Source organism: Nicotiana tomentosiformis, chromosome 11, assembly GCF_000390325.3.
Source record: "Nicotiana tomentosiformis chromosome 11, ASM39032v3, whole genome shotgun sequence".
Lineage (NCBI taxonomy): Eukaryota > Viridiplantae > Streptophyta > Magnoliopsida > Solanales > Solanaceae > Nicotiana > Nicotiana tomentosiformis.
Genome location: NC_090822.1, coordinates 94,414,380 through 94,486,468, shown reverse-complemented (window position 1 = coordinate 94,486,468; position 72,089 = coordinate 94,414,380). Strand labels below are relative to the sequence as shown.

Sequence of the window (72,089 nt, the reverse complement as noted above, 5' to 3'; positions counted from 1 at the left end):
CGACTTAAAAAATTCATTCCAAAAGTCAACGCAGGACTTGCCTCTCCGAACCCGACATAATTTTCATGAAATCCGAACACCCATTCCGATACGAGTTCAACCATACCAATTTTATCGAATTCCAATAACAACTCGACTTCCAAATCTTAAATTTTTGTTTTTGGATGATTTTTCCTCCATTAAATCCAAATTAAACGATGGATTCAAAGACATAATCATGGAAATTAATCAAAATTGGATAAGAATCACTTACCCCAAACATCCACGCAAGAATCTCTCCAAAAATCGCCTTCTACCGAGCTCCAACTTTGATTTTGAGTTATGAACTCAAACTCCCATTTTTGGGACTTTTAATTATGCCCAAATTGGCCTTCTACGCATTCGGGACCATTGCCTCGCATTCGCGAAGGCCAAAACCCAACTGCCTCAAATCCTTCATCGCGTTCGCGACCTCCTCATCACGTTCGCGAAGGCTAATTGTTTCTGCCCCATCATTTCCTCTTCGCGTTCGCGAACCCCTCTTCGCTTTTGCGATGACCAGCTGACCAACTCTTTCGCGTTCGTGTTCCATGCTTCGCGTTTGCGGAGGCCAAACGACCCCAGGCCCCTATCTTCCTTTCTTCTTCGCGTTCGCTTTGACTGGGCCGCGTTCGCGAAGGCTTGCCATTCTCCTTCTTCGCGTTCGCGTTCGCGTTCGCGTTCAGTGCTTCGCGTTCGCGAAGGAAAAATCATCAGCCAATCAAAATCCTCTTCGCGAACACGGGACTCCCTTTGCGTTTGCAAAGAAGGAAACCAGACTTCAGCAACAGCAGTCCAAAGAGCTCCAATTTGGTCTGAAACCACCTCGAAACACACCCGAGCCCCTCGGAACCTCGTCCAACCATGCCAACCATTCCCATAACATATCACGGACTCACTCAAGATTTCAAATCACATCAAATAACGCCGAAAATACAAATCGCACCACAAATCGAACTTATGAACTTCAAAAACTTTCAACTTCTAAAACTCGTGCCAAAACCTATCAAACCAACACAGAATGACGTCAAAGTTTGCAGGCAAGACCCAAATAACATAACGGAGATGTTCCAACTCTCGAAATCGCATTCCGACCCCGATATCAAAAAGTCAACCCCCAGTCAAACTTTCCAAAATTTTGAGTTTCGCCATTTCAAGCCTAATTCCACTACGGACCTCCAAATAATTTTTCGGACACGCTCCTAAGTCTAAAATTATCATACAGAGCTAACGAAACCGACGAAACTCCATTCCGGAGTCGTCTTCATACAATTCCGACTATGGTCAAAATCCTAAGACTTAAGCTCCATCTTTAGGAACTAAGTGTCCCAAATCACTCCGAATCATCCGTAATTCAAAACTCAACCACACACGCGGGTCATAATACTTATTGCGAGGCTTCTCAAAACCTTAAGTCACTGAACGAGGCATAAATTTTTAAAATGACAAGTCGGGTCATTATAGTGTGCTTTAGTTCTTATAAGTTTTACATCCAAATAAGCAACTATCGGGTGCTTCATTTAATTTGAAATGTTATTTTCTTCACCCAAATGATTTCTAAAATAAATTCATTTCTTTTTTTGATTTTCTTACTTGATTTAAAAAATTTAAACTTACTTTATCGGAAATAAATTGATCGTGTGGATATTATATGCATTGATAATGATATTTGGCACGTGAATTGTCCGTGCAGTTGTGATATGAAATGAGTGCACGAGGTGCTGTGGAAATATGAAAAACAAATGGGCTGAGACCCGTATTTACGAAAAATATAGAAGTGGGCTGAGACCCATATTTTGTTTATGATTATGAAATGAGGTGTCACATGGTGACTTTTTAATTGAAGAATTATATTTAAAATATTTATTTGGAAAGATTTTTATTTAGAAAGTATTATGTGAAAAAATTATATTTGAAAGATATTTATTTGAGAAAATTATATTTGAAGGAGAGTTATTTGGCAGAATTATATGTGAAGTACATTTATTTGAAGAATTTGATTTAATTGGGTGTACTTGTATTTATTATTTATTTAGCGATATTAAATGGTGTTTTGATGTCTTGCTGTGCATATCACTGGTTGTGTTATGATGTCCTTATTTTTATCTATTTCCTACTATCTTGTATATTATATTGCACAGGCTATTAGACTAGTGAGTGTCTTAACTGTACCTCATGTCTACTCCACTGAGGTTAGTCTTGATACTTACTGGGAACCGCTGTGGTGTGCTCATTCTATACTTCTGCACATTTTTGTGCAGAGCCAGGTATTGGAGGTATCGGACCCGAACAGAGTTAGAGTGTGATCGCAAAGATTCAAGGTAGAGCTGCTTGGTCATCGCAGTCCCTTGGAGTCTATTCAATTCATTGTACTGTTAATTTTTAATCAAACAGTATTGTATATTTGGTCCTTGTGATCATTCCATGTATTCAGCTAGAGTTCGTGACTCAGTACTACCAGTCTTGGGAGGTTGTATATTTTTAATTGTTCCGCTGTTAGTTTCTATTTTAAAAAAAAATGGCTTCAAAATTATAACGACCCGAGTTGTCGTTTTAAGAAATTACGCCTCGTTCAGTGACTTAAGGTCTTGAGCAGCTTCGTATTATGTGTATTGACTAGCATGCGTGGTTGAATTCAGTTACCGGATGATTCGGGGTGATTTAGGACAGTCGGTCCCTAAAACAAAAGCTTAAGTATTAGGATTTTGATCAAAGTCGGAAATGTGTGAAGACGGCTCCGGAATGGAGTTCTGTCGGTTTCGTTAGCTCCGTTGGGTGATTTTGGACTTAGGAGCGTGTCCGAAAAATTATTTGGAGGTCCATAGTGGAATTAAGCTTGAAATGGCGAAAGTCAAATTTTTGGAAAGTTTGACCGGGGGTTGACTTTTTGATATCGGGGTCGAAATCCGATTCTGGAAATTTGAATAGCTTCGTTATGTCAATTATGACTTGTGTGAAAAATTTGAAGTCATTCCGGATTGATTTGATGTGTTTCGGCACAAGGCATAGAATTTGAAAGTTTAAAGTTCATAGATTTTGATTTTAGGTGTGATTCGTCATTTTGATATTGTTCGATGTGATTTGAGGACTCGAGTAGGTCCGTGTTATGTTTTGGGACTTGATGGTATGTTTGGTTGAGGTCCCGGGGGGGTTGGGTAAGTTCCGGGATAGTTTCGGATCATTTCTCCTTGTTTTGGAACTGCTGGAACTGATATCTTGTATTGTTCTTCGCAAACGCAGAGGGTCTCACGCGTTTGCAAAGAAGGATTTTGGATGGCTGGGATTTGCCCATCGCGAATGCGATGAAGAATACGTGAACGCGAAGAAAGAGATGAGGAAAGCCTACGCGAACGCGAAGAGGAAAGAGAGTTGGGGGCCTGCCTGGCGTTAAGCCTTTGCGAACGCGACTCGTTTCTCGCGAACACGAAGGGCAGAGGTCGGAATGCATCGCGAACGCGATGAGGATATCGTGAACGTGAAGAAGGAATCTGGGCAGCACAATTTTTGTGCTTCGCGAATGCGAAGCTATGGTCGCGAACACGAAGAAGACCTATCTGGGCAGAATTAAAAGTCCCAAAAATGGGGGTTTGAGTTCATAACTCAAAATCAAATTTGGATCTCGGTAGAAGGCGATTTTTGGAGAGATTCTTGCGTGGGTGTTTGGGGTAAGTGATTCTCAAACTGTTTTGATTAATTTCAATGATTATGTCTTTGAATCCATCATTTAATTCGGATTTAATGGAGGAAAAAGCAAGACTTTTGTAAAATCTTCCAAAAACGAAAATTTAAGATTTGGAAGTTGAGTTGTTATTGGAATTCGATAAAATTGGTATGGTTGAACTCGTATCAGAATGAGTGTTCGGATTTCATGAAAATTTTACCGGGTTCCGAGGGGCGGGTCCCGTGTTGACTTTTGTTGACTTTATGGAATAAAATTTAAAGTCGACGTATTATTATCCAAAATTATTTCCGATGAATGTTAATGAAGTTATACAATTAATTTGGATAGATTTGAGCTGTCCGAAGGTCAATTCAAGCAAGAAGGCTATTTTGAAATATCGGCCTAACTTCAAAGAGGTAAGTGTCTTGCTTAACCTTGAGTGGGGAAATTTTTCTTTAGGCATTGAGTCTTATGTGCAATTTGCGTAATTGAAAACCATGTATGCGAGGTGACGAGTACGTACTTGGTTTAGATGTGCAAATTTTATTGATTAAAAATCCTTAGACGCCCTTATGTATTAAATTGGAAATTATTGGCACTCATTAAATCCTCTATTTGTCATGCCTAGATCCTTATTTGCTGAAATTGTTTTTACATGATGATTTGGTGTGATTGCCACCTTGATTTTTATGTGAAATATTATTTTGTTGAGTTGTTCACTTCCGGATATTTTGTTAAGATTCTTTGTGCACATTATGGTCGAGCCATGGGCTCCTTATTGTGGAAAATAAGGTATTGTTGATTTTTGTGATAAGTTATAATATTTGAGCACTTGATGTGCAATCTGTAATAATTTGTAATATTTGAGCACTTGATGTGCAATCTGTGATAAGTTGTAATATTTGAGCACTTGATGTGCAATCTGTGATAAGTTATAATAATTGAGCATTTGATGTGCAATCTATGCTATGTTGTAATATTTGAACACTTGAGGTGCAGTTTATGAGATGTAATATTGGCACATTATATTGTGGGAGTTATGTTCGGGTGTTTGCACGAGGTTTCTGTCGTGCTATTATTACTATTGATTTATGCATATGCGGCGTGACAAGACAGGCTATTTATATATATATATATATATATATATATATATATATATATATATATGTGGGTTTGTGCATGTGGCGAGACAAGATGGGAACATTATTATGTACGTGTGGCGAGATAAGGCGGACATTTACTTTACTATTGCACACGTGGCGAGACAAGAGGGGCTATGTCGGGGATTGATTTGTGATGGCCTGGGGGCATTATTGTTGTTGCATATTTATTTTGGGACTGCGAGGCGGTACCTCGGGAGATCCCCTGTTGAGCACTTACTTCGAGACTATGTTTGCACTTCCCCTTGGTTATTTTATTTTTCCGTAATTTATAAATTCTTGTGTTTTTCGTGATGTATTATTTGACTTAATATTAAGTGTTTTGTATTTCTTGATGTATTGTGTTGACCTTGACTTTTTTTGTACGAGACTTTGAGGATTTGTATATTTTGGGTTGTACTTGTCTTTGATCATTGAGTTATTTTAAATAAAAGAAAATTTCCAGTATGTTTAATTTAATAAATTTTATATCCAAATCAGTAGTTTATTTGATGCTTTATTTTAAAGGAAATGTCATTTTTCCTCTCTCAAAAGATTTTTAAAATAAACTTATCCTTTTGTTGATTTCTTTCTTGATTTAAATAATTTTAACCTTACTTTATTGAAAATAAATTGATCACGTGGATCTTATATTCATTGAGGATATTGGCACGTGAGTTGTCCGTGCAGTTGAGCTATGAAATGAGGGCACGAGGTGCCGGAAAAATATGATGATTTAATTATGGGCATGAAATGCCGTGGAGATATGAAAAATGAGCTGAGACCCGTGTTTATGAAAAATATGAAAAAGGGCTGAGACCCATCTTTATGAAAAATATGAAAATGGGCTGAGACCCGTATTTTTTTTATTTTAAAATGAGGTGTCACATGGTGATTTTTTAACTGAAAAAATTATATTTAAAATATTTATTTGGAAGGATTTTTACTTAGAAAGTATTATATGAAAGAATTGTATTTGAAAGATATTTATTTGAGAAAATTTTACTTGAAAAGATTTATTGAAAGAATTATATTTGAAATAGAATTATTTGGAAGAATTATATGTGAAAGACATTTATTTGAAGTACTTGATTTAATTGGGTGTAATTATAATTATTAATAGTTGAGCGATATTAATGGTATTCTTGTTGTCTGCAGTGCATATCACTGGCTGTTTCATGTTGCTCTGTTGTTCTTTGTTTGCTATTATTTTGTATATTATATTACACATGTTATTAGACTAGTGAGTGTCTTGACTGTACCTCGTCTCTACTTCATTGAGGTTATTCTTGATACTTACTGGGCATCGTTGTAGTGTGCTCACTCTACACTTCTGCACATTTTTGTGCAGCGCCAGGCATTGGAGATATCAGACTTGAGCAGAGTTAAAGCGCGATCGTAAAGGTTAAAGGTAGAGCTGCTTGGCCGTCGAAGTCCCTTGGAGTCTTTTCATTTCGTTGTACTGTTAATTTGTAATCAAACAGTATTGTATATTCGCTCCTCGTGATCATTCCATATATTCAGTTAGAGTTCGTGACTCAGTACTACCAGTCTTGGGAGGTTGTATATTCATATTTATTTCGCTGTTAATTTTGGTTACTTATTTAATTAAAAAGAAATGGCTTCAGAATGTAATAGAAATTGGCTTACCTAGTCTTAGAGACCAGGTGCCATGACGACGCATGTGGTGGGATTCTGGGTCGTGACAAGTTGGTATCAGAGCTCTAGGTTCATAGGTTCTACGAGTCACGAACGAGTTTAGTAGAGTTTTGCGGATCGGTATGGAGACATCTGTATTTATCTTTGAGAGGCTACAGATCTGTTAAGAAATTTCACTTCTTTCATTGCTTATCGTGCGGTATTTATTCAGCTTGAAGCATATATCTTATGTCCTTTTGCATCCACTCGTGTATGAAATTGCGCACTCGGTATCAACTATGCGCCAACGGTTCGTGATACTATAGAGGGTTTATAAGAGAGCTAGGGTTGCTCAACCATTATTACAACGTGTCATCCAAATAGAGGATGCAGAAGTATTGAGAGATCATTCAGTTGTGCACATTGGGGTGCAGCAGGTTCTGAAATCTGATTGATAAGTATGATATTGAGGTGAGTTCTCCTATTATGCTCCACTTATAGGTGAGCTTCGTAAATTTGTGACCCACTTATATGTTATCCCTGTTGGAGATTTGGAGGTGTGAGCCCGTGTCTGTCATTTTATTTTGGTACACCATTGAGGGCTATAAGCCCAAAAGTAATTTTTATTATTCATTACAGTGGGTTTAATGTGTTTCGGAATAATTGATTCCAATTTTTTTATGAATTATATGCCCTACCGGTAGGAGGGTTCATTATATGTTGTGAAAATTATTTATGAAATATATTGAAAAGAAGAAAGAAAGGAAATTGAAAATTTCAGTTGGCACAATGTGCAACATACTTGTGATTCGGAGTTGAGGACGAGATCCTCATATTTTTACATGATGTGAAATATTTAAACCGGGCTGCAAGCCACGATGGAAGTTATGTAAGGACGAGGTCCTTGTAGTGAAATATTTATGAGTTTAAAATTTTTCCTTTGTGAAATTTAATTGTACAATAATATTAATAGGGAGTCATGCCTGTTAGGCTTATTTGATAATTCTTGTATATTTTTCTATGCATATTCAACCATTTTGGTGTTGTAAACATTGATTTTTAACCTATGAGATGAGTGCCCAGGTGGCGTTAAATGTGATTTATTAATCCGAGTAAGCAATCATGAGGTCTTCATGCCTTACTTTCTATTGTAAGTGTTGTGAAAATTTGAAATGAGGTGGTGGTTAATATGAGATTAATTGATGAAGCTGAAATTAATTATGAACAGCTTTTAAGACTAGAGATGTGGTGATGAGCATACATATGATGTGCTTCATGTCCTAATATCACTATAATAATGCAGTGCTTGTAATGCTGAGATTGGTATTATTGATATATATATATATATATATATATATATATACACCTTGTGGTATTGTGTTGGGTTGTGGATGTATTGTTAGGAGTTGTTTTGGTGTTACTCTGGCAGGTGGATAGGCCCAATTACAGGGGAGACTCTGCCGAAATTTCTGAAAAATTTGGGAGTTAGTAAAATTTGAAGGATTGAGATTTGCAAAGGAAGAGATAAGTTATGTTATGTGTTGGAGGGCGAATGATCCTAAGCGGGGGAGAATGTAACACCCTAGAAAATTTTTGAAGTACTTCAACACTATCAAAAAAATTGATGTGTGCGTAGGCATGAGTTGCTATAGCCAGTTGAGACTAATACCATGCGTTGTTGTGAAAATTAGACCTTTTGAAATGTTTGGATTGTTAGAAATTGATCTTAAAGCTTACAAATATGGATAAAAGAAATAAACTCAAATGAGATGATGTTGTCACGCTTATCTCAAATGCGGTAGCGTGGAATTAACCGTGAGTATATGTGTAAAAGAAAAATCATAAATTTGGTAACCTCAGAATAACTCTTAGAATGTTCGAGGACAAACGTTTATTTAAGAGGTGGAGAATGTAACGACCTGACTTGTCGTTTTAAGAAATTACACCTTGTTCAGTGACTTAAGGTCTTGAGCAGCTTTGTATTATGTGTATTGACTTGCGTGCGTGGTTGAATTCAGTTACCGGATGATTCGGGGTGATTTGGGACACTCGGTCCCTAAAACAGAAGCTTAAGTCTTAGGATTTTGACCATAGTCAGGAATGTGTAAAGACGACTCCGAAATTAAGTTCCGTCGGTTCCGTTAGATCCGTTGGGTGATTTTAGACTTAGGAACGTGTCCGAAAAATTATTTGGAGGTCCGTAGTGGAATTAAGCTTGAAATGGCGAAAGTCGAATTTTTAGAAAGTTTGACCAGGGGTTGACTTTTCGAATCGGGGTCGGAATCTGATTCTGGAAATTTGAATAGCTTCGTTATGTCAATTATGACTTGTGTGCAAAATGTGAAGTCAATCCGGATTGATTTGATGTGTTTCGGCACAAGGCATAGAATTTGAAAGTTCAAAGTTCATAGATTTTGATTTGAGGTGTGATTCGTTGTTTTGATATTGTTCGATGTGATTTGAGGCCTCGAGCAAGTCCGTGTTATGTTTTGGGACTTGATGGTATGTTTGATTGAGGTCCCGGGGGGCTCGGGTGAGTTCCGGGATGATTTCGGATCATTTCTCCTTGTTTTGCAACTGTTGGAACTGATATCTGGTATTGTTCTTCGCGAACGCGAAGGGTCTCACGCGTTCGCGAAGAAGGATTTTGGATGACTGAGATTTTCCCATCGCGAACGCGATGAAGAAAACGCGAACGCGAAGAAATAGATGAGGAAAGCCTATGCGAACGCGAGTGGGCAGACGCGAACGCGAAGAGGAAAGGGAGTTGGGGGCCTGCCTGGCTTTAAGCCTTCGCGAACGCGACTCGTGTCTCGCGAACGCGAAGGGCAGAGGTCGGAATACATCGCGAACGCGAAGAAGGAATCTGGGCAGCACAAGTTTTGTGCTTTGCGAAAGCGAAGCTATGGTCGCGAACGCGAAGAAGGCCTATCTGGGCAGAATTAAAAGTCCCAAAAATGGGGGTTTGAGTTCATAATTTAAAATCAAATTTTGAGCTCGGTAGAAGGCGATTTTTAGAGAGATTCTTGCGTGGGTGTTTGGGATAAGTGATTCTTATCCAGTTTTGATTAATTTTCATGATTATGTCTTTGAATCCATCATTTAATTCGGATTTAATGGAGGAAAAATTAATTTTTTTGTAAAATCTTCCAAAAACGAAAATTTAAGATTTGGAAGTTGAGTTGTTATTGTTATTCGATAAAATTGATATGGTTGAACTCATATCTGAATGGGTGTTCGGATTTCATAAAAATTTTGCCGGGTTCCGAGGGGCGGGTCCCGCGTAGACTTTTGTTGACTTTTTGGAATAAAATTTTAAGTAGACGTATTATTATCCGGAATTGTTTTCGATGAATTTTAATGAAGTTATACAATTTATTTGGATAGATTTGAGCTGTCCGGAGGTCAATTCAAGCAAGAAGGCTATTTTGGAATATCGGCCTAACTTCAAAGAGGTAAGTGTCTTGTTTAACCTCGAGTAGGGGAATTTCCCCTTAGGCATTGAGTCTTATGTGCAATTTGTGTAATTGAAAACTATGTACGCGAGATGACGAGTACGTACTTGGTTTATATGTACAAATTTTATTGATTAAAAATCCTTAGACGCCCTTATGTATTAAATTGAATATTATTGGCACTCATTAAATACTCTATTTGTCATGCCTAGATCCTTGTTTGTTGAAATTATTTTTACATGATGATTTGGTGTGATTGCCACCTTGATTTTTATGTGAAATATTATTTTGTTGAGTTGTTCACTTTCGGATATTTTGTTAAGATTATTTGTGCACATTATGGTCGAGCCATGGGCTCCTTATTGTGAAAAATAAGGTATTGTTGATTTTTGTGATAAATTGTAATATTTGAGCACTTGATGTGCAATCTTTGATAATTTATAATATTTGAGCACTTGATGTGCAATCTGTCATAAGTTGTAATATTTGAGCACTTGATGTGCAATCTGTGATAAGTTGTAATAATTGAGCATTTGATGTTCAATCTATGCTATGTTGTAATATTTGAACACTTGAGGTACAGTTTATGAGATGTGATATTGGCACATTATATTGTGGGAGTTATGTTCGGGTGTTTGCACGAGGTTTCTGTCGTGCTATTATTACTATTGATTTATGCACATGCGACGTGACAAGACAGGCTATTTATATATATATGTGGGTTTGCGCATGTGGCGAGACAAGATGGGAACATTATTATGCACGTGTGACGAGACAAGGCGGGCATTTACTTTACTATTGCACATGTGGCGAGACAAGGGGGCTATGTCGGGGATTGATTTGTGATGGCCTGGGGGCATTATTGTTGTTGCATATTTATTTGGGACTGCGAGGTGGTACCTCGGGAGATCCCCTGTTGAGCACTTACTTCGAGACTATGTTTGTACTTCCCCTTGGTTATTTTGTTTTTCCATAATTTGTAAATTCTTGTATTTTTCGTGATGTATTATTTGACTTAATATTAAGTATTTTGTATTTCTTGATGTATTGTGTTGACCTTGACTTTTTTTGTACGAGACTTTGAGGATTTGTATATTTTGGGTTGTACTTGTCTTTGATCATTAAGTTATTTTAAATAAAAGAAAATTTTCAGTATGTTTAATTTAATAAATTTTATATCCAAATCAGTAGTTTATCTGATGCTTTATTTTAAAGGAAATGTCATTTTTCCTCTCTCAAATGATTTCTAAAATAAACTTATCCTTTTGTTGATTTTTTACTTGATTTAAATAATTTTAACTTTACTTTATTAAAAATAAATTGATCACGTGGATCTTATATTCATTGAGGATATTGGCACGTGAGTTGTCCGTGCAGTTGAGATATGAAATAAGGGCACGAGGTGCCGGGAAAATATGATGATTTAATTATGGGCATGAAATGCCGTGGAGATATGTAAAATGGGCTGAGACCCGTATTTATGAAAAATATGAAAAAGGGCTGAGACCCGTGTTTATGAAAAATATGAAAATTGGCTGAGACCCGTATTTTTTTATTTTGAAATGAGGTGTCACATGGTGACTTTTTAATTGAAAGAATTATATTCAAAATATTTATTTGAAAGGATTTTTACTTAGAAAGTATTATATGAAAGAATTGTATTTGAAAGATATTTATTTGAGAAAATTTTACTTGAAAAGATTTATTGAAAGAATTATATTTGAAAGAGAATTATTTGGAAGAATTATATATGAAAGACATTTATTTGAAGTACTTGATTTAATTGGGTGTAATTGTAATTATTAATAGTTGAGCGATATTAATGGTATTCTTGTTGTCTGCTGTGCATATCACTGGTTGTTTCATGTTGCTCTGTTGTTCTTTGTTTCCTATTATTTTGTATATTATATTGCACATATTATTAGACTAGTGAGTGTCTTGACTGTACCTCGTCTCTACTTCATAGATGTTAGTCTTGATACTTACTGGGCACCGCTGTGGTGTGCTCACTCTACACTTCTGCACATTTTTGTGCATAGCCAGGTATTAGAGATATCAGACTTGAGCAGAGTTAAAGCGCGATCGTAAAGGTTCAAGGTAGAGATGCTTGGCCGTCGCAGTCTCTTGGAGTCTTTTCATTTCATTGTACTGTTAATTTGTAATCAAACAGTATTGTATATTTGCTTCTCGTGATCATTCCATGTATTCAGTTAGAGTTCGTGACTCAGTACTATCAGTCTTGGGAGGTTGTATATTCATATTTATTTCGTTGTTAATTTTGGTTACTTATTTAATTTAACAAAATGGCTTTAGAATGTAATAGAAATCGGGTTATCTAGTCTTAGAGACCATGTACCATCACGACGCCTGTGGTGGGATTTTGGGTCGTGACAAAAATGTATTTGAAATCGGCTTACCTTGTCTTAGAGACTAGGTACCATCACGACGCCTGTGATGGAATTTTGGGTCGTGACACCATGCCTATTGGAGGCGGGTAATAGTCCAACACGAATGTTAAGTATAGTCAAAAACGAATGTTAAGTCATAAATGGATTAGATGTACGAACTCGGTTGGCATATATGTAGTTTAAATCGGAAAATAATTTCTTGCTCAGGTAATATTTTGAATATTATAATTAAATCCACATTTAACACAAATATTTAAGGGCATAAAATTCGATTAACATCTCAGGGATATTTTAGCCGTATAACATTTAGCGTTAAATATTCGTGCTTTTATAATAATATAGATAGATATAGATAGATAGATATGTATACATAGATATAGATTGAATGATGAAAAACCCTAACGACACGACAACCTTTTAAAATAAATAGTTATGTTCTAAAAGTTTTAAAAGTTTTTCCTGAAAAAGTAAAAAAATTCTTTGCAATTAGTTATTAATAAAAAAAATACAACTATTCAAAAAAGACACAGTATATTTAATTTTTTATTTCATTTAATTATTTTTATTACAAAATTTACTAGATTTATCCCTAAAATTATGTTATATTTATTATTGTTATCATAGTTTTTGGAGAAAAGTTATATTTATAATATGGATTTCAGAATTAAAAAAAGCGTCCTAGAAATAGAATCTTCATGTTTAAGAAAATAATGTAAGATTTTATATATAATTTAGTACACCCATTTTAATTTTCCAATTAAAATGTGCTTAATTTAATAAATCATGAAGCAGTATATATATATATATATATATATATATATATATATATATATATATATATATTTTTTTTATTTTTTCGGTTTCTCACCCGGTGTCCGGTACCCGCATTGGAGCTCGACTATATTCGGATGTGCACCGCGTAGGGCCCCATTCGGGGGGAAGTGCTCCCTACCAAGAATTGTTTCATACCTAGGACTCAAACGCGAGACCTCTGGTTAAGGGAAGTAGCCCCATCTACTGCACCGCATACTTAAATAAGATAAAATGATCCAATATAATCTAAGACTACATGGAGACAAACACTACTAGAAAAAAGTCAATCTCCGACCGTTTATATCGTGTTTTTCCGACGAATTTCCGACCGAAAATGGTCGATCGGAAAAAACGTGGTCGCAAAATATTTGCGATCGAATCAGTCAAAAATTTCCGACGGATTCGGTCGCAAACTGAAAAACAAAGGACCCATTTGAATTTAAGTCATTGCGACCGAATTGGTCGGTAAATTTGCGACCAATTCTGTCGTTAATCGAAATTAAAAAAAAATAAAAATTAAATGTTCCGACCGATTCCGTCAAAAAATTAAATAATAAGATTAATTTTTAATTAAATATTCCGACCGAAACAATCGTATATATTGAGTATTAATTAATTAAGAAATTTCAGAAATTCTCAATTTGCAACCGAATCAATCGCCAATCCTTTTGGCAGAATTTTGTTGTATTTTTAATTACACCACCTGCCAAATAAAACAACCAACCAAACACCTAATATAACAATCTAAATTTAATATTTACTACAAAACGAACAATACTATTTATAACAATCCAACCAACTCATCAAACAACATAAATTAAACATGTCTCTAACTTTAACTGTAAAATATTCAAATAGCTAATCCTAGTCGGACTCAGCCTCCTCCTCAGACTCAGACTCAGACTCCATTGAGACAAGACGGATGGTGGCTCCTCATAATTAGTTTTGTTCTTCATAAATGCATTAGTATTTCTCCTGAACTCATGATCCATAGGCAAGAAGTAGTGATGGCAGTCAAACCATGTGTTCCTACCTCCATGTTTCAAAGTGAATGCCTTTGTATCTTCCATACAAGTCAGGCAAGTTAACTTTCTGGCAGTCGACCACCTAGACATCATTCCATAAGCAGGGAAATCATTTATAGTTCACATTAAAGCAGCCCGCAATCTGAAGTTTTGATTAGTTGATACATCATATGTTTCCATGCCTTGATGCCACAATAACTTCAACTCATCAGTCAATGACATCATGTTGCATGTAAACATCAATCAACATTTTTGGATTGCATGGACCTGGAACAATACAAGTTAGAAACAAATATGGACTTGTCATATATAACTCAGGTGGAAGATTATACGGCGTAACAAATACCGGCCAACATGAATATGGTGCAGCACAGACTGCAAATGGAGTGAATCCATCAGTGCGTAATTCCAACCTAATATTTCTTGGTTCACTAGCAAAGTCCGGGAATACCTTATCGAAATGCTTCCATGCTTCTCCATCTGATGGATGACATAGAACACCATTGTAACAACTCGACTTGTCATTTTAAGAATTAATGCCCCGTTCAGTGGATTAAGGTCTCGGGAAGTTTTGTAATATGTATTATGACCCGCGGGTGTGGTCGAGTATGATTTACTGGAATTTAATTAAAAGAGCAATTCTTATTTAGAAGCTTAAATGGAAAGAGTTGGCCGGAGAGTTGACTTTTGAGCAAACGACTCCGGAATTGAATTTTGAGGATGGAAATAGCTTCATATGATGATTTCGGACTTAGGCGTATGTTCGGATTTAGATTTGGAAGTCCGTAGGACAATTCGACACATTTTGGAGAAAGTTGAAAAATATAAGATTTTGGAAAAGCCCGACCGAAGGGTGAGTTTTTGATAATGAGGTCGGATTTCGATTCCGGAAATGGGAATAGCTCCATTAAGTTAATTATGACTTGTGTGCAAAATTTGAAGTCATTCCGGATTGATTTGATACATTTCGGCGCAAAATATAGAAGTTGGAAGATTTGAAAACTTATAATTCGATTCGATGCGCGATTCATAATTTCAGCGTTGTTTGACGTAGTTTGAAGCCTCGACTAAGTTCTCATTGTATTTTGGGACATGTTGATATATTTGGTTGAGGTTCCGAGGGCCTCTGGTGGATTTTGGAAGGTTAACGGAGCAATTCGGACTTGGAAGAAGCTGCTGGAAAATGGCAGCAGCTATTGGAATCGCACCTGCGGAATTTTGGGTGCAGGTGGGACCACACAGAAGCGAGGGAGCCATCGCAAAAGTGAAGATGGAAGGGCATGGCAGTGGTCGCATGTGCGAAGAAAATCCCGCACCTGCGGAACCGCAGAAGCGGGAAAGGAAGGCGCAAAAATGGTTGTTTGCGCATATGCGCATGTTGCATCGCACCTGCAAATGCACAGAAGCAGAAAGGATTCCACAAGTGCGATGTGTTTGTGGGCAGTGGCCTTCGCAGAAGAGAGATTTCGCTCTCAAAAGCAAGCACGCAGGTGCAAAAATTAGTCCGCAGGTGCAAAACTGGGCAGAAACATAAGGATGGAACTTGGCCATTTTTGGCATTTCGTTTTGGAATTTTTTGAGCTCGGATTTGGGCGATTCTGGAGAGATTCTTTACAAGCTTGGTTAGGGTAAGTGTTCTATATCCTAAAGTGATTATATTTCATGAATCTATGATTATATTCATCGTTTAATTCGGATTTAAATAGAGAAAAATCAAGATTTTTGTAAAATCTTCCAAAAACGAAAATTTAAGATTTGGAGGACGAGTTGTTATTGGAATTTGATAAAATTTATATGGTTGAACTCGTATCGGAATGGGTGTTCGGATTTCATAAAAATTATGTCGAGTTCCGAGGGGCGGGCCCCGCGTTGACTTTTGTTGACTTTTTGGAATAAAATTTTAAGTCGACGTATTATTATCCGGAATTGTTTTCGATGAATTTTAATGAAGTTGTACAATTAATTTGGATAGATTTGAGATTTTTGGAGGTCAATTCAAGCAAGAAGGCTATTTTGGAATATCGGCCTAATTTCAAAAAGGTAAGTGTCTTGCTTAACCTCAAGTGGGAGAATTTTCCCTTAGGCATTGAGTCTTATGTGCAAATTGCGTACTTGAAAACCATGTACGCGAGGTGACGAGTACGTACTTGGTTTATATGTGCAAATTTCATTGATTAAAAATCTTTAGACGCCCTTATGTATTAAATTAAAATTATTGGCACTTATTAAATCCTCTATTTGTCATGCCTAGATCCTTGTTTGTTCAAATTATTTTTACATGATGATTTGGTGTGATTGTCACCTTGATTTTTATGTGAAATATTATTTTGTTGAGTTGTTCACTTCCGGATATTTTGTTAAAATTTTTGTGCACATTATGGTCGAGCCATGGGCTCCTTATTGTGAAAAATAAGGTATTGTTGATTTTTGTGGCAAGTTGTGATATTTGAGCAATTGATGTGCAATCTGTGATAAATTATAATAATTGAGCATTTGATGTGCAATCTATGCTATGTTTTAATATTTGAGCACTTGAGGTGCAGTTTATGAGATGTGATATTGGCACATTATATTGTGGGAGTTATGTTCGGGTGTTTGCACGAGGTTTCTGCTGTGCTATTATTACTATTAATTTATGCATATGCGACGTGACAAGGTGGGCTATTTATATATATATATATATATATATATATATATATATATATATAGGTTTGCGCATGTGGCGAGATAAGGTGGGAACATTATTGTGCGCGTGTGGCGAGACAAGCCGGACATTCACTATACTATTGCACATGTGGCGAGACAAGGTGGGATATGTCGGGGATTGAATTGTGATGACTTGTGATGGCCTGGGGGCATTGTTGTTGTTGCATATTTACCTTTGGGACTACGAGACGGTATCTCGGGAGTGCCTTTGTTGACATTCTCTATGGTTGCATTTGTCCTCAGTTATTTTTGTATTTCCGTGATAGGTAAATTATTGTGTTCTTCTGTGATATAATATTTGATTTTATTATGTGTTTGTATCCCTTGTTGTAATGTGTTGACTTTGGCTCTTGTATGAGACTCTGAGGATTTGTGGTTCTAGTCTTTACTAGTTTTCAAAGTTAAATTATTTTGAATAAAATAAATTGCTGTGTGCTTTAGTTCTTATAAGTTTTACATCCCAATCAGCAACTATCAGGTGCTTCATTTTAATTAAAATGTTATTTTCTTCACCGAAGTGATTTCTAAAATAAATTCATTTCTTTGTTGATTTTCTTACTTGATTTAAAAATTTTAAACTTACTTTATCGGAAATAAATTGATCATGTGGATCTTATATACATTGAGGATATTGGCATGTGAATTATCCGTGCAATTTGTGATATGAAATGAGGGCACGAGGTGCCGAAAAAATATGATAATTTAATTATGGGCACGAAGTGCCATGGAGATATGAAAATGGGTTGAGACCCGTATTTTTTATGATTATGAAATGAGGTGTCACATGGTGACTTTTTAATTGAAGAATTATATTCAAAATATTTATTTGGAAGGATTTTTATCTAGAAAGTATTATATGAAAGAATTATATTTGAAAGAAATTTATTTGAGGAAAATTATATTTGAAGGAGAGTTAGTGACTTGTCTCCGCTCGCCCTCGATCAAACTATCAATTGAATAAGAGAAGAAAGAGAATTATATGTGAAGGACATTTATTTGAAAATTTTGATTTAATTGAGTGTACTTGTATTTATTATTTATTGAGCAAAATTAAATGTTGTTTTGATATCTTGTTGTGCATATCACTGGTTGTTTTATGATATCCCTATTGTTATTTGTTTCCTATTATTTTGTATATTATATTGCACATGTTATTAGACTAGTGAGTGTCTTGACTGTACCTCGTCTCTACTCCATTGAGGTTAGTCTTGATACTTACTGGGTACCGACCATGGCGTACTCATACTACACTTCTGCATATTTTTGTGCAGAGCCAGATAGTGAAGATAACGGACTTGAGCAGAGTTAAAGCGGGATCGTAAGGATTCAAGGTAGAGCTGCTTGGTCGTCGCAGTCCCTTGGAATCTTTTTATTTCATTGTATTGTTAACTTGTAATCAAACAGTATTGTATATTCGGTCCTCGTGATCATTCTATGTATTCAGTTAGAGTTCGTGACTCACTACTACCAGCCTTGGGAGGTTGTATATTCATATTTGTTCCGCTGTTAGTTTTGGTTACTTATTAAAAAAATGGCTTAAAAAATGTAATGAAAATCGATTTACCTAGTCTTAGAGACTAGGTGCCATCACGACTCCTGCGGTGGGATTTTGGGTCGTGACAACCATCTGGCCTTCTATGCTCATAATGTCATCTCATATGATGAGCGGAGCTCATTGATGCATACAACCTCTTTAACCTTGGTATAAGGGGTAAGTAGTGCATCACCTTCACCGAGATCTTCTTCTTTTTATCATTTGTGGCATCCTTGTAACGAGGCTTGTTACAAAATTTACAGTTCTCTAGAGATGCATCTTCCTTATAGAATAACATGCAACCATTCTCACGTCAATAAATCCTCTCTTATGAAAGACCCAACTTGGAAACCAATTTGTTTACCGTTTAGAAATCTTTGGGTAGGTCAATGTTACTCGGAGTAAGTTAATTCATAAGCCCAATGATAGAATTCATGCCCGATTGAGAAATAGAACCATCCTACTTAATCTGAAGTAATCGAACAGCAACAGACAACTTGGAATGCACTGAGCCTCCATACAACCGACAACTAGCTTCCTCTAACTCTTTGAAGAACTTCTTAGCCTCGTCATTTGGTTCAGATTGAGCCCCCGGGAACATCTCAAAGGCATCCCTCATCATGTCATTGAATCTAGAATTTTTACCATTATTCTCCACTACAAAACTACCCTCCTCACCACTAAAAGAATTATGAAAATTAACATCATTTACGCTATCAAGATTCTCCCCATGAGCAGTTCACACATAATAATTTTCATAAATCTCTTTTTAAAAAGATGACATAACATCTTCTCCCAATAACTTAACACACTTGCATTTCACACAAGGGCACCTAATCGTTTATTCAATACGAAAATCATCAAGTGTCCTTGGCTTAGCAATAAATCCAACAACCCCTTCTTTAAATTCATCTCTTAACCCCACACGATTAGGATGATTCCTATTATACATCCATCTACGATGCACAAATGCCATCTAGACAAACAAAAAAAACTAGAAGTTGATATATTTATTTTATTTATACTAGTTACTAAGTTATATTCTCCCAAAGGTTATCTAAATAGTTTAATAATATATTTTACTATAATACTTGGATAGTTTCAATATTAATAGGTACATTAAACTATTGTAAGACAAAAAGTCCTAAAACATATAAATTAATCTAATTTATTTCAAAGTAGCATATGATAGCGCTCTAATACTTAATTGACTGCATTTTCTTCATTTTGTTCCAATAATAAATAATATAACTAACATATAGATAGGGCATAGAGAATTTCCAATCGAAAAGCTGAAACAGAGAAGTATTAGCACTTAAGTTGTTCTTAACTAACCTAACTTGAATGTATAAAAATTCTAACTCTTTAAAATATTATTCAACTCTAATAAAGAAGTATTAGCACTTAAGTTATTTTTATATAACAAGAATTTCATACTTGTAGAAAATACCCAAATTATTCTAATTTTTTTTTTTCTGATTTACTATTGGATACATACAAGTATACTAGCTATTTTCACAAGAACATCTAACTAAAAAGAAAAAAAATAGCTAATTAATCTAAACGAATAAATTTTTAACAAGTCACTATATACATACTATATTACAAAAATTATTGCTAATTTATCCATACTATATTACAAATTATATAGCTAATTTATACATACTATATTGCTAAATTAATGCAAAAGAAAAAAAAAATTACCTGGAAAAGAACTATCGGATCTGCTGTCGGACCACCACCACCGGAGGAGAGAAGAGTCGCCGGATCCTGCACCAAAAACGAGTTAAACAACTTAGGAAAATATATTAGGGGGGAGGGGGGTCGGCTGGATGGGGGAAAGGGAGCGGGTGATGGAGGGGGAGAGTGGGAGATAGGAAAATTGTGGTAAGGTACCTAATATGGTTAGATTAGCGAAGAAAATCAAGAAATAGAGCAGGTGGGGCAGAAGAGGAGAGGGGAGGAGAGGAAAAAAAATACTAGAGAAGAAAGAAGAAAAAACGGGTGATGGGCTGTATTAAAAATAGATTTGCGACCGAATCGGTCGCAATTTGAAATTTGAAATTTTCAAATAGCGATTGATTCGGTCGCAAATCCGTTGACCAGACAGACCTCGTTTTTATTGCAAATTTCGACCAAATCAGTTGAAATATTTTTTTTATTTTTTACGACTGATTCAGTCGGAAACCTCAAAAAATATTTTTGCGGTATTTTTCGCGTAATTGAGCGACTGAAAGAGTCGCAATTTGGAGCCAAAATTTTTTTTAAAAAAAATTTAGCATGTATTTTAATGAAGTTTCCGACCGAATCAATCAGAAATTGTGGCTGCATTAAATTGGCCAAAAATATTCAGTCAGTAAATAGCTATTTTTACTAGTGAAATCATTTTTTAGTTAAAAAATAAAACATGTTTTAGTCGGCATTTCATGTCCATAAGACCATATCAAAAATATTTACTGACATTTACGTATTGTTTAGATGGTTGTTACCCGTCGTATTGTATTGTATTATTACCCTAGGTACAATATTTGTTTTGATTGTTAATATAAAATTGATTGTATCGTATTGTTAAATCCATTTTTCGGAACAATGAAAAGCCCCATTTTATGAAACAACCAAATCGATGTGGTGGGATTGTTCCGTATTTTTCTTTTCAATTACGCCCCCACTTATTATTATTCTATATTTTAATTTTACCCTTTACCTTATTATTTATATTATACTTCACCCAACTACATACTTTGTCTCCATCCTTCTGCCATGTATTATTTTGGTTAATTTTCCATATCATTTTTTCTTTATTTTATCGCATCGATGATCTTTGCAAACTTTTTGCTGATTTTATTAACATATATAATTTGCTTAGGTTTCTGCCATTCGAAACTACATGTATTTTTTTCCCAATGACCATATATTTTAATTCTCCTTATTGTGCTGCAACTATATCTAATTTTTTACGGGGATATGAATTATTATTTGTTTTTTTGTATGAAACGAGTTTGGTGCTTTCGCTATTATGGTAGAATGGTGATTCCTTGTGAGGAAGACGGGGATAAAAATAAATTATTTTTATGAGTAAGTCTTTAAAAGTTTACTATTTAAAATAATTGAGGGTATTTTAGTAAACTTACCAGTACAATACAGTCAAACCAAACAATAAAGATGTTATTTAACAATAGCAAACGATACAATCTATCCAAACGTTGTATCCATCAAAACGATATAATACAGTATAATACAATACAACATATTATAAAAGGATGGGTAGCAATGATCCAAACAGAGTGTTAAGTTATGTACATTAACTATATAAATATGGAAAATTAAATTTGTTATAGAAATTTTATATGTAATTACCTTATAATTGTCACAACTCTATTCTAAAACTGTAAGCCAAACAAAAAATAGCAAGTGCATTTAATGGAAGGAATGAACGTTGTTTATTGTAATTCATGTACTGAATAATACAGTACTATTTTTTGTATTTACCTTGTGGAGGAACCAAACAATTCTGCATTCCGTTAGAGTGGCAAAAATACAAAAAGATGATGATGGTCATGCCGATAGCAACATTTTGCAGAAACCAGAAAATTGCTTCTAACTTGAACAATGCAATTTTTGGGTTATATTTGTAAAAAGCGGCGCAGCAGATGAAGAAAAGGGTTATAGAGAAGGAACTTTGTGTCATATTCCCCATATCAGGTACTCAATTGCTAGTGTTTTGGTACTTTCGTTATCTTGGTATCTTTGAGAATGCTCTTTTATTTTGTCACCCTGTGGGTTTATGAGTTTGAATTTCTGTTGTTACTTTTGCTTTTTTGTTTATTTTTTATTAGGAATCTTTGAGAAGGATTTTTAGTTTTAGCTTTTTCTTTTTTGGTTAACTTTGTAAACTTAAACTTGCATACAATTTCTCTGTTTCTATGACTATGTGAGCAGGGGTGGATGTAGCATTTATGATATGGGTTCGGCATAATAATGTAGCTTTGGCCCAAACTCCTATACATTTGTTAAGAAATCCATTAAATATGTACAAAATTTTTGTCCAGAACCCCACTTGATGTCATTCAGAACCCATAAAGTTCAAACCCTGAATTAGCCTCCGGATGTGAGTGTATCATGGAGCTTTTATTATCTGGGAATCATTGTAAAATTGCTCATTTTTTTGAGCCGGTGGACTATAGTTGTTGCAATCTATTGTTCTGTTATGGGGAACTAGGAATCTTGGGAAGATTATTAGATGGTGTTGGTGATCGCTGGAATAAGTTTAGTTTACTGATCATTCTTCTTGATTTTAGTTAACTCTTTAAAGCAAAAATCTGTTAATATCTCTTGTTCGGTGTTGTGATTTTCGTAAGAAAATGTTGCTAATATTGTATAAATGATTATCTGTGTTTCAACATTATATGAAATACAGTGGATCAAGGGAGAACAAGAAAAGATCACAGTGGGAATGTGATTGATTTACGGCTTGTATATGTTGGATGTTTTCTTTTATTTGTTGCTTTATTTATTTAGTGTTAGTAAGAAGTTCAGACTTCAGAGGGTATTTTAGGACCACCATCCCCAACAAACATGCCCACACTTCACAAAGAGAACGCAGTAGTATGAATTAGTTTGTTGCTTAAATACGTATCTGAATCAACTCTCGTGCTACAAACTTAAAACCCATGACTAGAATTTCAAATGTTTAATCAGATGTGAGATATTATTCACTAGGCCTTTAACACAAACCACAGAGTGTGTATGCACTTAGAGAGCTATGCCTGGACTGTATGCACATTATGAGTTTTTGAGATTCTTGGATTGAAGATCAAATGCTATGGCCAAGTGGATAGTTTTCCAATATTAAATAGCACATTATTTTGGACCATGAGTTCCATGAAGCTATAGGTGGTTTCTTTTCCATTTGATGCAGGTGAAAACTAAAGCCTTTACCCCTCTGAAGAAAAGTTTTTATCCTTCTATCATTTGTGATTTATCTACTTTCTGCTTTCTAACAATTCATCTACCTCTCTAAGGAATTGCTTGGATGGAATCTATTTAACTCATATTTCTTTGGGTTTTTTCCTCTTCCTCTTGACTTGAGAATGTTTGAGTCAAATCTTACTGATGTCAAATGGCCCGCTTACTCGTTTCTGCATTTGAGTGTCTTGCGTGGTGCAATGCACAGATTGAACACTGAGTCTTATTCTGTAAACGCATCATTAGGTGGTTTTCAGCATACACATGCTTATTAGACGGTAAACACTTACCCGCACTGGGTTTTTACACCAAAGTGATTCAACTTATCATGTTTAAGTGGCTTAATGAAGTGAAAATATGCATTAGTTCACCATAGTAGTGTATGTTCAAATACATGTTCTGCATCCATTGGTTTGGTGTAAAAACCCGGTATGTCTAGGTTTTTACCCTTATCAGACTGTCCTTGCTCCTGTTCGAATCTTGTTTACCTTCTGGTTTTAAGAGCATACAGTTTTTTGTTGTAAGCCTGAAGGTTCCTTTAATCTTAACCTTCGATTTTACATTTACTATCATGCTAGTTAATGCATAAATGAAGGATTTGATATGTAGTTCTATTTAACGAGATTTCCGCTATATTCTCATGGAAAAATATCCTTATTGCTTTTTGTTCCGCCAATACTTCCCTTTGGCTTTTTTATTTGGAAGACTTAAGGATCCTCTGATGGTCTTTGGTTCATGGAATACTTAATGTTTGTATATGTAGGAGGCCAAGACAGTAGTTGCAAGATGGCTAAGGCCGGAGGGGCCAAGTTACTATAGAACAGTAGGACATTTCTGTACGGGGAAGACCAAGGGCCTAAAAATTTTTGTAGTCAAAAGAACCTATCTTAAAAGTCTGTATTAGGCGTCTCTGGTTTGACTTGTGTTACAAGTAGCAAGGATGATGCTGGGTAAAGACTATTGATGGGATTCAAGAGAGCACCTACCTTGTTGCGGTCTTGCCAAGGCAAGGAATCACAGATGAACTGTCGCAATATAGTTAAAGGTATAAAGTTGAATTCTTGTTAGTTCAGCTTTTGATGCAGTTAATCCTTGCATTGATCTGTTCAAATGTTAGGTGGCTGTATTTTAGATTTTGATGGTGTAGGCAACTGCTAGGGGTTTCCTACTACCACCCAAGAGGCCTTTGTGTTTCCAATAGATCAAGAAAGAGTCAATCTTGATGCAGCTTACCACTTGTTTGATGTGAATCTAGTTAGGTGAATGCAAGAATTTCCCAACATCTGTTAATGAGCAAAATGGCCATATTTGTATCCTTTGGTGTTACAGCTTGTCTTTACTTGCCATACAAAGTGTTCGGAGTCCTATTACTTAATCGCACTTTGTGCTCCCTTTCTTTCTGTAGTTGAGGAAATCTTAAACTCCTTTGGACTTTTTTGTTAACTTACTTTTCTTGTTTATTTATTTTGCAAAGAAAAAAATAAAAAGAACTCTAAGAGAAACTAATTCATATATCTCATAATAAACTTTGCAAACTATGAAGATCTTACTTTCTTTTATTGGACCTTACCTTTAAATCTATCACTCAACAGTTTTTTTAAGTATTTTGTCGACCTTATCAGGACTAAGAGCATTTTCATTTCCTGTTATTTATTTTCACAAAAATGGGGAGAATATGTGTCATTAATTTCTTTTGTGTTAGATATGCATTTATTAAAGGTTTTTGGCAGATCGTATCCAGACTATATTTTTCAGCTAATGGAACAGTAGTGCTTTGGCTACACTTTAGCAAATTGCTTTAGAAGGCAATCCAGACTACTTTAACTATATGTAGATTACGTCTCCAGTCCAGATATCGCAAGAATCGGGTCTATGCTAATGAATATTTTTACATTCCACTTAAATGCATTTGTTTGCCCTAATCATCATTTTGTTTCAGCGCCTCCATTTCTCCTTCATTTGCACCTCTCTCTCTCGGGGGCGCGCACACACACACACCCCTCGCCTGTGTATTGCCTTCTTTTACATCCTTTTCTGCATTCACTCCTTCGTAAAGTCCTATCGTTAAATCCTAGGTTGGCAATCACAGGACAACTTCCTATACTCTTTTTTTCCTGATCTAGAAAAGGAAAATCATCGCAGGCAATCATTTTTGTTATCTCTATCTTTTACTTTTTTACCAATCTCAGGAAGAGTCCGCCATGATTTTTTAGAGAACTTGAAGCGTTTCTCTCAGATTTTACTTCCATTTCTGTTAGAGAAACAAAAGGAAACATCAGTATTTTTGAAGTCCTACTTCTATATCGCTTTATCCTTCAGTTCAGGATTGATGGCTAAAAGAAGTAGAGATGGTTTTATACTTGCCCTTCTGTCTTTTATTTCCAATTATTGTTATTCTCTTTCTCTTACATCTGCTTTTATAGACTGATAATTTTACTCACACAAAATTGTTGCTTGGGCTACTGTTTAAGTAATTATTTTTATGCGAAGCCTAGTTGTATAAATTTTTTCCTGAACTTGTTATGTCGTAGTTGTTAATGAGCTGTTGTTCAGAATACACAAATCCGATATTGGTTTGTTTTTTATTAGTTTGTATAATTACAACCGTAAATTACATCACTAAAGTCATTGGTTGGTGATGAATCAAGTGTAATCAACCCAATGGTTGAAAGGTGAAGCAATGTCCAAGTAACTGTTTGGTCTCTTCTCCTAAGGGCTTTTGCTATTTAAATAATTCCTTTTCCCATGCACTATTCCCTTGTACTTTATTTGGATTTGGTGGTTGAGAAGAACCAGTGCCTTCACATCCTGGCTCTCCTCAAAAGCAATAACTAAGGGTGCAATTAATTCTAGTTATAACTCTATTTTGATTCTTGTGGTGCTCTTAGCAGTCAACACTTCCTGCTTTGAAAATTATAACTCTTATTAGATTCACCAGACAATCAAAAATGCTTATTGTCGGAATGGTAAATTGTGTCACGACAGGATTTGGTAAAAAAGGAACTGATGAGGAACTTCCAAGTCAGTCTCGCTCAAAGGAACACCCACGCACATGTCAAAAAAGAAAAAGTAAAAAAGTAGCTGCTGCACTTGATTCAGCTGTTCTGCTACGACGTTCTGCTCGCCTCCGTGGACTGTCAAATAAAAGGAATGGCAAATCAGATGGAAAGTTAAACTCGACTGACTTTGACTGCTACCTGGAGTAAGTTTGTGGGTTCTGTGTGCAAAATTATGCAAGTATATTTATGTTTGCCAGTTTCTGTTTTGAGCATAACTTCTTGGGGTTATGTAGGAACATATGGAGGGAACTACCAGAGGATAAGAAAAGTTCATTTGCATACCTTGAGTCCATGTGGTTTTATTTATACACAACCAAACTATTCAAGCCTAAGGTGTTGAGGTGGATTAAGGGGCTAGACATATTCTCGAAAAAATATGTTTTTGTTCCCATCGTTCTCTGGTATGTGTTTCTGATTTGTTATCTGGTTATGCCAAAGTTGCATATAATGTTTTTAGTTGTGCTTTGTATACTGAGATGTTATTTATCAGGGATCATTGGTGTCTTTTGATCTTTTGCCATCTCGGCGAAAGTTTAGAGTCAGAATCCAAAACTCCCTGTATGTTGTTACTTGATTCACTGCATATGGCGGGACCCTTGCGATATGAACCTGAGATAAGAAAGTATTTTCCTCGATGAACATACTACCTTAGGATTTTTGTTTTTCTAGTTAATTTACTTGTATGCTTTGTTTTGTTTGATTTGTAGATTTGTTTTGGACATTTTCAAAAATGAAGAGAGGCCAGAGAGCCAGCAGCTGATTAGGAAAATCAAGTTATTGATTCCTAAGGTCACAATACTTTTCACTGATGTTTCTGATGTTACTTACTAATGGTTTCTCATTTAGCATGACTTGAAAATTTTCAGGTACCGCAGCAGACAAATGGTACGGACTGCGGTAAATTTGCTTTGTACTACATTAGCCTTTTCCTAGAGAGCGCTCCGGAAAACTTTAGCATTTCTGAAGGCTACCCTTACTTTGTGAGTCCTTTGTCAAACTATATCTATCATCTTCATATCAATATATCCTCTAATCTCATAATTCTTTCTGCTTTGTAGATGAAGAAAGACTGGTTTACTTCTGACCAGTTAGAAAGCTTTTGGCTGGAATTGCCCACTCTGACCAAGGATTCTGAGGACATGAAGAACACAGCAGTCTCTGGTGAAAGCTTCTCAGGTTCTGAGGATGCTATTATATATTTGGTATAGACATTGTGGGTAAGAAGTAAAATAGAGAGATATATTGATACTATTGGAAGGACAAGTAACTATGGGTCATTGGGATATTTAAGATTGTCTCTTTTGTTCTATATTCGCTCTTTTTTTTTTTTTGGTGCTTAAGGGAAAAAATAGAAAATGAGGACTTCTACATTGTTTGCACTAGAAACAGAGACAATTTGTTTAATGCAAATTGAAGTGTGTGCATGTATGTGTTCAGGGTATTGCCAGTGTATTGTGTTTTGCTAACCTACTGCATGGCTGTAGTAAGTTAGAAAATTCTTGGTCTTTTTTCCCCTTTAATACTCATGTATACGAAGTTCATCTAAGGGGATAAACCGCTCCTACTAAGAAGTTTTTCATTCCCAGATATTGAACCAGTGATATAAGGTTAAGGGTGAAGGGATACCAATTACTTCAAAGACCCAATACTAAACTTAGTTGAAAGATGTGTTTATTTGTTTTCCTTTTTTTTAAAAGCACCTGTTTGTTAGTTCTGCAATCTTTTGAGCATCGTATTGTTTCATTTTGAAAGAAGTATATGCGGTTTTGTTATACAGTCAAACTTTCTCTATAATAGCCTCGTTTGTTTGGAATTTTTTTTTGCTGCTATAGTGAGGTGTTGTTATAGAGGACATATAGTATAACATAAATATAATATTTGGTTCCGAGAATAACTCGGCTTTTATAGTGAATGACTATTATATAGGGATGCTGTTATAGAGAGGTCTGACTGTAGCAGTCTTTTAACTTTGGAATTGATGTACGGGTTGCTAAAGCATTAAAAAGGGCAGTTTGATGTACAAAGCATCCCGTATTTATGCAGAGTTTGGGGAAGGGCCGCACCCTAAGGGGGTGTATTGGAGGCGGGCCGTATTTAAAAAGGGTTGCTAAAGCATTGCATGATATTTTCAATTTGCTTTTAGAATGGTAATCATATGTGGTAACATAGAAGATCATCAATTTTGGATACATTGGCTGCACTTGACGTCCCCTCTTTCATTCTAGGTGCTTTTCTTTAAAGGATAAATTCTAGCAGTGATCCACAGTCTGCTTCCCAGCTACAAAATTTGTTAAATTATCTCCTCCAAAGTCGAATCAACCTCTCATTCCCTTCTTAATCTCAAGCAGTTCAACTCATAACTCATAAGTCAGTTTTGCTTTCTCGCACAACGTGCTCCATCTTAGTCTCTTTGGCTAGTGCCAAAAGGCGAATCCAGAATTTAAATTATATGAATTCAGTTGAACCCGTTACCTATATGCTACATACGCCCCTGCGCGCGTAGTGCCCTCCAAGCCTTGGAATGGATAATGGATTGCGTCTTCTACATCTACACATCTTCTTGTCTTCCTTATAAGATCATTATGGAGTATACTATTAGTTACATAAAAGCTTCAAGCAAAGGTATGCAGATATATTATTTGTTAAACATAAACCTAAATCATTCTTGTATACCGATAGTATACTATTTGTTAAATATAAACCGTAAAAGATTGGAAAATAGCCACTTTAGGTTAGCTATTAGAGTTTAGCTATAATTTAAATTATATTGGCAAAGTAATAACTCATTTATGCGAAAATATAAGTCTGGACAGAAATACACTTATTTAAAACACAGAAAACTCCAGGAATATTCCTGGACTTTGAATATTTATAAGTTCTAAATCAAGGAACTATTTTCGAAGTTTGAATGACGTGAAGCTGTAACTCTCAATTATTGAAGTATGACGTGAATTCAAAAATCATGCATCGTTCCTGATTTTATGAACATATTCTTAAAAACTTTTAGACAATTTTAGGAAAATCATATCTTTTTAACTAAATTAATTTGATGTGATATTTTGTTAAAATTATTTCATATACACCAAATAATTACTCCCTTCATTTCACTTTATGTGACACTTTTTATTAGTCCATTTCAACCAAAATGATACGTTTCTGTAATTGAAAATAATTAAAGTTTAAATTTTTTATTTTAATTATTTTACTATTAATGAGAAGCTTTTATAGCCACATACACATAATTTTTGACCTTTAAGACAACAAGTTTTAAAAGTCGTCTTTTTTTTAAACCTTATGCCGAGTCAAACTGTGTCATGTAAATTTAAACAGAGGGAGTATCACATAAAATATTACAACAGATAATTGAAAGAAAGAAAATTTCACCGGCTAATCTTTTTTTTTAAACCTTTATGCCGAGTCAAACCGTGTCATGTAAATTTAAACAGAGGGAGTATCACATAAAATATTACAACAGATAATTGAAAGAAAGAAAATTTCACCGGCTAATTTTTGTGTAATAATCCAGAGTGAAAAACGAAACTCCTAACTCCTCGAATTTGTTAAATGATAATATTATATTCACTTCTGAATGCAAAATTAATACAAAATCAACAAATTATATTTAGGCAAAGGGTTAGCTGAAATTAGGAGCCAAATCCTTTTTATAGGCAGTGTCACGATCCAATTTCACCTATAGGTTATGATGGCGCCCAACATCACAGCTAAGCAAGCCAACTAGTGAATCAAACATATAATTATTCCGTTAATTATTTTTCGAGTAATTAAACTCTTCTTACTTGCAAGATTTAAGAAAAATATAAAAGGTTCTAATTAAATAAAACCAAGAAAATACTTAATCCACAATTCTACTAGTATGTGTCAAAACCTTGCGTCACAAGTATAGGAGCATCTAGTAGATTATACAAAAGAAATTCAAAATACTGTCTTAACACAAAATAGACAGAAAACAAATACAAAGGGAGACACTAGATGCTGCAGAACGGCTCAGGAGAAGCAGTTCACCACTAGGCCTCGGGATAGCGTGAGCGCGTACCGGTAGGACCGTCTAAGGTTCCTGTCTTAGATCCCGCACAAAAAGTGCAGCAAGCGTAGCATGAGTACGTAAACAACGTGTACCCAGTAAGTATCAAGTCTAATCTCGAAGAAGTAGTGACGAGAGGTCGACTTTGACACTCACTATGAGTCAATAATATTAAAATAGAAATATTTAAATAGACATGGTTTATGTGAATAACAATAATTTTCTTAACAAGCGGAAATAAATAATTCTTTCAAATTCAATAATTTTCAATTAATCATTTATCTTCACAAGCTCCAATAAGATGTCAAAGTATCATGTAATTATTATTATTAAGTACGATTTTTGCCGAAGTCATACAGCCTGATCCAGAGTGTCGTGTATACTCCCGAGGGATGTGCGGCACGATCCATAGATGCATCTATACTGTCGAGGCGTTCGTCCCGCTCCACAAGAAAGGAGGACATTTTCTTCTGAACCTCCAGAATGAAAAGTTATTATAAGGCTAACACATAAGGATGTACAATTTCTATTAACAGTCAAGTAATTTGCACAAAAATTCAAGTATGTGAAATTTCGGTATTTTACTATTTTCTCTAACAATTTTCAATATAATTTCAGTACTTTAATTAAATAAAGGATGTAATTATTATAAGTAATTCATGATTTGAGTCCTAAACTACCCGAACATAGCATAATTAGTAGCTACGCACGGACTCTCGTCACCTCGTGCGTACATAGCCCCCACAATTAGCAACAATATTAATTTAAATCACCTATGGGGTAAATTCCCTCTTACAAGGTTAAACAAGAGACTTACCTTGTCTCAAAGTTTACTTCCCGATCACAACGTCGCGTTAAAGCCTCAATTCGGTGCCGAAAAATCCGAAACTAGCCAAAGGTTATATAAAATAATTAATACATTCTTAACAATTCGAAATTAGAGTATTAGATTAATTGCCCGACCCAAAATGGTAAAATTTCTAAAATTCACCCGGGCCCACGTGCCCGAAATTCAGAAATTTGAGGAGAAAATCGTCACCCATAACCTTATGAACTCAAATATACAATTTCCATCCCATTTCATAACCATTTTCGTGGTTAAAATCTCATTTTTCTAAAAACCTAAGTTTTCATCTAAAACTTTGATTTCCATAATTTACATATTAAAATCTACCCATAATCTATGTATTTAACTCAATATAAGTAGAATTAACTTACCTCCAAGTTGCTAGGTGAAAATCCCTCTCAAGAAGCTCCAAAATCGCCCAAGAATGGAGAAAATGGGCTAAAAAATGGCTGAGCCCAATCTTAAGACATTCTGGCCAGTGATTTTTCACTTCTGCGGCTCGACAGCCGCTTCTGCGGAAGGGACCTCGTAGATGCGGTTTTCCCCTTAGCCGGCTCGTCCGCTTCTGCGATCAGCGGCTCCCTTCTGCGAGACCGCTTCTGCGGTGCGTGCGTCACACCTGCGACCTTCGTCCGCTCCTTCGCTGCCTTCCTCGCACCTGCGCCATCGCAGGTGCGGTCTATTTCTCCGCTTCTGTGGTCACTGGCAGCCCCCCTCTTGCCCGCTTCTGCGGCTCGTCGCTCGCTTCTGTGACCTTGCACCTGCGGCTGTCCATGCGCAGGTGCGGTTATAACAGAAGCCAGAAGTTTCAGCCATTGCTCCTAAGTCCAAACTTGTCCGAGCCTCGTCCGGTTAACACCCGAGGCCCCCGGGGCCCCGTCCGAACATTCCAACAAGTTTGAAATCATAACATGGACTCGCTCGAACCCTCGGAACGCATAAAACAACATCAAAACTAAGAATCATACCCCAAACCAAATTGATTCAACTTAGAAATTTTAAATTCTTTAAACTTATTCTGAACGCGCCGAAACATACTTAAACTACTCGGAATGACACCAAATTTTGCGTACAAGTCTTAAATCACCATACGGAACTATTCCCAGTCTCGGAATTTCGAACGGACCTCGATTACTCCAAAACCTACTCCAAACTAAATTTAAAGAACCTTAAACCTTTAAATAGCTGATTTTCAATATTAAGAGTCGAAACGCTCCCGGATTGTCCAAAACCCGATTCGAACATGCGCCCAAGTCCAAAATCATCATACGAACCTATTGGAATCATCAAATCACGATTATAGGGCCATTTTCTCGAAATGTTGACCGAAGTCAAACTTGGCCTTTTAAAACTAAACTAAGGAACCAAGTATTCCGATTTCAACCCGAACCCTTCCAAATCCCGAACTAACCATCCCCGCAAGTCATAAAACAGTAAAAGCACATACGGAGAGTCTTATTTAGGGTAACGAGGTTCTAGAAGGCAAAACCACCGGTTGGGTCGTTACATTCTCCACCTCTTAAATAAACGTTCGTCCTCGAACGGGTTTAGAATTATACCTGGAGTGCTGAATGAATGTGGATATCTTCTCCGCATGCCCTCCTCGCCCTCCCAAGTCTCTTCCTCGACTGGTTGGCTCCTCCACTAGACTTTTACTGCAGAAATCTTCTTGGACCTCTACTGGTGAACCTGTCTATCAACAATGGCAACTGGTTCTTCTTCATAACCCAAGCTCTTATCTAGCTGAATAATGCTGAAATCTAACACACGTGACAAGTTGGCATGATACTTCTGGAGCATAGATACATGGAAAACTGGCTGAACTCTCGATAGACTGGGAGGCAAAGTAAGCTCGTAAGCAACCTCCCCAAACTCGCCTCAACACCTCAAATAGGCCTATAAACCTTGGACTCAACTTGCCCTTCTTCCCGAATCTCACGATTCCCTTCATCGGCGAAACCTTCAAGAGAACTTTTTCACCCACCATAAATGATAAATCACGCACTTTCTGATCCGCGTAACTCTTCTGTCTGGACTGTGCTATACAAAGTCGCTCCTAAATCAACTTCACCTTTTCCATGGCATCCTTCACCAAATCAGTACTATATAACTTAGCCTCGCCGGGCTCAAACCATCCGATGAGCGAACGACATCGCCGACCATATAGAGCTTTAAATGGAGCCATCTTGATGCTAGATTGGTAACTGTTGTTATAAACAAACTCGGTCAAAGGCAAGAAATGATCCCATTGACCTCCGAAATCAATCACACATGCCCGGAGCATATCCTCCAAGATCTGAACTGTCCGCTCTGACTGCCCATCGGTCTGCGGATGAAAGGCTGTACTGAGCTCTACACAGGTCCCCAATTCACTCTGTACTGCTCTCCAGAAATGTGAAGTAAACTGAGGGCCTCTATCTGAAATGATAGAAATTGGCACACTGTGCAACCGAACTATCTCCTGAATATAGATCTGGGCCAACCTCTTTGACGTATACGTAGTCACAACCGGAATGAAGTGTGCTGATTTGGTCAACCTATCGACAATGACCCAAACTGCATCAAACTTCAGGAAGGTCAGCGGCAACCCAACTACGAAGTCCATGTAATGTGCTCCCATTTCCACTATGGTATAGTCATCTACTGAAGTAGACTACCTGGCCTCTGATGCTCATACTTAACCTGCTGGCAATGTAGGCACCTAGATACATACTCAACTATGTCCTTCTTCATCCGCCGCCACCAATAATGTTGCCTCAGGTCACGATACATCTTCATAGCACCTGGATGAATAGAATACCGAGAACTGTATGCTTCCTCTAGGATCTTTTTCCTCAGCCCATCCACATCAGGAACACATAGACGATCTTGGAGTCGCAGGACACCATCCTTGCCAATAGTAACTTTCTTGGCACCACCCCGTAGTACCGTCTCTCGAAGAACCAATAAGTGTGGAACGTCAAACTGGCGAGCCTTGATCCGCTCAAATAGTGAAGACTAGGCAACAACACATGCAAGAACTCGACTGGGCTCTGAAATATCCAGTCTCATAAGTCTGTTAGCCAAGGACTGAATATCCAAAGCTAATGGCCTCTCCTCTGCTGAAATAAAATCCAAACTACCCATACTCTTCGCCTTTATACTCAAGGTGTCTGCAACTACATTTGGTTTTCCCAGATGGTACAAGATAGTAATATCATAATCTTTTAGTAACTCAAGCCATCTGTGCTGCCTCAAATTTAGGTCCCTCTGCTTGAACAAATGCTGCAAACTGCGATAATCAGTGTAAACCTCACAAGACACCCCATAAAGATAATGCCTCCAAATCTTAAGAGCGCGAACAATCGCAACTAATTCCAAATCATGCACCGGGTAATTCTGCTCGTGAGGCTTCAGCTGACGTGAAGCATATGCAATAACTCACCCCTCCTGCATCAATACGCAACCTAGGCCAATGCGTGAAGCATCGCAATACACTGTATACATCCCCGAACTGGAAGGCAACACTAACACTGCTGCGGTAGTCAGTGCTGTCTTGAGCTTCTGAAAGCTCACCTCACAATCATCGGACCATCGAAACGGAGCACCCTTCTAGGTCAATCTAGTCAAAGGTGCTGCAATAGATTAAAATCCCTCCACGAACCGACGATAATAACCTGCTAATCCTAGGAAACTCCTGACCTCAGTCGCCGAAGTGGGACGATGCCAATTCTGAACTGCCTCAATCTTTTTGGGATCAACTTTAATACCTTCGCCCGATACAATATGCCCCAAAAATACTACAGAGTCTAGCCAAAACTCACACTTGGAGAACTTAGCATATAGTTTTTGTTCATGCAAGGTCTGAAGCACCACTCTCATATGCTGCTCGTGTTCTTCCTTACTGCGCAAGTAGATCAAAATGTCATTAATGAAGACAATGACAAACGAATCAATATATGGTCTGAACACACTATTCATCAAATCCATAAACGTCACCGGGGCGTTATTCAAACCGAAGGACATCACCAGAAACTTATAATGACCATATCTAGTCTGGAAAGTAGTCTTCGGGACATCCGAATCCTGAATCTTCAACTGTACCCCGACCTCAAGTCGATCTTCGAATACACTCTAGCACCTTGCAACTGGTCAAGTAGATCATCAATACGCGGTAACAGGTACTTGTTCATAATGGTAACTTTGTTCAATTGGCGATAATCAATACACATCCGCATAGTCCCGTCTTTCTTCTTCACAAATAGTACCGGTGCGCCCCAAGGAGACACACTCGTCCTAACGAACCCGTTTGCCAACAACTCCTTCAACTCTTTCGGAGCCATACGATACGGTGAAATAGATATAGGCTGGTTACCTGGAGCTAAATCAATACAAAAATCAATATCAAGATCTGGTGTCATGCCTGGAAGATCAGAAGGAAACACATCGAAGAACTCTCAGACTACTGGCATTGAATCAATCGCCGGAGTCTCTGCAGTAGTGTCCCGAACATAGGCCAAATACGCTAAACAACCCTTCTCGACCATGTGTCGAGCCTTTGAGAAGGAAATAACCCGACTAGATGTACCGGCAAACGAACCTATCCACTCCAATCTAGGTAACTCTGGCATCGCCAAGGTGACGATCTTAGCATGGCAATCTAGGACGGCATGATATGGGGATAGCCAATCCATGTCCAAGATAAATTCAAAGTCGGTCATATTAAGCAGTAGAAGATCTGCTCTAGTTTCATAACCACAAAATATAACAATGCAGAACTGGTAGATCCGATCCACAACAACAAAATCGTCCATAGGAGTTGACACATAAACAGGAGTATCCAAGGACTCACGAGAAACACCCAGGAAATGAGCAAATAAAGATGACACATAGGAATATGTAGACTCTGGATAAAATAATACGGAGGAATCTTTGCCGCAAACAGAAATAATATCTGTGATCACGACATGTGAGGCCTCTGCATCTGGTCTAGTCGGAGAAGCATAGAACCAAGCTGGAGCGCTGCCTGGCTGGCCTCCACCTTTAGGACGACCCCTACCTACCTGCTCTCCGCCTCTGGGTGGCCGAACGGATGATGGAGCAACTGGTGCTGTAATCATAGGCTGCTAACCCTGCTGCACGATCCTACCCCGAAGCCTGGGGCAGAATTTCCATATATGACTGAAATACCCACACTCGAAACAACCCCTCGGTACGATGGACTGTTGACTTGAGGTCTGGCCCTGATGACCTGAATACCCACTGGAAGAATCCTGAATAACCGGTAGGCGATAAGAACTCCCTGGCATAGCACTGAAATAAGGTCGCACTTGAGAAAATCGAGGAGGCGGTGGTGCTGGATATGGGGGCCTGCTGGACTGCCCTCTCACGAACTGACCTCTACCCCCAGACGGGGCACCTCTGAACTCTTCAGAATATCTAAGCCACTTATCTCTCATAACCTGCTCTCGGCTACGCTGACACACACCCTCAATCCTCCGGGCTATCACCACAACTAGCTCATAAGAAGTCCCCATCTCAACCTTTCGGGCCATAGTGGCCCGAATACCAGTGTGCAAACCCGCAACAAATCTCTGCACTCTCTCTGCATCAGTAGGTAATAGCATAAGTGCATGGCGAGACAACTCAGAGAACCTAGCCTTATAATCGGTTACTGACATCTGACTTTGCTGGAGCTGCTCGAACTGAAACCGCAACTCTTCCCTTTGGGAGGGTGGAATATACCTATCCAGGAAGATACAGGTGAACCTGTCCCAAGTCATGGGAGGAGAATCTGCTGGTCTGCCAAGAAGATAGGACTGCCACCATCTACGGGCCCTGCCCTCCAGCTGAAAGGTAGAAAAGTCTACCCCATGGGACTCCAATATCCTCATGTTGTACAGTATGCCCTGCACCGATCGACGAAGTCCTTGGGATCCTCATGTTGCTCACCCCCAAAGATAGGAGGATGTAGCCTAGTCCATCTATCCAATAGCTTCTGCGGCTCGCCGACCGCAGCTGGTTTGGGCTCAGGTGTAACTGCTGCCACTGGCTGGGCTCCGCCTACGGGTAGTGCACCCTAGGTCTGGTATACAACAGTTGCTTGCCCATGAGCTTGCTCGGTAGGGGTCTGTGCTCCCCCTCCCGCCTGAGATGTGGCTGGATCTGCCGGAAATAAACCGGCATGAGTCATAGTGTCCATGAACCGCAGCATACGGCCCATGACCTCCTGAAATCCCGGTGCGGATGTGAAATCCATCGGAGCTGGCTCTGCTATGGGCACCTCACCCTGCTCTTCGATGATAGGATCCTCTACTGGATCTACTGGTGGCATAACTGAAACAATTCTGGGACATCCTCGTCCCCTACCACGGGTTGGAGTCCTCCCTCGGCCTCTAACAACAGGGGGATCAACTCTTCCCTGGTCTGGAACCTCAGTAGAGCGCGTTCTCACCATCTGTGAGAGAATAAGAGAAAGATACTTAGTACTACATCAACTGCACGATAGGAGATGAAGAAAGGTAGTTTCCTAACACCCTATAGCCTCTCGAAGATAAGTACACACGTCTTCGTACCGATCCTCAAGACTCTATTAGGCCTGCTCATAACTTGTGAGACCTACGTGAACCTAGTGCTTTGATACCATGTTGTCATGACCCAATTTCACCGATAGGTCGTGATGGCGTCCAACATCATAGCTAGACAAGCAAACTAGTGAATCAAACATATAAGTATTCCGTTAATAAATTTTTGAATAATTAAACTCTTCTTACTTGCAAGATTTAAGAAAAATATAAAAGGTTCTAATTAAATAAAACCAAGAAAATACTTAATCCACAATTCTACTATTGTGTGTGTCAAGACCTTGCGTCACAAGTATATGAGCATCTAGTAGATTATACAAAAGAAATCCAAAATACTGTCTGAACACAAAATAGACAAAAAACAAATACAAAGGGAGACACTAGGTGCTACGGAACGGCTCAGGAGAAGAAGCTCACCACTAGGCCTCGGGATAACGTGGGTGCGTACTGGTAGGACAGCCTAAGGTTCCTGTCTCAGATCCTGCACAAAAAGTGCAGCAAGCATAGGATGAGTACGTAAACAACGTGTACCCAGTAAGTATCAAGTCTAATCTCGAAGAAGTAGCGACGAGAGGTCGACTTTGACACTCACTATGGGTCAATAATATTAAAATAAAAATATCTAAATAGTCATGGTTTATGCAAATAACAATAATTTTCTTAACAAGCGGAAATAAATAATTCTTTCAAATTCAATAATTTTCAATTAATCATTTATCTTCAAAAGCTGCAATAGGATGTCAAAGTATCGTGTAATTATTATTATTAACCCGATCCAGAGTATCGTGTACACTGCCGAGGGATGTGCGGTACGATCCATAGATGCATCTATACTGCCGAGGCGTTCGACCCGCTCCACAAGAAAGGAGGACATTTTCTTATGAACCTCCGGAATGAAAAGTTATTATAAGGCTAACACATAAGGATGTACAATTTATATTAACAGTCAAGTAATTTGCACAAAAAATTAAGTATGTGAAATTTCGGTCTTTTACTATTTTCTCTAACAATTTTTAATATAATTTCAGTATTTTAATTAAATAAAGGATGCAATTATTACAAGTAATTCATGATTTGAGTCCTAAACTACCCGGACATAGCATAATTAGTAGCTACGCACGAACTCTCATCACCTCGTGCGTACGTAGCCCCCACAATTAGCAACAATATTAATTTAAATCACCTATGAAGTAAGTTCCCTCTTACAAGGTTAGACAAGAGGCTTACCTTATCTCAAAGTTCACTTCCCGATCACAACGTCGCGTTAAAGCCTCAATTCGGTGCCAAAAAATCTGAAACTAACCGAAGGTTATATAAAATAATTAATACATGCTTAACAATTCGAAATTAGAGTATTAGATTAATTACCCGACCCAAAATGGTAAAATTCTTAAAATTTACTCTGGGCCTCACGTGCTCGGATTCCAAAAATTTGCGGAGAAAATCATCACCTATAACCTTACGAACTCAAATATATAATTTCTATCCCATTCCATAATAATTTTCGTGGTTAAAATCTCATTTTTATAAAAACCTAGATTTTTCATCTAAACCTTTGATTTCCATAATTTACATATTAAAATCTACCCATAATCTATGTATTTAACTCACAATAAGTAGAATTAACTTACTTCCAAGTTGCTAGGTGAAAATCCGGCTCAAGAAGCTCCAAAATCACCCAAGAATGGAGAAAATGGGCTTAAAAATTGCTGAGCCCCGTTTTAAGACATTCTGCCCAACGATATTTCACTTTTGCGGCTCGACAGCCGCTTCTGTGGCTCCGCATATGCAGAAGGGACCTCGCAGATGCGGTTTTCCCCTTAGCTGGCTCGTCCGCTTCTGCGATCAGCGGCTCGCTTCTTCGAGACCGCTTCTACGGTGCGTGCGTCGCACCTGCGACCTTCGTCCGCTCCTGCACTGCCTTCCTCGCACCTGCGCTATCGCAAGTGAGATCCATTTCCCCGCTTCTACGGTCACTGGCAGCCCCCCTCTTGGCCGCTTCTGCGGCTCGTCGCTCGCTTCTGCGAGCTCGCACCTGCGGCTGTCCATGCGCATGTGCGGTTACACCAAAAGCTGGAAGCTTCAACGATTGCTCCTAAGTCCAAACTTGGTCCGAGCCTCGTCCGGTTAACACCCGAGGCCCCCGGGGCCCTGCCCGAATATACCAACAAGTTTGAAATCATAAAACAGACTCACTCGAACCCTCAAACGCATAAAACAATATCAAAACTAAGAATCATACCCCAAACCAAATTGATTCAACTTAGAAATTTCAAATTCTTTAAACTTGCTCCGAACGCGCCGAAACATACTTAAACTACTCGGAATGACACCAAATTTTACGTGCAAGTCTTAAATCACCATACGAAACTATTCCTAGGCTCAGAATTTTGAACGGACCTCGATTACTCCAAAACCTACTCCAAATCAAATTTAAAGAGCCTTAAACCTTTAAATAGCTGATTTTCACTATTAAGCGCTGAAACGCTCCTGGGTTGTCCAAAACCCGATTCGAACATACGCCCAAATCCAAAATCGTCATACGAATCTATTGAAACCGTCAAATCACGATTCCGGGGTGGTTTTCTCAAAATATTGACCGAAGTCGAACTTGACCTTTTGAAACCAAACTAAGGAACCAAGTGTTCCGATTTCAATCCGAACCCTTCTAAATCTTGAACTAACCATCCTCGCAAGTCATAAAATATTAAAAACATATACGGGGAGTCTTATTTAGGAAAACAGAATTTTAGAAGGCAAAACGATCGATTGAGTCGTTACTGACAAAGGGTTAGCTGAAAATATTTCAACGAATTATATATGCGCGGCAGAAGGGCACTACAATTTGGTGTCGGTTTCTTTCTTTTAGATTCTACAACCTACCTGTTTTGACTTTTTTCTTTCTTTCTTTCTTTCTTTCTTTCTTTTTCTCGTCTTGTTTCTTTCTTTGTCTTTTCATATTTGTTTATATATTTATTCCCGTAAAAAAAAACATTGAGAAGCAAGTTGTTTATATTTTGCTTCGTCTAAGCAGTGTTGTAAGACCCTTAAATCTTTTACTTGTACCTACATTATTTTTTATCGTACTTTAGAATTCTTCAAAATTGTATCAGAACTTCCAAATTGATACCAAAGCTTATGTGAGATCAATAAGAAAATATGAATACTTCATATTGGTTGTAAATAGTTTATGAGAATAGATGCCTATGCTATGAAATGGAACTCATACATTTCAAAATTATTGACATTCATAAACATGCAAGTTGGATTTTTTTCATTGATAATTGTCCTTATTATTATTTTTAATTCATTTATTTTCTTCTTTAAGTTTTTATCATATCGAATTTATTAAAACTTGAATCTTTTGGCACTTTGACATAACCGGAAGCAACATTTTATATGTGGATGAATTAAATAAGCTCTAACAAAAGGTTCTATTTTGAGTTTGTCTCCAATAGGAAATCCATATATAGCACTGCATAAAAAACACTCCATCTCTATATAAATTATATGACTATCTTTCTATTTTAGAAAATACCCAAATGCTAGACACCATTCCATTGATAAGTTATTCTACTTATTGTGTTTCGTCACTCTTTTAGTGAGAGTTGATATAATCGATAGATTTCAAAGCTTCAAACTCCTTTAGGTTCTACTTCTAGCTCTCCTTCGCTAAGTTTTTCTCAAAGTAACCCTTAGAATGTATAACTTTAAACATGTAATGACAATTTTGTGATAATAAGAACATTATGAAGGCAAAATAAAATGCATAACGTTTAAAAAATTTCAAATATAAAAATGTATCGTTCTTTCTTAAACATACTAAAAAGAAAAAAGTCCACTAACTTTTCAAAAGCTACGAACCCGTAGAAATCAGCTGCTTGACAGTTGAACTTTTGATGTCGAATCAATGCCAAAACGGGTATATATAGAATTTGTTGAGCTCTGTCTAGTCAAGTCCATTTTCTATTGCTTCTGGAGGAAGTTCATTGAGATCAAATGAATGCGCTCTTCGATCACCCTTCTCAACATGTAATTTGTGTTGAGAAACAATATTTTTATGCAGCTTGTTGTGATTATTATTTGGCCCGAAGCTATCTGAACGAGGCCACATAAATTGGGACGGAGGAAGTTCCATTTTTTCTGTATAGGAAGATTTGCGAATAATGTGACCGTAACCCTTCTTCCCTCTTTTCCCAACACTACCCCATCTTGGTAAAACATCTTTCAGATCCTCCCCTGGTACTTTGCAAGACGGCACCTGTTCCACATCAGACACAGTGGACGAGGAGGCAGAAACAGATTCAGAATTTAAATTTGATGAGAAACAAAGTTTCCGATTGTTTCTACCCCTTATCTTGTACAAATGGATTCTTTTGTGCCCTCCTAAAGCTTTTCCATTGCTGAACTCTTTCTCACAAAAAGGACACACGTGGCGTTTCATAATCTCCCCTTCTTCTATCTCTATTGGCCTCTTCAACTTCATGTCCAACTCCTTCTACTCTGACCTTGAAATGGAAATACCAAAGAGAAATTATAAACTTGTAATTGTTTTATAAGAGTTATAAGACATTAACACAAGAGAGAAATTAAAGCATATGAAAAGTTAAAAAAGACGGCAGAAGATAATAAACCTGGAGTTAACCCTAAGTTTTTCTCTTCTTTGCTATAACCTCTCAGAGCTCGACATTATTTGACTGAAAAAATAAAAGCTGCCTACCAAGTATATAAGAAGGAAGAAAATAATGAAGAGATAACAAAAATCTAGGAAATTAGGAAGCATTAAGTTGATGTTACTAATTAACCAGAAATGATAACGGATTTTACAATGCATGCAATCTTTACTGGGGATAATATTCATTGAAGTCTTAATTTTAAAACTATCTGACTAAAACTCTAGTTTTCGATTTTGCAAATTTTGGTTTAATTAAGTCTCTACTTTCACTTCTTTTATGTTTATCTCAAAAATGGTTATTAATTCGCTTCTTTGTTTTTTTCTTCTTTTATATTTAGTATTGGTATACGAATGTATAGGAGAATTTGACACACTCGTGAGAAATTGGATATATAAATGGTCGGACGCGTATTTAAGAGATTTTCTCGTTGGTATCAAGGGTCTGTGGATTTTTGTTGCTCTCCATGGAGCTAATTTTGGCCTAATAGGTTAGAACTAAATGCGAAAAGTATGAAAAAACATCTTGGAATGTATTTAACTAGAAAATAAATTATGCTTTTGCGGAAGTATTTAATTATTATGAAATCTCAGATGTCAAAGTGTGAATTTCATATAGTAAAAATAAAGAACGTACTATATAACATACGAAGTATAGTAAACATCGTAAAGGCAAAACCGATCAAAAACCCACTCTTATATGGATAGCGCTTATTCTCTTTCAATCAATAAAATGAAAATTGGGGAGGAAAAAAAAGAGGTATTTAGTAGCAATTTCTTATTCTATTTTCTGAATTTTGAAATTAAATTAGTTATTAGTTTGACAGATAGAACCATGTAGGCTTATGGATTAGTTGCATACACGGTTAAATTTGTCAGCACGTACAACCAATGCCATACGCATGTGAATTTTTGTTTTATAGTGATTATTTGACATAGCAGTATCTATCAAATAATTTGAAAAATTGACTTACATACTCGTGATAAATTACCACGTAAGCTTATGGCATAGTTGCATTTATGGTTAAATTTGTCAGCATAACCAATGCCATACATACAACTGTAAATGAGTTCATATCATGATTAATAACATATCAGTATATGTCAGTTAATTTAATTTATATACATGAGTTAATTAATATACGAGAATTTGACATACTCGTGAGAAATTAGTTTATATGAATGGTCAAACACAGACTTACTATCGAAAGAAAAAGCACATATGCAATTAATTACTTCAAATTTAGTAGGCAATCTCGTATCCAATTTTTGAATTGTGAAATATAATTAAATTCTTTAGTTTGACAGATAGAACCAATGTCATACATGCACTTGTAAAGTAGTTATATCGTAACCAATTATTATTGGAAAACTTACATTGTATAGCCGACTTAAAAAATAATAACTGAACTTTTTTATACATATATATATATATATATATATATATATATATATATATATATATATATATATATATATATATATATATATATATATATATATATATATATTTGGCTAGCAGTTGTAATTATTTTACATCAACTGGCCCTTGATTATTTGGCATATTGGATTACCATATAAAATTTGGAATGAAAATAATATCAACACAAAAATATTAAGGAAATTTTACATCCTTTAGCTAAATAATGCACCCTATTTATTATAAACCAAAACATTTTGAAAAATTATTGTTTAGCCATGTAACGACCCGATCGGTCGTTTTGAACTCTAGCGCGTCGTTCGGCAGTTTGAGGCCTTGAGTAGCTTCAATTCAGGAATTATGACTTATACATGTGGTCGGAATTGAATTTCGGTAAGTTCGGGATTGGATTTGAAAGAAAATTCTAATTTCGGAAGTTTTAAGTTGGAAGGATTAACTAAGGTTCGACTTTTGGAGTAAACGACCTCGGAATCGGGATTTGAAAGTTCCAACAGGTTCGTATGATGATTTTGGTCTTAGGAGCATGTACGGATGTTGATTTGGAGGTCCGTAGGTCATTTCGGCGTCAATTGGCGAAAGTTAGAAATTGGATGATTTTTGGGGAGTTTGACCGAGAGTGTCTTTTTTATATCTGGGTCAGATTCCGATTCTGGAAGTGGGAGTAGGTCTGTAATGTCAACTATGACTAGTGCCCAAAATTTGAGATTAATCGGATTTGATTTGATACGTTTCGGCACAAGATATAGAATTTGGGAATTTGGAAATTTATAAGTTTGATTTGAGGCGCGATTCATGATTTTGATGTTGTTTGACATGGTTTAAGGCTTCGACTAAGTTCGTATTATACTTTGGGATGTGTTAGTATGTTTGGACGGGGTCCCGGGGGCCTCGGGTGCGAATCGGATTGAAAACAGATCGAGTTTGGACTTGGGAGGAATGCTGAAGGAGCTGGCATCTGGTGTAACCGCACCTGCGAGGTTTTGGCCGCAGGTGCGGAGCTACAGAAGCGGTTCTGGGTGAGCTGGGCAGGAGTGCAGGTGCGAGGAAACGTCCGCACCTGCGAAGCCGCAGATGCAGAGGGGATAACGCAGAAGCAGACTTGGCCAAGAAGGCCTGGGGCCGCAGGAGCGGACTTTGGCATGCAGGTGCTTGAGCGCAGAAGCGCTTGTTGTCCGAAGAAGCGGAAGCGCAGAAGTGCTATATGGGCCGCAAAAGCGGAGGTTACTGGGTTGAGTTAGATCCGCACCTGCGATGGATTTTGCGCAGGTGCGGAGCCGCAGAAGCGGCTATTGGACCGCAGGTGCGAAGGTCGGGCTGGGCAGTGTGTTTCTTTAAAATGAGGGTTTGGCTCAATTGCACTTCATTTCGTTCATGGGAGCCAATTTTGGAGCACTTTTGGAGTTCCATCTTCATCAACTATTATGGGGTAAGTGCTTTCTTCATATTGTTAGTTAAATACATGATTTATCAATGTATTTAAGAATGGAAATTTGTAGAAATTGAGATTTTAGTAGAAAATCTAGAAATTTGGTATTTTAAAATTTTTACTACGAAATTGGACATGGAATTAGGAATAAATCATATACTTGAGTTCGTGGTGTTATGGGTAAAATTTATCTTCAAATATATTCGAAATCCGGGCACGTGGGCCCGAGGATTGACTTTATCAACTTTTTGAGCGGAGTTTGGGAATTGTTTAAATTGGTTAATTATGAGTATTAGAATATATTTTGATTTGTTTGCACATTGTTTGAATAGTTTTGGATCGATGTGCTTTGGTTTGAGGTGTATAAAGGCCTTGGAGCCGGTTATGGAACTTCAAAACCTTGTGAGGGTGAAACTACCCCCTAAGTGATATTTATTATTATGTGCAACTAGTTGTGGGTGCTACGTACGCACGAGGTGACGAGAGTCCGTGCGTAGCTAAAGCATGTTTATGTCCGGGTAGCCCTAGTATCTTATCATGTAATAATTAAATTGTTTGAACTCATTCTACTGGCTTAATTAATTGAAGTTATAATTGAAATTGATCTAGAAATAAATATATGTACACTAGGCCAAGCCTTAACACTTTGAGTTGTGGGCGAGTTATTTGAGAAATGGTAAAAATTATACTCATTTTATGCTCATGTGTTGTATTGTAAACACGTGTCTCGTAATTCGGTGATTTCCTTCCTTTTCTTGTGGAGCGGGTCAAACGCCTCGGCAGTATATAGATTCATCTATGGTTTGTGCCGCACGACCCTCGGCAGCGTACATATTATTTCGGATCGGGCTGAACGACCTCGACAGTATCGTGCGTTATATCGCTAGTAGCCCGAATATTCACGAGCTAATCTTTCCACTAATGCCCAGAATTTTATGGTATTTCTTATTTATTTGGTATTGACACTTGGCATGTTCTAAGATATTAAGGAAGAATACAAGATTGAGAAAATTTATGCTTAAAGGGGATATATTGGAAAATTATGAGATTACAGATTTACTTCACTATAGTTGTACACTTCATATCTGTTATGAATAATCATATTATTTATTTGGATCTCTAGTAAGTGTCGATGTCGACCCTCGTCACTACTTCTCTGGGGTTAGGCTAGATACTTATTGGGTACGCGTTGATTTACGTACTCATGCTGCACTTCTGCACTAAATGTGCAGGATCTGACAGGTTCATTGATGATCACCTTGGCACGTAGGCGCACATGTTGAGGAGACTTTATGTGAGCTACGTTCCAGGCTACGCATCGCAGTCCACCGAGTCTTTATTGTACCATTTATTTCATGTTGTCTTATTACATTCGGGACATATGTTGTATTATTATTATATTCCTTAGAAAATTCTCATGCACTTGTGACACCGGGTTTTGGTGGTTCCTACGGGTTGTATGTTGTTGTAATTGCGTAAATATTATCACTTACTCTGTAAAAATCTATTTCATACTATTCAATTAAAGGAAAATTTTGATTTCAATTACTAAAATGAGTAAGTAAGTTGTTAGATTACCGTTGGCTTGCCTGATGGCGGTGTTAGGCGCCATCACGACCTTTAGCCGATTTTGGGTCATGACAGCTTGGTATTAGAGCGTTAGGTTCACTTAGGTCTCACGAGTTATGAGTAAGTCTAGTAGGGTCTTGCGGATCTATGCGGAAACGTCTGCACTTATCTTCGAGAGGCTACAGGGCTGTTAGGAGCACTTCCCTTCTTGATTCCTCATCGTGCGATTTGATTCCTTTGAGGCTTGTGCCTTTATTTCCTTCCTACTTAATCTTATGTGACGTGAAGTGCTTTTTATCAATTGGACGTCGAGTAGTGGTATTGATACTGCAGATGTGGTGTAGGAATTTTTTCCATGCGTGTTCGGGCAGGCTATTATCGTCGCCTTGCGGAAGGATGTTCCGTCGTTTCAGTTCAGTATCGGTACTTTCTATGGTTTCAAGACTATGCACGGATTTTTACGATGTCTATGCGTTGTTATCATGCAATGTTGGTGTAATGGTAAGGTGCTTGGTTACGTGTCGAGGCAGCGAATGACTAGAAAGGAGGATTTCTCAGCGCATGATTTGGAGGTTCAACATTTAATTCCAGCAAAGGAAAGGCAATCGGACGATGGATGTTCAGGTTTTGGTTTATGGAGTGACGAGACTTGGTATCTTCGAGCGTGGTGGGATTCTTGTTGTGACGCGGTGTCGTCGTCCTTGTTTGAACGCATTACGGTTCGCCGGTGTTATGGTCTTTTTTGATTTTGCCTTCGGGGCAGGGTGTCTTGAAATGGTGCCTGAGAGGCGGTTGTCAGAGATAGCAGTGTGCAGCAGTTTAGGATCGAATTGGTATTTCAAATGTTGATGGCTCGAGAAAGATGATCTTCTAGGAGGTTTAGAGTTGGTAGCAATTCATTAGTTCCACTGCTACAGGTATGGATTTGATTTGAGGCAACACTTAGCAACAAAGTATGAGGAAGGATATGGCGGGAGGTGTCTCGCAGCGGATAAATTACTAGCAGGTCAAGCATGAGAAGCGGAGGTCGAGAGGTTGCTTAAGGGAGATGGTTTGGCCGAAGTGGGAATGGCAGAGTAGCATACGGATTCTGTGGTAGGACAGCCACATACTTGAGGAAGATTAGAGCAATTTGGGAGGCATGGTGGAAAGTGACTAGGTCCATGGATTTTAATTGGAATGGTGGCTATCGTACGGAGAAAGATTCAATATGGAACAAAGGAGTTTTCTTGAAATAAAGAAGGGTGTGAAGATTTTATTATCGTTTGGGATGCAACATGGCTTTGAGTTTGGAAGGTATTGTTGCACTTTCAGTTGTTGTCAACAAGGAAGGAACAGACTTGTACAGCTAGTGGACGAGCATGAGCTCAGGAGGGTTTACTGAACTCGTGGTAGTTGTACCCAATGCAGCATCGTTGGAGGATGTCGGTAAGGAATTCCACATGTGGGTTATCTCCTGTGAGCAGGTTAGCGGGTGCGTGATGTTGATAAGCTTCTGCGAAGAATACTACTTGCTACTCGGTATGAGGTCGAATATGTGATTATGACTGATTATTCAGAATGTTCATGAAAGGATTAACAAAAGGCTTCGAGAAATTTGGCGAGTTAATGGTATGGAATCATGGTAATTGAGGAGGAGCTATCGTTGGGAGCTCTACATTATGTGATGGTAGCTTAAAGCTAAGTGGGGGAGCCCTACTGTCTATGACTGGATCGCGTGGTTGTCTGCTGGTACGGTTTCTAGTTATCGATGCGCTGGTGGATTATTTATGACTAAGAAAAAGAAAATGTCAGGAGTGAGTAGAATAAGGAACCCGATGAAGGTGTGCTATACTTTGCCTTATCGATTGAGGTGCAAGATTTGGGAAGACTCTGAGTTTATGTTTCTTATGGATGTAATGTACAAGGAAAGAATTCAGCTGATTGCTTCTTTAAGAGGGTATTCATGTGCTAGCAGAGCGTTGGAGTTTGGTTATGTTCGGGATCAAGTCAAAGTGGGTGACTCTCAAAAAGCGGTCCTAGTGGGTTCAATAATTAAAGTGTAGTGCCTAAGGATTTCGGGCCCGTTGTGTGGTTAAGGACCGAGTTTTCGCAATGGGTTACGAACGGAACTTGGAATGTTCTATGTCATCGTCGGGTATGCGGTGTAGTATTGGACTAAAGGAAGAAATAGCTTCGGATTAGCGAAAGGTCTTGCAAAATGGGTGTACCAGTTGGAGATGCTATTGTGCGCTTGAGAAGGGTATGAGATGGTTCATGGGCATTGAAACGATGTGGTCTCGCGATTCGGGTCACTCGGGATGAGTGCAGATTGTGTTCGTAAGTTTTGAATGGAGCTATTATTATTTCTGAGGCAACTCCAGAGTAAATTAAAAGAAGTTGGGTCGGTTAGTAGTGGTTGAATCAGCATGATTGTGGCAATGATTAGTTCCTTTGGCGTGTGGAGTTATACATGTGATTTGTGGATGTACATGCGGGCTTGACAGCCACCGTAACTGATTGAATTGGGAGATATTTGATTCAAATGGCCTTATTGTGTAAATGGACTGCGGAAGAGTCATGACGGTCTAGACCATGACTTGAGGTTTGTATTTTCTGCAGTTTGGGAATTCGGTTGCGTGTTGCATTAGTTCTTCTGAAATGCATTAAGTGAAAGGTTTCTAGCCAATGAAGTGTTTATTCTAATGGTAATTCAGGGGTTATGATGAATTCTTGTATTCTCGCGTAGAGGTGGTTATGAGTTTCTACATGTCTTTTTCATCTTGGAAGTATTGCGAGATTTGGAACGGGAATATATGCATCATAAGATGTATTGCGGGCACCAGATTCGTGCAATTACAACTATTGTGGTAGGAGGATGTTATTATGGGCAACCGACTTATGTGGTGCATGATGTGATTCAGCATAGGTGCATGATCATGTTTGGGTACGGTGTGTGGTGATTGGTACAGTGTTCGTGTGTCAGGACCAGGCCTTGTAAGGAAATTCGGAAGTTGGAACTTGGTCCTAAAGCTTGTTAGCTAAGGTTATAGGGAGGATTTTCAGTCTGGCTCGAGCTAATGTGTTCAACTGGAATGTGGTGGCATGAGTAGGTGCACGAGGTGTTAAACAGTGATTTTGGACAACTCAGGAGCAGTCCTTAGCATGTTCGAGGACGAACGTATGTTTAAGTGGGGGAGAATGTAACGACCCGACCAGTCATTTTGAGCTCTAGCGCGTCGCTCGGCGGTTTGAGACCTTGAGTAGCTTCACTTCAGGTATTATGACTTGTACGTGTGGTCAAAATTGAATTTCGTGAAGTTCGGGATTGAATTGGAAAGGAAATTCTAATTTCGGAAGCTTTAAGTTGGAAGGATTGACTAAGGTTCGACTTTTGTAAACAACCTCGAAATCAGGATTTGAAGGTTCCAACAGGTTCGTATGATGATTTTGGTCTTTGGAACGTGTCCGGATGTTGATTTGGAGGTCCGTAGGTCATTTCGGCGTCAATTGGCGAAAGTTGGAAATTGGATGATTTTTGGTAATTTGACCAGAAGTGGACTTTTTGATATTGGGGTCGGATTCTAATTTTAGAAGTGGGAGTAGGTCCGTAATGTCAATTATGACTTGTCAGCAAAATTTGAGGTCAATCAAACTTGATTTGATACGTTTCGGCACAAGATATAGAATTTGGGAATTTGGAAATTTATAAGTTTGATTCGAGGCGCGATTCATGATTTTGATATTTTTTGACGTGGTTTAAGGCTTAGACTAAGTTAGTATTCTACTTTGGGGTGTGTTGGTATGTTTGGACGGGGTCTCGAAGGCCTCGGGTGCGAATCGGATATAAAACGGATCGAGTTTGGACTTGGGAGGAATGCTGAAGCAGCTGGCATCTAGTGTAACCGCACCTGCGAGGTTTTGGCCGCAGGTGCCGAGCCGCAGAAACGGCCAAGAGGCTCGCAGAAGCGGTTCTGGGTGAGATGTACAGGAGCGCAAGTGCGAGAAAATGTCCGTACCTATGAAGCCGCAGAGGCGGAGGGGAGATCGCAGAAGCGGACTTGGCCAAGAAGGCCTGGGGCCGCAGGAGCGGACTTTGGCACGCAGGTGCGTGAGCGCAGAAGCGCTATATGGGCCGCAAAAGCGAAGGCTGCTGAGTTGAGTTAGATCCGCACCTGCAATGGAGTTTCCGCAGATGCGGAGCCACAAAAGCTGCTATTGGACCGCAGGTGCGAAGGTCGGGCTGGTCAGTGTGTTTCTTTAAAACGAGGGTTTGGCTCAATTTCACTTCATTTTGTCTGTGGTAGCCAATTTTGGAGAACTTTTGAAGTGCCATCTTCATCAACTATTATGGGGTAAGTGCTTTCTTCACATTGTGAGTTAAATACATAGTTTATATATGGATTTATGCATGGAAATTTATAAAAATTGAGATTTTGGTAGAAAACCTAGAAAATTGGTATTTTTGGATTTTTACCACGAAATTGGACATGAAATTAGGAATAAATCATATACTTGAGTTCGTGGTATTATGGGTAAAGTTTATCTTCAAATATTTTTGGAATCCGGGCATGTGGGTCTGAGGGTTGACTTTATCGACTTTTCAAGCGAAATTGGGAATTGTTTAAATGGGTTAATTATGGGTATTAGAATATATTTTGATTTGTTTGCACATTGTTTGAATAGTTTTGGATCGGCGGGCTTTGGTTTGCTATGTAGAGAGGCCGGTAATGGAACTTCGGAGCATGGTAATCTCCTGTATAACCTTGTGAGGGGGAAAATATCCCTAGGTGATATTTATTGTTATGTACAACTAGTTGTGGGTGCTACGTACGCACGAGGTGACGAGAATCCGTACGTAGCTAAAACATGTTTATGCTCGGGTAGCCCTAGGATCTTATCATGTAATAATTAAATTATTTGAACTCATTCTACTGGCTTAATTAATTGAAGTTATAATTGAAATTAATTTAGAAATAAATATATGTACACTAGGCCAAGTATTAACACATTGAGTTGCTGGCGAGTTATTTGAGAAATGATAAAAATTATATTCATTTTACGCTCATGTGCTATATTGTAAACATATGTCTCGTAATTAGGTAATTTCCTTCCTTTTCTTGTGGAGTGGCCGAACGCTTCGACAGTATATAGATGCATCTATGGTTCTTGCCGCATGACTCTAGGCAGTATACACATTATTCCGGATCGGGCCGAAAGACCTCGGCAGTATCATGCGTTATATCGCTAGTAGCCCGAATATTCATGAGTTAGTCTTTCCACTGACGCCCGACATTTTATGGTATTTCTTATTTATTTGGTATTGGCACTTGGCATGTTCTGTGATATTAAGGAAGAATACAAGATTGAGAAAATTTATGCTTAAAGGGAATAAGTTGGAAAATTATGAGATTACAGATTTACTTCACTATAGTTGTACACTTCATATATGTTATGAATTATCTTATTATTTATTTGGAACTCTAGTAAGTGTCGATGTCGAACCCTCATCACTACTTCTCTGGGGTTAGGTTAGATACTTACTAGGTGCGCGTTGATTTACAAACTCATGTTGCACTTCTGCACTAAATGTGTAGGATCTGACAGGTTCATTGATGATCACCTTGGTGCGTAGGCACACATGTTGAGGAGACTTTATGTGAGCTGCATTCCAGGCTACGCATCGCAGTCCACCGAGTCTCCATTCTACTATTTATTTTATTCTGTCTTATTACATTCAGAACATATGTTGTATTATTATTATATTCCTTTAAAAATGCTCATGTACTTGTGACACCGAGTTTTGGGGGTTCCTACAGGTTGTCCGTTGTTGTAATTGCGTAAATATTATCACTTACTCTTTAAAAATCTATTTCATACGATTCAATTAAAGGAAAATTTTGATTTCAATTACTAAAATGAGTAAGTAAGTTGTTTGATTACCATTGGCTTGCCTAACGCTGACGTTAGGCGCCATCACGACCTTTAGCGGATTTTGGGTCGTGACAAGCCAATTTTTATATTTTATAACAAAATAGAAATATATACAACTGATTCATCAACCCTCTCTCTTTCCCTCAATGCACTCTCCCTTTTCCCCCTCTCTTCGGCAAGGCCGCCGTCTTCTCCGACGACCCACCGCCATGTTCAGATCTATTTAGATTTTCGGTGACTCTTCTTTAGATTTCTTTCTTCTTCGGTGACTTTTCTTCAGATTTATAAAAGCTCAATCCGTAGCCATGGCTAGATTGGTTCTCCTACTCCCTCTTCCACCATCGGGAGTCTGCCATCTCCATCGCGCCTCCGACTCTTACCTCGACGGAGAGAATATATTTGAAACTTTCCGGCATTCATGAATTTACATCTAGCTCTGGTAGCTCGGTGAAGAGAATATCTGAAACTTTTGGTAGATACAATGTGATAGTGTATTCTCAGATCTGGCCGAATATTTTCTTTTGTCTCCATTTTAAATTTTTATACAATGTATATAGTATTTTTCTTGGCCGGAAGATGCCATCTACGACGAACTTTCTTCTCTTATTTGCTATTGAGTCACATACAATGATATAAATACATTATATTATGTACAAAATACACTCAAGTACATTGTATTATGTATAAATACATTATTTTTCCTGTATTTATGTATTTCAAAGGTTATTTTTTATGGAAGATCCCTGTATTTTTTGAATTTTTATTGTTTGTCATTATTTTGTGATTTTTTGTTGTTTGAATACAGTCGAATTGAATACGATAAAATTGAATACAATGTAAAATATTTAAGAATGAATATAACTGAATTGAATATAGTGTATACCGCCGAATTGAATATAGCGGAATACACACTATTTCTTGGTTTTTTGTTGATTGAATACAACTGAATTCAATATAGTGAAATTGAATACAATTCAATATTGGGCTTTATAAATACTGTTGCGCAAATATATGAAATACATAATTAAACAGCTGCAATCCATATTTTTTAGATGGATTACCTTACTGTATTTATAAAATACAGTTGCGCGAATACATGAAATACAGAATTAAATAGTTGTAATCCCTATTTTTAGGCGGATTACCTAACTGTCAAAAATACCCATTTACTATCGAAAATTCTTTAAAGTTACCCTCTATTATACTAATCGAGTAAAATTACCCTTACCGTCTTACTATTGGATAAGAGCGGTATACCGCCGAATTGAATAGTGTATACTGCCAAATTAAATAGAGCGGTATACACACTATTTCTTGGTTTTTTGTTGATTGAATACAACTGAATTTAATATAGTGAAATTGAATACAATTCAATATTGCACTTTATAAATAGAGTTGCTCAAATATATGAAATACAGAATTAAACAACTGTAATCCATATTTTTAGGCGGATTACCTCACTGTATTTATAAATACAGTTGCTCGAATACATAAAATACAGAATTAAATAGTTGTAATCCTTATTTTTTAGGTGAATTACCTCACTGTCAAAAATACCCATTTACTATCGAAAATTCTTTAAAGTTACCCTCTGTTATACTAATCGAGTAAAAATACCCTTACCGTCTTACTATTGGATAAATATACTCCCAAGTTAATGGAGAGGCCACATGGCAGCCATTTAAGCTATTTGATCCATCCAGGTTTATTTTTACACTAACCCGACTCAATACCCGGTACCCATCCTAAACATTAAACCCTTATTCAACTAGTTTAAAGTATGAACCTAACTTTTTGGTCCTTACTTCATCTCCTTCGTTGGAGCCTTTTATCTGAAAATGCACTTTGAAAAACTCAAGAAATGAAGGTCAATCTCTATCTGCACATGTCACGATCCAAAATCTAATCTTGGTCGTGATGGCGCCTATCATGTTACAAGGCAAGCATATTTCCCAAAATATTACTTCTAAATCGATTATAAGAATTTAATAAAACAATACCAACATTTGAATTTCTCATAAACTAAATCAACTCTAAATATAATATAGAAAATACGAAAACGAGCCCAAAACATCGGGGTGTCATTAAGTCATGAGCGTCTAAAACTATAAACTAAGATATATAAACTGTCTAACTGTCCAAAAGAAGAAATGACAAAAGGAGTAACAAGGTCCTACGGACGCTAGCAACTACCTTGCAATCTCCACAGTTAGCCGGCCTGAACTCAATGATCGCCGCGCTCTAACTCACCTGGATCTGCACATAAAGTGCAGGGTGTAGTATGTGTACAATCGACTCAGTAGTAACAGAAATAACTAAGGAACTGAACAATAGTGACGAGCTAAGTAAAACAGTCCAATTATTTATTTTCACAATTTAAAAATAAACAGAAATAAACAGGTAAATTCCATAACTCAGTAAATGCCACAAAGAAGTTTAACAGATAAATGTAGCAACAACACAAATAAATACAACCTCACAACAGTGTTACTCCATCACTCATCACTCACACTCAACACTCAACACTCAAAACACTCAACACTCTGCGCTCACTGGGGGTGTGTACAGACTCCGGAGGGGCTCCCAAAGCCCAAGCGCTAAGCACGGACAACTCAAGTGCTACGCGGACAACTCATGCGCTATGGTATCAATACCTGGACTAGCACGGTCAACTCACGTGCTACGCGGATAACTCACGCGCTATGGTATTAATATCCTCACAACCAGGCCCTCGGCCTCACTCAATCATGTACCTCACTAGCCTCACCATCATCAACAAATAGGGGAACACAGCCCACATCAAGTATCACAACATATTAGTAAATAATAGAGACTGAGATAAACATGTACAATAAGTTCTATGACTGAGTACAAATAATGTGAGCATGAATAAATCCTAAGCATGATCTCTAACATGAAGGCAGACAAGTTCAACAACAAGTAACTACGTCAACACAGATGATGGTCATGAGGCCTCACGGGACAGACCAAGTCTCAATCCCTCGAGGTATACACCCACACGCCCGTCACCTAGCATGGGTATCACCTCCAAATAGTCACACAATATCAAATTCTCCAGGTTTATACCCTCAAAGCCAGAGTTAAAATTGTTCCTTACCTTAACAACGTAAAATCCTACTCCGGAATTCCCTCGTCTCTGGACTCGGTCTCCAAAAGCTCTGAATCTAACCAAAAATCAGAATACTACTATCAACATAGTCTAAAGAATCGAATTCCACAATAAAAACTACATAAATATGCCAAAAATCCGAAATCGGCCAAAACTCGCCCCCCGGGCCTACATCTCGAAATCAGTCAAAAATGATAGAATAATAAACCTCATCCTCTCCCGAGTCTAACCATATAAAATTTATCAAAATCGAACTCCGTTTGGTCCCTCAAATCCCTACCTAAAACTCTCTAAAACTGAAGCCCTAACTCCCTCAATTTCACTTTGAAATCATCAATCAAAACCCAAAAACGAAGATGGATTCATGAAATTGTCACGACCCAAAATTTTCCACCGACAGGACCGTGATGGCACCTAATATTTCACTTGCCAGGTAAGCCAACGTTAGAGAATCATTAAACCAATTCCTTATTTCCATTCATCAAATAACAATAATTAACTAAAATAAAATATAATAAGTGCGGAATATCATAAAACTATATTAATTACTACCACCCGGATCTGGAGTCACAATTCATAAGCATTCTAGAATTTACTACAAGTAATAGTCTGAAAGAAATACAACTGTCTGAATGAAAGAAAATAGTAGGACATAAAAGATAGACGGGGACTTCAAGGTCTGTGAACGCCGACAGATCTACCTTGAGTCTCCGAATAGCGGACCAGTAGCAAATCTCGATCAACCTGAGCCGGTATCAAAATCAGTACAGAAAGTGCAGAGTGCAGCATCAGTACAACCGACCCCATGTACTGGTAAGTGTCGAGCCTAATCTCGACGAAGTAGTGACGAGGCTAAGGCAAGGCACCTACAAATCAACCTGTACAATTTAACAGTGTATATGCAAATAACAGGAATGAAGAACTAAACAGGAAATGTCGGGAAGGAAAACATACTGAGGGGAATACAAGATAAAGAATTACAACAGAATGATCACCAGAGCAGTCAATATACCATGAATCAACAGGAATAGTGAATATAGTAAGGAAAAATGCATGGCATCACCCTTCGTGCTTTCACTCTCAAATCTCACCATAAATTTAATAGAAATGGCACAGCATCACACTTCGTACTTTTACTCTCATATCATGGCACGACATCACCCTTCGTGCATTAACACTCACAATATGGCACGACATCAACCTTCGTGCATTAACACTCACAATATGGCACGATATCACCCTTCGTGCATTAATACTCACAATATGGCACGGCATCACCCTTCGTGCATTAACACTCTCCCTTACCATAATGCAATGCATAAATAACAACAGGGAGATAGAATAACAAGTACAAACCTTGCTTCAATATTTGGTTCCATAATATCAATCTCAACTTTGAAATAAAAACTCAATTATCACTAGAAAATCCGTAAACATGATAAGAACGATAAATTGAACAATACTAGCATAACATGTAGCAATTTGACATAGGAAAAGACAATATAAGAAAAATAGAGAAACATGGAAAACAGGTAAATTTGGCGGCGCATAAGTACTCGTCACCTCACATATACGCCGCTCACATGGATTTCACTTAGCAAGTAATCTAAGGTTCCTAATTCCCTCAAGTCAGGGTTAGACACAACACTTACCTCGCTCCGAAGGCCACCTAATTCTCAATCACAAATTTTCCTTTGGAATTCACCTCCAAACCACTCGTATCTATTCAAAAATGACTCAATAATATCAAATATTGTTAAAGGAACCAATTAAATTGCATAAATTAATTTTTCCAAATTTTCCTCCAAAAAGTCAAAAAATCGAGCCCGGGCCCGCTTGGTCAAAACCTGAGGTTCGGACTAAAATCATTTTACCCATTCACCCCCGAACCCGAATATGTAATTAATTTTGGAATACGACCTCAAATCGAGGTCTAAATCCCCAAATTTCCGAAATTCCTAGTTTCTACCCTAACCCCTAATTCTACCATGAAAACTCTAGATTTTTGGTTGATAATTCAAGGAATGTAATGGGTAATTGAAAGAAAATGGTTTAGAATCACTTACCAACACTTTGGGGGAAGAAAATGACTCTTGAAAATCGCCTCTACCCGTTTGGTTCTTGAAAAATGTAAAAGAAATAGCTTAAACCCGTGTTTGATTCTGTTTTATGCACTGGGTGACATTGTGCATCACGTTCGCGAGGCCATTGTTGCGTTTGCGAAGGGTACTGACTACCAAGCCTTCACGTTCGCGAGACCCAGCTCGCGTTCGTGATGGTTACTCCCCCTGGCCTTCGCATTCGCGAGACGTTGCTCGCGTTCGCGATGAAGGAACGACCACCCCCCTCCCCAGGTCCCCACATGCTTCGCGTTCGCGTTGAGACGGTCGCGTTCGCGAAGGGTAAATCCCCCATCACTTCGCGTTCACAATCAGGCCTTCGCGTTCACGAAGAAGAAGTCTCAGCTTCATCAGGTTAGTCTTCGCGTTCGTGAGAGGACCTTCGCGAACGCGAAGAAGGACATGACAGGCACCAGAATCTGCAGAAAACCAGATTTTTCCCAAGTCCAAAACATCCCGTGGCCTATCCGAAACTCATACGAGCCCTCGGGGCTCTAAACCAAACATGCACACAAGTCTAAAAACATCATACGGACCTGCTCACACTATCAAATAATCAAAATAACACAGAGAACTCTAAATTTAGCACCAATTCAAATGAAATTCTCAAGAACACTTTAAAATTTCTATTTTCTCAACTGGACGTCCGAATCACGTCAAATCAACTCCGTTTCTGACCAAATTTCACAAACATGTCTTAAATATCATAATGAACCTGTACTTGGATCCGGAACCAAAATACGGATCCGATACTAACAATGCCAAATATTAATCAATTCTTAAAAACAAATAATTTCCAAACTTTTAATTTTCATCAAAAATTCATAACTCAAGTTAGGGACCTCCAAATTTAATTCCGGGCATACGTCGGGGTCCCATAATTCGATACGGACCTACCGGGACCGTTAAAGCATTGATCCGGGCCCGTTTACCAAAAATATTGACCGAAGTCAACTAAAATTAACTTTTAAGGCAAAAATTCTTATTTTCATTAGTTTTCAACATAAAAGCTTTCCGGAAACCTGCCCGGACTGCGCACGCAAATAGAGGAGGGTAAAAATAAGATTTATAAGGCTGAAGAGCGTAGATTCGAGTTCTAAAATATAAGATGACCTTTGGGGTCATCACATTCTCCACCTCTAAAATAACCGTTCGTCCTCGAACAAACATAGAAAAATACCTGAGCTGGTGAAAAGGTGGGGATATCTACTCCGCATATTGGACTCGGACTCCCAAGTAGCTGCCTCAATAGGCTGACCTCTCCATTGCACTCAAACTAAAGGGTAGCTCTTTGATCTCAACTGGCGAACTTGCCGGGCTAGAATTGCCACCGGCTCCTCCTCGTAAGTCAAATCCTTGTCCAACTAGGCAGAGCTGAAATCTAACACATGGGACGGATCGTCGTGATACTTTCGAAGCATGGACACATGGAGTACCGGATGAACAGCTGATAAACTAGGTGGCAACGCAAGCCTGTAAGCCACTTCTCCCACTCTCTCTAGAATCTCAAAAGGTCCGATATACCTAGGGCTCAACTTGCCCTTCTTTCCGAACCTCATTACACCCTTCATGGGTGATACTCGAAGTAACACTTTCCCTCCAACCATGAGTGCAACATCACGAACTCTACGGTCGGCATAACTCTTCTGCCTGGACTGAGCTGTGCGAAGTCGATCCTGAATAATCTTGACCTTATCCAAGGCATCCTGTACTAAATCTGTACCCAATAACCGAGCCTCCCCCGGCTCAAACCACCCAACTGGTGACTTACACCGTCTACCATATAATGCCTCATAGGGAGCCATCTGAATGCTCGACTGGTAGCTGTTATTGTAGGCAAACTCCGCTAACGGCAAAAACTGATCCCAGGAATCTCCAAAGTCAATAACACAGGCGCAGAGCATATCCTCCAAGATCTGAATAGTATGCTCGGACTGCCCATCTATCTGAGGATGTAATGTTGTTCTCAACTCAACCCGCGTACCTAACTCACGCTGAACTGCCCTTCAAAAGTGCGAGGTAAACTGCGTACCTTGATCAAAAATGATAGACACGGGCACACCGTGAAGACGGATGATCTCACGAATATAAATCTCTGCTAACCGCTCCGAGGAATAGGTAACTGCCACAGGAATGAAATGCGCTGACTTAGTCAGCCTGTCCACAATGACCCAAACTGCATCAAACTTCCTCTGTGGGAGTCCAACAACAAAGTTCATAGTGATACGCTCCCACTTCCACTCAGGAATATCTAACCTCTGAAGTAAACCACCAGGTCTCTGATGCTCACACTTTACCTGCTGGCAATTTAGGCACCGAGCTACATAGGCAACTATGTCCTTCTTCATTCGCCTCCACCAATAATGCTGCCTCAAGTCCTGATACATCTTGGCGGCGCCTGGATGAATAAAATACCGGGAACTGTGGGACTCCTCAAGGATTAACTCACGAAGTCCATCCACATTAGGCACACAAATACGACCATGTATCCTCAAAACTCTGTCATCTCTAACATTAACCTGCTTGGCACCACCGTGCCACACTGTGTCTCTAAGGACAAGTAAATGAGGATCTTTATCCTGTCGATCTCTGATGCGCTTAAATAAAGAAGACCAAGCAACTATACAAGCTAGAACACGGATGGGCTCAGAAACATTTAACCTCACGAACTGGTTGGCCAAGGCCTGAACATCCAATGCAAGCGGTCTCTCACCAACTGGAATAAATGCAAGGCTACCCATACTGACTGACTTTCTACTCAAAGCATCAGCCACCACATTGGCCTTCCCGGGATGATACAATATGGTGATATCATAGTCTTTCAATAGCTCCAGCCACCTCCTCTGCCTCAAATTGAGTTCCTTCTGCTTGAACAAATACTGCAAGCTCCGATGATCAGTGAATACCTCACATGGCACGCCGTAAAGATAGTGCCTCCAAATCTTCAGCGCGTGAACAATGGCTTCCAGCTCTAGATCATGAACATGGTAATTCTTCTCGTGAACCTTCAGCTGTCGTGAAGCATATGCAATAACCTTGCCACCCTGCATCAATATCGCACCCAGACCAATACGAGATGCGTCACAATATACTGTATAAGATCCTGAACCTGTGGGTAACACCAATACGTGCCATAGTCAAAGCTATCTTGAGCTTCTGAAAGCCCGCTTCACACTCATCTGACCACCTGAACGGGGCACCCTTCTAGGTCAATCTGGTCAATGGGGCTGCTATGGATGAAAACCCCTCAACAAATCGACGATAATAGCCCGCTAAACCCAGGAACTACGGATCTCTGTAGCTGATGTGGGTCTAGGCTAATTCTGGACTGCCTCAATCTTCTTAGGATCCACCTGAATACCCTCTGCTGATACAACGTGACCCAAGAAAGCAACTGAACTCAACCAAAACTCACATTTTGAGAACTTAGCATATAATTGGCTGTCTTTCAGAGTCTGAAGAACGATCCGAAGGTGCTGCTCATGCTCCTATCGACTGTGGGAGTAGATCAAGATATCATCAATAAACACAACCACAAATCCATGAATGCTGCTGGGGCATTTGTCAGCCCAAATGACATCACTAGAAACTTATAATGACCATACCGAGTCCGAAAAGCTGTCTTAGGAACATCGGATGCCCTAATCCTCAACTGATGGTAGCCAGATCTCAAATCAATCTTTGAAAACACCTTGGCACCCTGAAGCTGATTAAATAAATCACCAATCCTCGGCAATGGATATTTGTTCTTGATGGTGACTTTGTTCAACTGCCGATAGTCTATACACATCCTCATCGATCCATCTTTCTTCTTCACAAACAACACAGGTGCACCTAAGGGCGAGATACTAGCTCTAATGAAGCCCTTATCCAGCAAATCTTGCAACTGCTCCTTCAATTCTTTCAACTCTGGCGGGGCCATGCGATATGACAGAATGGAATAGGCTGAGTGCCCGGAGCCAAATCAATGCAGAAACCTGTCGGGTGGCATCCCCGCCAGGTCTGCAGGAAATACCTCTGGAAACTCACGAACAACCGGCACCGAATCTATGGAAGGAACCTCCGTACTAGAATCGCAAACATAAGCCAAATAAGCTAGACACCCCTTCTCGACCATATGCCGAGCCTTCACATAAGAGATAACCTTGCCGGCAGAATGGCCAAGATTCCCTTTCCACTCTATTCGAGGCAACCCTTTCAAGGCTAAGGTCACCGTCTTGGCGTGACAATCTAATATAGCATGATAAGATGACAGTTAATCTACACCAGTATGAAATCAAAATCAACCATGTCAAGAAGTAGAAGATCTACACAAGTCTCAAGACTCTCGATGGTGACCACACACGAACGATAAACACAATCTACAACAATAGCATCTCCCACTGGTGTGGTCACATACACAGGAGCACTCAAAGAATCACGGGGCACAACCAAATAGGAAGCAAAATAGGAAGACACATAGGAGTAAGTAGATCCCGAATCAAATAGAACTGAAGCATCTCTACTGCAAACTGAAACAGTACCTGTGATAACAGCGTCAGATGACTCAGCCTCAGGCCTGGCTGGGAAAGCATAACACCACGGCTGGGCCCCACCACCCTGAACTACGTCCCTGGGATGACCTCTAGCTGGCTGGTCTCCACCTCTAACTGTCTGGCCCCTACCTCTGGCTGCCTGACCCCTGCCACTGGCTGGCTGAGCAGGTGGTGCAGCAACTGGTGCCGGAACCATGGCACGAGAACTCTGATGCTCTGAGCTGCCCGTTGCCCGAGGGCAAAATCTAGAAATGTGCCTCGGATCACCACAAGTATAACATAACCTCGGTTGCTGTGACTGCTAACCCTAAAACTGACCCTGTCGACCTGAATAACCACCCTGATAACTCTGGAGAGGAGGTGCACTAATAGGAGCTGGTGGTGCACTGTAGGCTAGCTAGTCGGAATAATGCATCTGAGGGCCACGACCACCTGAGGCACCGTGGGATGCCTGGAGTGCTGAATGAAACGGCCTGGGAGGATAGCCTCTACCAAAAGTACTCCTGCCTCTAGATGAGGCACCGCTTAACTCACCGGAATGACGAGGCCTCTTGTCAGACCCCTGACCTCCCTGAGTAAGAACTATCTCCACTCGTCTGGCGACATTAGCAGCCGCTTGAAAAGAAATCTCACTCCCAGTCTCCTTAGCCATCTGCAATCTGATAGGGTGAGCAAGTCCATCAATAAACCTCCTTACCCTCTCTCTCTCTCTCGGTGGGAAGCAGAAGAATAGCATGACGGGCCAAATCCACAAAACGGGTCTCATACTAAGTAACAGTCATACTGCCCTGCTGGAGACGCTCAAACTGACGGCGACGCTCCTCTCTCAATATGATAGGCAGAAACTTCTCTATGAAGAGCTGAGAGAACCGGTCCCAAGTAAGAGCAGGTGACCCAGCTGATCTAGTCAACAAGTAATCTCTCCACCATTTCTTGGCGGAACCAGTCATCTGAAATGCAGCAAAATCAACCACATTGGTCTCCAGTATACCCATGTTCCGTAGAACCTCGTGACAGCTGTCAAGATACTCCTGGGGGTCCTCTGAAGGAGCACCACTGAAGTGAACAGGAAAGAGCTTGGTAAACCTGTCCAATCTCCATAAAGCCTCAGAAGACATAGCTGGCCCATCTTTGACCTGTGCCGCAATAACCGGCTGAACTAATCCGATTGGCTGAGCTGCTGGAGCCTGATACTGGGGAGCTATCTGCTCCGGAGCGGGAGTGGTAGGAGTTTGGGCTCCTCCTCCAGCCTGAGAGACTGCTGGTGCCAAGGGAAATGCGCCAGTCTGGGCCACACTCTCCATAAGGCCTACCAAACGGACCAAAGCGTCCTGAAGTACTGGGGTAGCAATGAACCCCTCCAGAACCTGAGCTGGTCCGACAGGAACAGTCTGGGCTAGAACCTCCTCGTCAATCTCTATCCGAGGCTCCACTGCTGGGGCTGCTACTCGGGCCCTAGACTGAGCCCTGCCCTTGCCTCGGCCTCGACCTCTGCCCCGCATAAGAGCTGTCACTGGAGGCTCTGGTTGTTGATCAGCTGAGGAAGCAGTACGTGTTCTCGCCATCTGCGAGAGAATAAGAGTAGAAGAGTTCAATCAATATTGAGAAAGCAAAATTGCACGACAAAGAAGAATAGAAGTGAAACTTGTTCCTAAACTTCATAGCCTCTGGAAGATAAGCACAGACATCTCCGTACCGATCCTCCAGACTCTACTAAGCTTGCTCATGGATCGTGAGACCTAGGCAACCTAGTGCTCTGATACCAACTGTCACGACCCGAAATTTCCCACCGACGGGACCGTGATGGCGTCTAACATTTCACTTGCCAGGCAAGCCAACGTTAGAGAATCATTAAACCAATTCCTTATTTACATTCAGTAAATAACAATAATTAACTAAAATAAAATATAATAAGTACGGAATATCATAAAATTGTATTAATTACTACCACCCGGATCTGGAGTCACAATTCACGAGCATTCTAGAATTTACTACAAGTAATAGTCTGAAAGAAATACAACTGTCTGAATGAAAGAAAATAGTAGGACATAAAAGATAGATGGGGACTTCAAGATCTGTGAATGCCGACAGATTTACCTTGAGTCTTCGGACAGCGGACTAGTAGCAAATCTCGATCAACCTGAGCCGGTATCAAAATCGGCACAGAAAGTGAAGAGTACAACATCAGTACAACCGACCCCATGTACTGGTAAGTGTCGAGCCTAACCTTGACGAAGTAGTGACGAGGCTAAGGCAAGGCACCTATAAATCAACCTGTACAATTTAACAGTGTATACGCAAATAACAAGAATGAAGAACTAAACAGGAAATGTCGGGAGGGGAAACATACTGAGGGGAATATAAGATAAAGAACTACAACAGAATGATCACCGGAGCAGTCAATATACCATGAATCAACATGAATAGTGAATACAGTAAGGAAAAATGCACGGCATCACCCTTTGTGCTTTTACTCTCAATCTCACCATAAATTTAATAGAAACGGCACGGCATCACCCTTCGTGCTTTTACTCTCATATCATGGCACAGCATCACCCTTCGTGCATTAACACTCACAATATGGCACGACATCACCCTTCGTGCATTAACACTCACAATATGGCACTCAAAAAATCCGTAAACATGATGATAACGGTAAATTGAACAATACTAGCATAACACGTAGCAATTTGACATAGGAAAAGACAATATAAGAAAAATAGAGAAACATGAAAAAACAAGTAAATTTGGCGGCGCATAAGTACTCGTCACCTCACATATACGCCGCTCACATGGATTTCACTTAGCAAGTAATCTAAGGTTTCTAATTCCCTCAAGTCAGGGTTAGACACAATACTTACCTTGCTCCGAAGGCCACTTAATTCTCAATCACAACTTTTCCTTTGGAATTCACCTCTAAACCACTCGTATCTATTCAAAAATGAATCAATAATATCAAATATTGCTAAAGGAATCAATTATATTGAATAAATTAAATTTCCCAAATTTTCCTCCAAAAAGTCGAAAAATCGATCCCGGGCCCGCTTGGTCAAAACCCGAGGTTCGGACCAAAATCCTTTCACCCATTCACCCCCGAGCCCGAATATGTAATTAGTTTTGGAATCCGAACGCAAATCAAGATCTAAATCCCCAAATTTATGAAATTCCTAGTTTCTACCCTAACCCCTAATTCTATCATGAAAACTCTAGATTTTTGGTTGATAATTCAAGGAATGTAATGGGTAATTGAAAGAAAATGGTTTAGAATCACTTACCAACACTTTGGGGAAGAAAATGACGCTTGAACGCCTCTATCCATTTGGTTCTTGAAAAATGTTGAAGAAATGGCTTAAACCCGTGTTTGATTTTGTTTTATGCACTGGGAGACAGTGTGCATCGCGTTCGCGAGGCCACTGTCGCATTCGCGAAGGGTCCTGACTGCCAAGACTTCGCGTTAGCGAGACCTAGCTCGCGTTCGCGATGGTTACTTCCCCTGTCCTTCGCGTTCGCGAGACGTTGCTCGCATTTGCGATGAAGGAACGACCAACCCCCCCCCCCCCACAGGTACCCATATGCTTCGTGTTCGCGTTGAGCCGGTCGCGTTCGTGAAGGGTAAATCCCCCATCACTTCGCGTTCACGACCAGGCCTTCGCGTTCGCGAATAAGAAGTCTTAGCCTCATCAGGTTACTCTTCGCGTTGGCGAGAGGACCTTTGCGAATGCGAAGAAGGATATGACAGGCACCAGAATCTGCAGAAAACCAGATTTTTCCCAAGTCCAAAATATCACGTGGCCTATCCGAAACTCACGCGAGCCTTCGGGGCTCCATACCAAACATGCACACAAGTCTAAAAACATCATGCGGACCTGCTCGCGTGATCAAATCGCCAAAATAACACCTAGAACTCTAAATTTAGCACCAATTCAAATGAAATTCTCAAGAACACTTTAAAATTTCTATTTTCTCAACTGGACTTCTGAATCACGTCAAATCAACTCCGTTTCTGACCAAATTTCACAGACATGTCTTAAATATCATAATGAACATGTACCGGGCTCCGAAACTAAAATACGGATCCGATACTAACAATGCCAAATATCAATCAATTCTTAAAAATAAATAATTTCCAAACTTTTAATTTTCGTCAAAAATTCATAACTCAAGCTAGGGACCTCCAAATTCGATTCCGGGCATAAGCCCAGGTCTCAAAATTTGATACGGACCTACCAGCACCGTCAAAGCACGGATCCGGGCCTGTTTACCAAAAATGTTGTCCGAAGTCAACTAAAATCAACTTTTAAGGTAAAAATTCTTATTTTCATTAGTTTTCAACGTAAAAGCTTTCCGGAAACCTGCCCGGACTGCGCACACAAATCGAGAAGGATAAAAATGAGATTTTTAAGGCTTAAAAGCACAGATTTGAGTTCTAAAATATAAGATGACCTTTTGGGTCATCACAGAAATATAACCAAAACTGAGTAGAGAACACTTCGTCAATCCTTATGGTGAAAATCTCCCCCAAAATCTCCCAAATCCGAGCTCCCCAACTCAAAATATGACCGAATGAACAAACCCTCATTTAATATATTTTTCTGGCAGTTATTCTGCCTCGTTTCTCCTGCCAAACGATCTCGAAACTCACTTTTTATACCTCCAGTGGATTCCTTGTGAAATTCTAGTCAAGTTAGACTTTTGAATCACTTAATTTGACCTTATAATGAAGGAGATATGTTGGTTTCAATATTTGCAAATGATGCAGATTTTTAAATACGCCGTCAGTGGCAATTTCATAATTAATCTGAAAAATCTGTCAACCTAATTCTTAATAAAATGACCATTAAATTCTCATACGATGTCCAAATTCGATTATTCTTTTTGTTACGGGTCCGTAATTACACTACAGATCTAATGCTTCAATAAAAAAAGAAATCAGAGCTCATTTGTTCAATATGATATCATTTATGCTTGGAGAAACGGCGTCGAAACATAAGAAAAACGAGCGCAACGCAGCCCAAACCTATCTGAAACTCACCCGAGCTCCTCGGAACACCGTATGAACATACTAACAAGTCCCATAACATAACACAGACCAACTCAAGGCCTCAAATAATGTATAACAATATTTAAACAACGAAACACACCTCAAATCAAACTTTCGAACTTTCGACTTTCAAAAACTCGCGCCGAAACATATCAAAACAACTCGGAATTAACTCAAATTTTGCACACACGTCACAAATGACACTATGAACCTACTCCAACTTTCAGAATTTTATTCCGAACCCGATACCTAATTTTCCACTGCCGACCAAAATCGCCAAATTTCTAACTTTCGCCAATTCAAGCCTAATTCTACCACGGACCTCCAAATTACATTCCGGACACACTCCTAAGTCTAAAATCAGACAACGAAGCTAACTGAATCATAAAAATCCCAATCTGAATTCGTTTACTCATAGGTCAACTTCCGGTTGACTTTTTCTAACTTAGCTTTGTAATTAAGAGACTAAGTGTCTCATTTCACTCCAAAACTACTCTGAACCCAAACCTACCAACTCGATACAACTCAACATAGCTGAACAACACATAAATAAGCAGAAATGGGGAAAATGGGGCTACAACTCTCGGAACGACTGGCCGGGTCATTACATCCTCCCCCTCTTAAACAAATGTTCGTCCTCGAACGTGCCAAGAGTTGTTCTCAAAACAATCAAGAACTCTCTCCGAACCCCAATGGCATAAAACTAATCCGTTAGGACTGAATCCTTCTAACTCAACCAAGCTACGCAGACCACCAAAAACCCAAGGACATTGCCACAAAACACCTGTAGAACTCATTACCTCATACACACCCAAAGAACTAATCATACCCATTACCATGCCGATCCAACCTACTACCAAGATGTCCTATCTATCCGAGTTCCTTCTGAATTATCTTCAAATTGATACTTTGCCCCGCCATAACACCACAATCCTTAACCCAGACTTACCACACGAGACCCAAGCATAAAACCACACCGCCCTAAGGCTTATAAGCCGCTGAATACTCTCTTAAATATCCCCAAAAGTACCACAAGCATGCGCTCACACAATCAACACCTCAGTGCTCAAGCTACAGTCAAAACCCGGCCTTATGTCCTCCAGACTGGCCCGACATCAACACACATAAATCACATCTTGTACCTAATCCAGGGAATCACAAGCCGTCGATGCACAACTGATATCGAGCGCCCATGTGCGCATATGAATGCGTGGAAGGAATTCAAAGAGTTACACTTCAAGCTGAATCAATACCGCACGAAAAGAATTCAAGAATGTGAAGTTTTCCTAAAGGTTCTGCAGCTTCTCGAAGACAAGTACAGACGTCTCCGTACCGATCCGCAAGACTCTACTAAACCCGCTCATGACTCGTGAGACCTATGTAACCTAGGCTCTGATACCAACTTGTCACGACACAAAATCTAACCATGGTCGTGATGGTGCCTATCATGTTACAAGGCAAGCCTATTTCCCAAAATATTACTACTAAATCGATTATAAGAATTTAATAAAACAATACCAACATTTGAATTTCTCATAAACTAAATCAACTCTAAATATAATATAGAAAATACGGAAACGAGCCCCAAACATCAGGGTGTCACTAAGTCATGAGCGTCTAAAACTATAAACTAAGATATATAAGCTGTCTAACTGTCCAAAAGAAGAAATGACAAAAGGAGTAACAAGGTCCTGCGGACGCTAGCAGCTACCTTGCAATCTCCACAGATAGCCGGCATGAACTCAACGATCGCCGCGCTCTAACTCACCTGGATCTGCACATAAAGTGCAGGGTGTAGTATGAGTACAATCGACTCAGTAGTAACAGAAATAACTAAGTAACTGAATAGTAGTGACGAGCTAAGTAAAACAGTCCAATTATTTATTTTCACAATTTAAAAATAAACAGAAATAAACAGGAAAAATTCCATAACTTAGTAAATGCCACAAAGTTTAACAGATAAATGCAGCAACAACACAAATAAATACAACCTCACAACAGTGTCACTCCATCACTCATCACTCGCACTCAGAACTCAACACTCAAAACACTCAGCACTCTGCGCTCACTGGGGGTGTGTACAAACTCCGGAGGGACTCCCAAAGCCCAAGCGCTAAGCACGGACAACTCACGTGCCATCATATCAATACCTGGATCCGCACGGTCAACTCATGTGCTACGTGGACAACTCACGCGCTATAGTATCAATACCTGGACCAGCACGATCAACTCACGTGCTACGTGGACAACTCACAGGCTATGGTATTAATATCCTCAAAACCAGGCCCTCGGCCTCACTCAATCATGTACCTCACTAGCCTCACTATCATCAACAAATAAGGGAACACAGCCCACATCAAGTATCACAGCATATTAGCAAATAATAGAGACTGAGGTAAACATGTACAATAATTTCTATAATTGAGTACAAATAATATGAGCATGAATAAAGCCTAAGCATGATCTCTAATATGAAGGCAAACAAGTTCAACAACAAGTAACTACGTCAACACAGATGATGGCCATGAGGCCTCACGGGACGGACCAAGTCTCAATCCCTTGAGGTATACACCCACACGCCCGTCGCCTAGCGTGGGTATCACCTCCAAACAGTCACACGATATCCAATTCTCCGGGTTTATACCCTCAAAGCCAGAGTTAAAACTGTTACTTACCTTAACAGCGTAAAATCCTACTTCGGGATGCCCTCGTCTCTGGACTCGGTCTCCAAAAGCTCCAAATCTAACCAAAAATCAGAACACTACTATCAACATAGTCTAAAGAATCGAATTCCACAATAAAAACTATAAAAATATGCCAAAAATCTGAATTCGGCCCCCCCCCCCCCCCCAGGGCCCACGTCTCGAAATCAGTCAAAAATGGTAGACTAATAAACCTCGTCCTCTCAAGAATCTAACCATATAAAATTCATCAAAATCGAACTCCGTTTAGTCCCTCAAATCCCTACCTAAAACTGTCCAAAACTCAAACCCTAACTCCCTCAATTTCACTTTGAAATCATCAATCAAATCCCAAAAACGAAAATGGATTCATGAAATATAACCAAATCTGAGTAGAGAACACTTACCCCAATCCTTATGGTAAAAGTCGCCCCCAAAATCACCCAAATTCGAGCTTCCCAACTCAAAATAAAACCGAATGAACAAACCCTCGTTTTGTATATTTTTTTGCCAGTTATTCTGCCTCGTTTCTCATGCCAAACGATCCCAAAACTTAATTTTTATGCCTCCAATAGACTCCTTGTAAAACTTTAGTCAAGTTAGGCTTTTGAATCACACCATTTGACCTTATAATGAAGAAGATATATTGGTTTCAATATTTGCAAATAGTGCAGATTTTTAAATATGCCGTCAGTGGCAATTAGAATCTGGCAACCTAATTCTTAGTAAAATGACCATAAAATCCTCATACGATGTCCAAATTCAACTATTCTTTTTGCTACAGGTCCGTAATTACGATACAGATCTAATGCTTCAATCAAAAACGAAATCGGAGCTCATTTGTTCAATATGATATCAATTATGCTTGGAGAAACGACATCGAAACATAAGAAAATTGAGCGCAACGCAACCTAAACCTATCTGAAACTCACCCGAGCTCCTCGGGAACCCCTACGAACATACTAACAAGTCCCATAATATAACACAGACTAACTCAAGGCATCAAATCATGCATAACAACATTTAAACGACGAAACGCACCTCAAATCAAACTAAATGAACTTTCGACTTCCAAAAACTCGCGCCGAAACATATCAAATCAACTCGAAATTAACTCAAATTTTGCACACACGTCACAAATGACACTACGAACCTATTCCAACTTCCAGAATTCCATTCTGACCCCGATACCTAATTTTTCACTGCCGACCAAAATCGCCAAATTTCTAACTTTCGCCAATTCAAGCCTTATTCTACCACGGACCTCCAAATTACATCCCGGACACACTCCTAAGTCTAAAATCACCCAACTAAGCTAACTGAATCATAAAAATCCCAATCCAAATTCGTTTACTCATAGGTCAATTTTCGGTTGACTTTTTCTAACTTAGCTTTGTAATTAAGAGACTAAGTGTCTCATTTCACTCCAAAACTACTCCGAACCCAAACCTACCAATTCGATATAACTCAACACAGCTGAACAATACATAAATAAGCAAAAATAGGGAAAACAGGGTTACAACTCTCGGAATGACTGGTCGGGTCGTTACAACACATCCACATTGATAAACCTAAGAAAATAAAGGTTAAATCTCCATAAGAGTAAAATATACAACCTGTTTATATTTCTTATCACTTAGATTTAGTTATTGTTGGAAACTTTTTAGAGTGGTAATGGATGAAGAAGG

General features: G+C 38.7%; 2 protein-coding genes and 1 long non-coding RNA gene across 5 annotated transcripts; 1 reads left to right on the top strand and 2 right to left on the bottom strand.

Moving 5' to 3' along the window:
* Positions 1-13,785: 13,785 nt before the first annotated feature.
* On the bottom strand, positions 13,786-20,373 carry LOC104117048 (uncharacterized). The gene is made up of 3 exons (XR_690996.2): positions 20,294-20,373; positions 20,102-20,167; positions 13,786-14,424 (listed from the first exon to the last, which is right to left on the bottom strand). It is a non-coding gene; the product is annotated as an uncharacterized lncRNA (long non-coding RNA).
* A 1,405-nt stretch (positions 20,374-21,778) lies between these two features.
* LOC104117046 (probable ubiquitin-like-specific protease 2B) lies at positions 21,779-27,862 on the top strand. Of its 3 annotated transcripts, XM_009628027.4 has the most exons (8): positions 21,779-22,099; positions 24,126-24,407; positions 26,348-26,564; positions 26,655-26,822; positions 26,912-27,043; positions 27,129-27,210; positions 27,288-27,401; positions 27,480-27,862. In XM_009628027.4, exons 2-8 carry the CDS (start codon positions 24,326-24,328, stop codon positions 27,627-27,629), a joined length of 945 nt encoding a protein of 314 aa, XP_009626322.1. In that variant the 5' UTR covers positions 21,779-22,099; positions 24,126-24,325; the 3' UTR covers positions 27,630-27,862. The 3 variants fall into 3 exon arrangements, with proteins under 3 accessions (XP_009626322.1, XP_009626323.1, XP_070044610.1); XM_009628028.4 differs by lacking the exon at positions 24,126-24,407; XM_070188509.1 differs by lacking the exons at positions 21,779-22,099; positions 24,126-24,407 and adding an exon at positions 24,673-25,713.
* A 7,884-nt stretch (positions 27,863-35,746) lies between these two features.
* LOC138901871 (uncharacterized) lies at positions 35,747-36,409 on the bottom strand. Its single transcript, XM_070189667.1, has one exon. The coding sequence runs from the start codon at positions 36,407-36,409 to the stop codon at positions 35,747-35,749; it is 663 nt and encodes a 220-aa protein (XP_070045768.1).
* Positions 36,410-72,089: the final 35,680 nt, after the last annotated feature.

Bases quoted from the DNA above. Each gene is read 5' to 3' on its own strand.
- LOC138901871 (XM_070189667.1), bottom strand. From the start codon at position 36,409: ATGATTACAGCACCAGTTGCTCCATCATCCGTTCGGCCACCCAGAGGC.
- LOC104117046 (XM_009628027.4), top strand. From the start codon at position 24,326: ATGGGATTCAAGAGAGCACCTACCTTGTTGCGGTCTTGCCAAGGCAAG. The intron at 24,408-26,347 runs GTATAAAGTTGA...GTGTCACGACAG, and splicing joins CTGTCGCAATATAGTTAAAG to GATTTGGTAAAAAAGGAACT. The intron at 27,044-27,128 runs GTATTTTCCTCG...TTTGATTTGTAG, and splicing joins TATGAACCTGAGATAAGAAA to ATTTGTTTTGGACATTTTCA.